At 36.8% G+C, this 72,089-nt stretch overlaps 3 protein-coding genes and 2 long non-coding RNA genes across 11 annotated transcripts; 1 reads left to right on the top strand and 4 right to left on the bottom strand.

The window, feature by feature from the left end:
- Positions 1-1,996: 1,996 nt before the first annotated feature.
- Positions 1,997-4,063, bottom strand: LOC147286313 (uncharacterized). Its single transcript, XR_015122081.1, has 3 exons — positions 3,804-4,063; positions 3,046-3,104; positions 1,997-2,233 (listed from the first exon to the last, which is right to left on the bottom strand). It is a non-coding gene; the product is annotated as an uncharacterized LOC147286313 (long non-coding RNA).
- A 1,300-nt stretch (positions 4,064-5,363) lies between these two features.
- LOC147286314 (uncharacterized) lies at positions 5,364-16,201 on the bottom strand. The gene is made up of 3 exons (XR_015122023.1): positions 16,066-16,201; positions 10,084-10,202; positions 5,364-5,695 (listed from the first exon to the last, which is right to left on the bottom strand). It is a non-coding gene; the product is annotated as an uncharacterized LOC147286314 (long non-coding RNA).
- A 4,340-nt stretch (positions 16,202-20,541) lies between these two features.
- On the bottom strand, positions 20,542-37,282 carry LOC147286315 (crossover junction endonuclease MUS81-like). Of its 4 annotated transcripts, none has more exons than XM_086241691.1 (13): positions 37,223-37,282; positions 36,973-37,070; positions 36,787-36,865; positions 36,626-36,712; positions 36,392-36,517; positions 35,491-35,725; positions 34,308-34,456; positions 33,057-33,114; positions 30,799-30,957; positions 26,153-26,232; positions 24,821-25,058; positions 22,753-22,839; positions 20,542-20,855 (listed from the first exon to the last, which is right to left on the bottom strand). In XM_086241691.1, the coding sequence occupies exons 2-13, from the start codon at positions 37,040-37,042 to the stop codon at positions 20,754-20,756; spliced, it is 1,470 nt and encodes a 489-aa protein (XP_086097817.1). In that variant the 5' UTR covers positions 37,043-37,070; positions 37,223-37,282; the 3' UTR covers positions 20,542-20,753. The 4 variants fall into 4 exon arrangements, with proteins under 4 accessions (XP_086097817.1, XP_086097815.1, XP_086097816.1 ...); XM_086241689.1 differs by having other exon boundaries at positions 20,542-20,858; XM_086241690.1 differs by having other exon boundaries at positions 20,542-20,858; positions 36,973-37,107; positions 37,223-37,263.
- A 3,100-nt stretch (positions 37,283-40,382) lies between these two features.
- LOC147286316 (uncharacterized) lies at positions 40,383-45,776 on the bottom strand. The gene is made up of 2 exons (XM_086240739.1): positions 45,562-45,776; positions 40,383-40,884 (listed from the first exon to the last, which is right to left on the bottom strand). The coding sequence occupies exons 1-2, from the start codon at positions 45,774-45,776 to the stop codon at positions 40,383-40,385; spliced, it is 717 nt and encodes a 238-aa protein (XP_086096865.1).
- A 2,212-nt stretch (positions 45,777-47,988) lies between these two features.
- On the top strand, positions 47,989-53,128 carry LOC147286317 (RNA-binding CRS1 / YhbY (CRM) domain protein). 4 transcript variants are annotated; one of them, XM_086241519.1, is made up of 5 exons: positions 47,989-48,256; positions 48,640-49,102; positions 49,716-50,117; positions 51,987-52,147; positions 52,677-53,128. In XM_086241519.1, the coding sequence occupies exons 1-4, from the start codon at positions 48,237-48,239 to the stop codon at positions 52,137-52,139; spliced, it is 1,038 nt and encodes a 345-aa protein (XP_086097645.1). In that variant the 5' UTR covers positions 47,989-48,236; the 3' UTR covers positions 52,140-52,147; positions 52,677-53,128. The 4 variants fall into 4 exon arrangements, with proteins under 4 accessions (XP_086097645.1, XP_086097646.1, XP_086097647.1 ...); XM_086241520.1 differs by having other exon boundaries at positions 52,753-53,128; XM_086241521.1 differs by having other exon boundaries at positions 52,814-53,128.
- Positions 53,129-72,089: the final 18,961 nt, after the last annotated feature.

Below are 72,089 nucleotides of genomic sequence, written 5' to 3' on the forward strand. Positions count from 1 at the left end.
CTCCCTCGATCTCCCCCTGCCGTCGCCTCTCTCTCCCTCGATCTCCCCCTGCCGCCACCCCTCTTTCTCCCTCGATCTCCCCCCTGCCACCTCTCCATTTTTCTGCAAAAACCCAGCTCCAAAACCAGATCTCAAATTCTCACCGCCGAAAATTTCGTCGAAATTTCGACGATTTCGGCGAAATTTCGATAATTTCGATAATTTCTACGAAATCATCTCGAAAATTTAGCAAATATGGGTTTTGATTTCGACACCCCCAAAAATCGAAATTTTCAGCGAAATTTCGCCGAAAACTTCGAAATTTAACACCCTGTATGTACCTCACTTTGTATATATATATTAGTACAAAAGGCCACGCCACTTACTGCCATCTTTCTTTTGTATTGTACATACACACACACATATATATATATGTGCACTCCACACACACGGGTAGCCAAAATCCAATTGGCTTTGGTACTTACGAAGTCAACCATTCCTCCCTCTCTCCTCAATTTCATGAAGTACCACTGCAGCCATTCTTTTCAAATTTCCTTTACTTCACGCAGGTATCACTGCAGCCCCCTTCTCTTCAATGATCTCTCTATATCAAATCAACAACAAAGCCCATCTATCCACTAAAGCCACTTGATTAACCAAATATATATATATATATATACATATTATTTGCTGGCCTTGGATATATTGAGACAAACTCAGCTATAAAAACTCATCATATTATCCCACTTATGCCAAGCAAACCAACCACCTACATGTTCTTTATGCAGCAGCCCATGCTTTAGTCATTTTTGCTCACATCCCCCTAGCAGCACAACCATGCTAGAAACATATTTTCTCTATTGCAATTTGTGATTTTGGGACCCCATAGCAGCCCCTTTGAGCTCTCTTAGTTCAAAGACAACAACGCACGCCAAGTGTTTGATTTTATTCCTCACCTAGGCCTCCTTGCCGAAAACTCAATTAAAAGATGTAGGCCGGCTTCTCTAATTTACCCATTCTCTTTTCCGATCATCTTGTCATAGTAAATGCAAATTTATGGCCCAAACATTTGCTTTTTTAGGCTTAAAATCACTTATTTTGACAATCTTTTTTCCAAAACCTGTTTGGTAAAACAATAAAGTCCAGCTTTTTATCACAGCCCAAGGCCATTGGTAGCGATTTTAACAAGCAGCCTTTTAGATGCTTTTGAAATTCACTTTGCGGAGAAGCTGCACAGAACCAGTTGTTTTGTTTAATGAAATATTTGGAATGCCCAGAATGTCCTCATTAGTTTTAACAATTTACATCATTATTTCACCCAACACCTTCTTTTCTCTTATGTTCTTCTCCTTCGTCTCTCTTTTGTTCTTCTTCCTCTTCCTCTCTCTTCTGCTATTCTTTTTCCATCTTCTTCTTCTTTATTCTATTGAAGTTCTTCCACTCTTTAAGAGCACAAAAATCCATATAAATTTCTTATCTTTTTTAATTATCAATTCTTCCCGTTCTCTTAAATTTTAGGGTTTATATAATCTTTTGTTTACTTTTCTTCTGAAAACCACTTGCTATATGTTTTCCATTCTCTCTCCCACAACCCCAATACATTAATATCTCTTGATTTCAGAATTTGGAACTCCAATTGTCAAATTTTAATTTTGTTTAGATTTAAGTTTTTCATTTTTGAGTGATTTTTTATTTTTAATTCCGTTTTAATTTCTTTGTTTCTAACTTTCTATTATTCAGTTTTCCTTACGACTCATAATTATTGAGCTCTCCATAGGAGAATTCAATTTGACTGTGGTATTCCTATGAATTATCTAATATACTTCATATATAGTGATTGTGTATAGATTATAGAACTGGATTAGGAGCAATTAATGACAGAACCGCCCCTGGATTCCACCCTGAAATCCGGAGAGGTCCTGTGGGATCCAAAATCAAGGAAAATCCTACCGAAAATTCGGCAAAATCTCCCCTGAAAATGGACTAACCCAAAATCTTCAAAACCTGTTAAAAACACTTTTAAAAATATCAGCCACCTCTACCACAACCAAACAGGGGTCTAAGACCCTACAAATACAAAATAGTTGTTATAATTTAATTATGGTTATCAAAGCCCCTACTTCTATTTCAACAAATTTACAATTAAAGTAAACCGGAACTTCCAAAGTGGAAGCGCTGCCTACTAGATCTGAGCAAGGAAAATATGAATGTTATGCCTCGACGTGATTGGCTCGACCTCCACCAAAGCTACTACCTGGGGGGAAAGAAATTTAGACAAAAATAGAGAAAATGTGAGATAACTTAGTGAGTGGGCAAGTCAGAAAACGAAACATAAAATTATAATATCTTTTAGAAGTCATAAAATAAAAATCTCTAAGATCACACAATCGCTCCTTGCAATCCCCCAGTTTAAAACCCATTTCGCAATCCATTATTGAAAATCATCTCAAATAAACCTCGATATACTGAAAAACCAATAAAACTTTCCAAGCTGAGAAATAACAAATCTGAACTGAAATTATCTTTATAACTGATGTCTCAAAACACTTGTACTTAAAACTCACACCATACTTATACCCATAGTATTGACATTGTCCTGGCCACAATCCCACACACGGGCAGGCTCAAATCCTGGCCACAATCTCGTACGGAGGGTCACTCCGCACGAGCAGGCTCGTGTCCTGGTCACAATCTCGTACGGAGGGTCACTCCGAACGAGCAGGCTCGTATCTTGGCCACAATCTCGTACGGAGGGTCACTTCGAACGAGCAGGCTCAACTCCTGGCCACAATCCCGTGCATTTTACATAGGCAGGCTCGACCGATCAATACGTGCATTTATATATCAGTTTTTAAATACTCTTTTCACAATTCCCTTTAACAACCCAACTCATCAATCATGTGTCTTTCCTCAAACCACAACATCTCAATTTTTAAAGTCATTAGTCTCAACCAGAATATCATTTGAACAAGATTTAAATAAGAATTCTCAACTCAAATCCACCATTAAATCAATAAAATCAAAATCTTTTAGAAACATAAACATTTATAAACAAAGTCCACTCACAAATTGGGAAATCTAGTTTCGATCCTCCGCCGGATCGTCACCAGCCACGGTCGCCTCGCCTAATAAAAAGCAATAGCATTCAATTAGACCCATGTCAAACAACCACTAAAGTGTGTGTGCATACAAGAAAACCCGACGTCCTAGCTACTCCGCGTTCCTCCCTGTGGTTAGAAGTCGCCGCTTTAAAACGATGACACTCTAAAACTTATTCCCAAAACATCTTCGTTTCGACCTACGACACCCAAGATGGCCAACCAACTTAGTCAAAGTATTCAAATTGATGCTAGGAACTCAAAATGACAGTGGGGAAATCAAACTCCGTCATCGCCGCTCCAAGTGACGGTTCTAAGATCAAATTCTACAATTTCCTCATAATTCACAACCTTTTTAAATTCTAGATTTTAATTGGGTTTCAAATGAATAAATATTATCCGACGATGGTCCAAAATAAACTCCAAAACAAAATTTATTAGACCAACCCGAAATGGCCCATAATTCCTCAAAATCAAGTTCCTAAATACCCAAAAACTATCAATTCTCCAAGATTGCTTCAAACCATCAGTTCTAAACATAAATTAAAGGTTCTTTGGGATGAGAATTGTACAAAAATACATACAACATCATCAAATTTCGAAAATTTGATAGGAACCCGAAATGAGCCCTAAACCCCAATTTTCCAAAATCACAATTGTTCAAAATTGACAAGTAACACCATATGGGTTTGGAAGCCCATGAAGAGAGGAAGAAAACCCACTAACCAATTTCTTGATCGGAGCTTGAAGATGGCCGAAATCGGCAAGAGAAGCCGGCGGCTGGGGAAGTTTTCTCCGGCGATTTCCTGCGCACAGGGGTGGCAGGCCGGCGGGGGGAGGCACAGAGGAGGACGGCCGGCTCACGGGGGTTACAACGGTGATCTCGTGCCGCCGGGAAGGGGGTCGGAGGCTGTCCTCTGATGGTGGTGTCGCGCGCACAAAGGGGAAGAGAGAGATGAGAGTCTGCGGGGGGGAGAGAGAGAGGTCGGGGGAAGAGAGAGAGAAGGGGAAGGCTGAGGTGGCACCGTCGCCGCCTCCTGGCCGGACGGCGAGGGAGGGAGGCCGGAGAGGAGGGAGTCCCCCGGGGGAAAAGGGGGCGTTGGGGAGAGATAACAGGGAGAGAGTGTGAGGCGTGAGAGGGGAGAGAATGTCCAGAATTTTCTGGACCTTTGGAGTTTTAAAACCCATTCATGAAATTTACCAACTTGCCCCTCACTTTGAATGTCTGTAAAACCCAAACCGAAATTCCGATTTATGCGTGCTTCATGTCTACGAAATCGTAAACTCGAAACCTACCCAATGGACACAAAGTCAAAATCGAAAGCCCATTTATTTTAAAAGTCTACTTTGGGGTCAAGCCCCAAATTAAAACAAAAATAAATAAAAATTTAAATTTCTAGTAAAAATTTGGATCGGGTCGTTACAATTAAGCAGGCATCTTTCATATGTTTTAAGTTCAGAACTTTAGTTTATCACCTTTTAGGAGAGCTTGTCTGGTTTACAGTACTACATTGAAACATATGGGCTACTTGTTAGGAGAGCTTGTCTGGTTTGCAGGCCCATTCTCTTTGGTAACATCTTTGGGTCTGGGAGCAGTGGCTCTTGATCTACCAATTAATAACAGAAAGTAAAGCAATTCGTGGACTTGTTCCTCCTGCCACCACCGCTACTTGTTTTGTTGTTGAGGTTTAGAGTTGGGTGTCATCCCCTCTATCCTTTCATTTCTCAGTAAAGTTGTTTATTCTCTTTAATGAAGCTCTTTTTCCAAAAAAATAAAATAAAATCATGAGGCATTTGAAGTTTATCTTCTTATTTTGAAGTTCATTTTTACTCAATATAATCCTTCAACTGCTTTATTAATAGATTGATTCCATGAATACTAGATTAATAGATTGATAAACTATTATTTGTGGTCACGTTACATGCCCCATGAAAATTATAAGAATTCCTTATGAACATGTATAATTTAAGTTTGTGTACTAATTACAAAGCAAATTTTCATGTAAAGTATGTAACTGGAAAACACTGCAGTGCAAGTATCTGTTATTTTTACCAAACAAATGAGTAAAACATACTTTTACATATTATGTCCATTTTAGTCATTCTACTTAGCTACAGCACTTTAACATTAAAATTTATCAAACAAAAAAAAAAAATTTATACCCAAAATACTTTTAAGAATACAATTTACCAAACAATTAACTGTTTAATTTCACAGCAGATTATTGTCACAGCATATTTGAAAGTGATTATGTTCACAGCACAGCAATACCAAACTGGCCTGATTCTACTAATGAACAAAATAACCAAAGTATTCTTGACAACACATGGACCAATTTGCTACATAAGATACGGAATATATAGGACAATTGTGGCCAACAGTTTGGATTTTTTTTTTTTTTTTGGATCAAGAGGTCAATTGTATTTCATAAGATAATAGAGAATCGTCATATTAGAATTTGTCAAAAGCTATCACGAGGCAATAAGGATAAAAGAGAAATAGATTGAAGAGTTATCATATTGGAGTCGAGTTAGGGTTGTGCTGCTTTGTTTGGTAGAACAACTGAATGATGCCTCTTGAGGAGGAATTCGGAAATACCTAGAAGTTTCAGCAATCCCTGTGGTGAAACATAAAAACAAAAGGTGGTGAGAGAAATTATAGTGTAGACAACAATAAATTAAGAAGAAAAAAATAAAACCTTCTTAAAACCCTTTTCTTTAAAATCATTTCATTTAGAAAACAATTTGTTTAAAAAATTTCTTTTCTTTTAAAACAAGTGTTCAGCCTTAACCTTCCATGAGCAATAATCCAAGCTAACACAGGTACCTTAGACAGTACTTTAGCCTTCCAAATTACATGAGAAGGAACATCCATTAACTCCGTCACAAACATAATAACACCCCCGAAGACTCCAACCTCAAGATTCTGCTATCCTCCCTCTGCGAGACCAACAAAACTTCTGGCAAGCAGTACAATAAAGAGTACCTCCACCTCTAAATCCTTTAGATTTCTCCTAAACTCAAAGTTCTAATGGAAAAGATAAATTTTTTGACTCTTGGATACTCAATTAAATCATCTTTTTTGAGGATTAAATGCAACCCTACAGTTCGTGAAGAGGAGTCAACACACAAGCCTGCTATAGAAAACTTACGGAATTGAATGGCCTATACAAACCAGGGAAAAGAAAGCACAAAGCTGTCTCCTCGACCCAGCACTCTTCCCAGAACCTCACCCTTTCTCCATTCCCCACACTAAGGCGACAATAAGAAGAAAATTAATGAAGGCGTTGAGAAATATCTTTCTAAGGGCATCGACTAAAACCCCAAACAACAATGTTGGAATACCAACCGTTCTCGTGCAGCCCATATTTACTTTTGATGACAGCATGCCAAAGGAACTCCCCACTGGTAGAAACCTCCATAAGCATGTCCCAAGGGCTCGTTTTTCTTTACCAAATTCCAACCCCTAGTCCACCTTCTCACTAATTGATCCTTCTTCCCCTCCGCTACCCCTTCCCACAAAAAGTTCCTCTATCAACTTCTCCATTCACTTAGCCACACTGTTAGGAGTCTTGAATAATGAGAAATAATAAATTTGTTGACTACACAAGACTGATTGTATTAAAGTTAGCCTGCGTCGTCCTGAAAAAAATGTTTTTCTCCACCCTTCGAACCTTCTCTCTTCCTTCTCCATCACATGACCAAAAGCTAATTGCCTTTGAGTTGCCCCTAGTGGCAAACCCAAGGAATTCATAGGTCATCTCCCAACCTCACAACCTAGAACTGCTGCTACTCTCCACTTCTTAAGTATTAATCCCTGATATCAAACATTTTGCTCTATTAAACTTCAATCCTAACATAACTCCAAACACTTCTAACACCATTAATACGTTCCACTAAGTTTTGTCCTTTCCATTAAAGAAAGAAGATTGTATCATATGCAAACAGCAAATGAGAAACATCTATCCTTTTCTCTGCCAACAACCAAGTCCTCCATTAACTAAACTTCTCTTGCTCTCTCCACCAACCTACTCAATCCATCCACAAGCAGGGTAAAAAAGAAATGTGAAAAAGGGTCACCTTGCCTCAAACCCCTTAAAGCTCCAAATTTATCCCTGGGCCTCCCATTCAGTAAAATTGTCAGACCGTACACAGCCCTTAGTCCATTTCCTCCAAACAGCCCCAAAACCCTTTTCTCTAACACAAAATCCAAAATTCCCAATCCACATGGTCGTAAGCTTTCTCAAAATCAATCTTGAAACACAAAACCCCCTTCTTTTTTTGCACTTCCTCCACAACCTCATTTGCAATTAAAATTGCATCTAAAATTTTCCTCCCTTTAACCACCTTTTCATGGCATTTCTCCACTTATGGACCCCTCCTCAGGTGACCATTCAAAATTGGTGTACTTATCCTCACTTTTTTGGCAATTTTTGCTAGATACTGCCTCATAGATTTGTGATTCATCTCAAATACAAATGCCATTCCCCTAATCTGCAGATTGTCATTTACAGTAAATCAGTTGGGCAGTCAAGCTAAGAACACAAACACGAACACAAGCAATGTAATCCAATTAATAGAAGGGAGAGCTTGTGAAAATGTATCCCTCAACTACTGTTTTATTCTTTGTGACAATACCTTTACAACAACCAATATAGACTTGTCACAAGACTAATTGGCCTAACATCTCGCCTCGAACTGAATCCACTCTCTTGGGAATAAGGCAAATATAGTTCTCATTTATTATAGAATTTATCACCCCACTATTATGAAATTCCTCCAACACCTTAATAATGTCCCAACACTGTTGATATACCGCCAAAGAGTATCCATCTGGACGGGTGACTTATCCCTACCGCAATCGAAAATTGTTTTCCTCACCTACTCTTTAAAAGGCCTTATCAACCAAATCGTTCGATCTTCTCCAATTGGCCACAAATCCAACCCCTCAATTCTTGCTAGAGATTTAAGTTACTCTATTGTGCTGTCATCAAAATTGGGCTTTTTTTTATTGATAGGGCCTTGATGGGAACCCATGAATTAAGACTCTGACCGTCCTCTTTGTCCCAAGGTCTGATTCCCCACGAAGGCCTTCTCCAATCTGTAGGACATCGAAGTTGGTCCTGCACTTCCCCCTCCCTCATTTTTTCCCCCCTATAATTTCATTGTGATTAATTTCCTTCTCTTTCTCACAATTGGGACCCTCACCTGCAAAACTAGAAGACTGGTAATTAGCCAAAATATTCACAATTATTTACTTCCTCTGGTTCTTTGGATGGTCCCTTTTTACTAAAAAAGCCCTCTAGATCGAGTGCTTCCATATCCACATTCCTCTTAATCATCTCCTCTTGTTCGTCAATCCCCTCTTCCTCTTATCGTCTTCACTTTCCAAAATTTCCAGGACCTCTCCATTAGTGATTTTTCATCTTCACTGCCTTTAGGAGCCAACCCTTCTAGTTGATTTGAAATCAGCTCCAAAATTTCATATTCTCCATTCAATAGCAGACCTTCATCTGTATTCAAATCAATATCTGCATGCCCACTTCCTTTTGAACACTCTCGTGGTCCCACATGGAAGTCAAGGCTTCCATCCCTCTTTCCATGTACACCTCTACTTCTCTTTGCAATTGCATCCTCCTCTATCTTCTCTTGCATATCCAAATCAGTGTTATGCCTTACGTTGCTCTGCCTACAGCCACCACTAGATTCCAGTCCACACAATCAGCCCCTTGGCATTGTTACCCATGGCCCCTAATACTACCCCTCTTCTTCACCCTCTCTCACCCGAAGTAAAGATGCTGATTTTGGTGTTCCATCGTTCGTAGTCTTAACTGAAGTAACTTCCTTCTATTACTTCAGCTGAAAACTTTAATTGGGCACCAAATTATTTTGGGCCCAAGGGTCTAAACCTTTCTCTTTAACTGAGACACCATGGTATTCCAAGGAATTTTGAGTCTGAGCGTGTTTGGGTTTTAAATCTTTTAAAGTGTAATCCACCGTCACTAAGATAGCCCTACTTTCTGCCCCCTTCCTTAATTTCTGATCTCGTAAGATGCCCCAGCCCAGGTCAAGGTCCCCCTTCCTTATCTCTTGAGTCTTCCATTTATTTTTGGGTGTCTTTTATAGCAGCCAGCATCCACTGATTTTAATTCAGCCTCACTCCACTCTTTTGTAAGAACATAATCAGCAAAGCCCAAGTTAAATGGATCATAGTGGTCCTCTTCTAATTTCAGCCCATTGCCCACCCAATCAGATTCATAAAAGGATCATTTAATCCCACCATTAACTTTTCATTGAAGTTTAAAAACCTTTTATTCTAGAACCTATCTCTTCCTCCAAAGCCGACTTTTCTATTCTCAAGGTGCCTTCATTAATTACATGTTTCTGCAATTCCTTCTCCACGCCACTCTGCTCCTACCACTTCAACTTCCTGTGACATCTCACCTTTCTTCTCCCTATGTCTTGTCGGAATCTGTTCATTGAGAATTTTGTGTCCACCACTAGAGGTACTTCTAGTTATCGACAGGGGTTGAATCTTCCAAAAAATAAATAAATAAAAATCAGCCTTTGTCGTTATCGTTTACCCTAATCCTGACTTCAAACCGATTCTCCACATTTTTTATTCCCCAATCAATCGCAACAAAACCTCCACAAGCCTTCCCAATATCAGTGAGAATTTCTTAATTCCAAAGATTGAATGGCAGCCCCTCGGGTGTGTATAGTTCACTCTTGGGCTCTCTCTCTCTCTCTCTCTCTCTCCCATTTTCCCTCGGTTATCCATAATATAACCCATTAATTAGGCGTACAATCACAGCCCAATTGAATTCCATCCAAAAGCTTAAGTTGCTAGGATGCAGACCAACACTTGTTTCACATTCTAACAAAAACTAATATAGAATTGTTTTTCACTAGATTTAAGCATACATCAAAGAGTCAAGATACATGACACAACACAATGATATATATAAATAATCATAACTCCAGGATGAAGTAAAAGAATGCTCACCTAAACTGATCAAGAAAATCCAGTTCAAGATGATGATCATAGGAAAAGTAAGAGAAGAGATCCATCAACAAGTGTGGAAACAACTGAGAAATATATCTCTCTGTTTCTTCAAGTGTTTCCTGCATTATTTTTAATATAACATTTGTGAAGACCCTGAAAAATGCTAAGTGAATCTTTTGTATGTCTAGTTGAACAAGTTGTGCAGTAACTTGATTTTGTACTTTTTGACTTGCGACTAGATGTAATTTGACCTATGTATTTAAACTCTAAGTTGATAATGTGAATATGCAGCCTATATTTATGCCAATATATGTGTATTTGATTTTTATTTTTAATTAAAAATTTCATATATGACATGTTGATAGTTGAGTGTATGATATGCTGAGAAAATGATTTTCTTTGATTTATGAGGAAATTGAACTTGTGATGGTATTTCTGGAAGTAAACATTTTGTGAGAAATAAAAGACCAAGGTTTAGAATTTGTCCCCAACTTTTGTTTTATTTTTGGTAGAGGAAAGCTTAATAATGACTATTTTCTCAAAATGGGTTGCAAAGTTTTCATTAGAATCCAATTAGCTAAACTGGACTTTCTTAGAGACCCTAAAATCCTTTCTAGTGTCAAATTAGATTAATTTTCTTAAACACCAATGAGAGGTCTCTTGTTCTCCAAACCACCCATGCTTGGGGAGAAAGTAAGTCAAATTCTCAGTCAAGTTTTGACTCCCTTATGTGTCATTTAAAGAGAAAGGAATAGGAAGCAAACTGGCCAGGACCAAGACACGTGGACTCACACCCCTGAAATCCCAGTCCAGCTCACAGGTATGCTTCACCTACCCACGTTCTTCCCTCCCTTACTTAAACCCCGACCACTTGCACTTGTCCAATCCCAAGTCGAACTCCTTCTTCCAGACTAGCAAACCTCCATGCTTTCTGAATGTGAGGAGGAAAAGACAGCATCTCTGAGTGGTGGTGACGCCACTACTCTACTAACAAGCCTTCCCAGAATACCAAGTCATACAGAAACACAATCCTCTGTTTTGTTCTTCAACTCCAGACGACACTTAAATCCTACATGCAAGTCGAATTCCTTGGTTTCACAATCCCTGATTCCTCTCTTAGTACTTGTGTGTAGAAACTCTGCTCTAATTCAAATACCAGGTGGCAGTTTCTAATTCGGCTCTCTATTGCTTATGATTAACCCGAATTTTAAATGCTTAGCTGATTAAAACCTTTCCTTGGGATACATGGTCGATGTGTGGGTAACAGGGTAAGATTGAGAGACCTAAAATTCTGAGTCAAGTCCAGTAGACCCCTGGGAATCAAGCTCAGAGGAGAATAGATTTTCACTTCCAAAACTCAGGTAGGGGGAGTCAACCCACCAAATTAATAATTCCCTGAATAAGACACAATTAATACTTCTTGTTTGGTAAATTCACAATTCTAAGAGTAGGAAGGTATCAATTCATTGTCTGCTGTGCTACACATGTATGTTGTGTTTGGTTGTGTTACTTGTGTATTAATTGAGTAGAAACTATATATGTGCTGTTAGTGTCGTAATTGTGTATCTTAATTTAGCCTAGGTGCTGTACTCATTTTTTTTAAAAAATATAAATCTGTTTGGGTATGTTTTTCTGTGAATTCTAAAGTCAGCAGATTAAGATTTCAAGAGAAATTTTGGTCAGTAATAAACAAATAACATAAGGGGATTTGGATAATATTGGTGTATCTCTCTATTTATTTGTGATAAGTCTATTGAGGCCTAAGAGATGAGAAGTGAAGGGCAGATGGAAAGAACTCTTAGACTAGTAGATAATTAGACTAAAGATCCGCTATTACAGAGTACTAGTTGATAATTAAACACTAGTTTTGTTTCTGAATTGGTAATTATGAATTTAAGCAATAATATTGGTAAATTATAGTATGGTAGACTTGACTACTGTATAAAAGTTTTAATGAGAACATGAGTAAAGTGGGAAGGTACAAATTCATCAGGTTCTTTCAATTATTAAAATTATTAAGTATATTTCAAGATGTTAATACACTGACCCTTATTATGCTTGTAGTGGTCTTGTCAATTTGGTTAAATTGATAAACGGCATTGAGACTTTTCTTTTCTTTATAACATCTGGTGTGCCGCAACTACAATTAAAATCTTGATTTAGTATTTGCACGCCACTACTCATCACCATCTATTTTTCTCTCTAGGAAAGATGATAGAAAAGAAGAAGAAACTACATTCTTACAAACATTAATCATCTAAGTAGCTTAAGCAATAAATTATATACTGCCAAATAAAGGAATGTTTGTTTTATTCTTCCACGCAAATTATGGAGTCAATTACTGATAGCTTAATTTCTTATGCCAACTTGCTTCTCGAAACTAGGTCTTAAGTATTGTACGTATATTGGTTGTCATCTCTACTTATTCATTTGTCTGTCTCTAAATGATTGAATTATATATTTATTCATGTTATACACCAATATTAATTAAATTGATGATAATGAAGATGTATTATTTATAAATTCACGATTTTTGTCATTTTTCTATGAAATTTATTGTGTGAACTGTCTTGTCCAAATTCATGGATTAATTATTTCTTAGATATAAGTTTAAATGTGAAATTAGTATACTGTTTTGATATGCATATTACTTGTATATCTCTCAATGATTGATTTATTTATTGATATTCTACATAATTATCTTAATTGGATTGATAATCCAATGAGTTTGAAGTGTTTGGACCTTCCTAGTTTGAGACGAGGGGTTATGTTTTGTTGACCTTGGGTTCGATCCCCTAAACCACTGTGGATTACCTAGAATATACACTTTTTCTAGTATGTTGGGGGTTTGATTACATGCTGATGGCCTCTGAGAATCAAATCAGTAGGACGTCTCGCTACCTAGTTCCTATCAATTGTTTAGGGTAGGAAAACTGGGGTTAAGTGGGGTAGTGGATAGGGCAACCTATCGATTAGGAGGTCCACTGTATGTGATTTCTTTTTCAGGTACATCACTCTTGCGATATGAGGTACGGCTGTGTGTTTATATAATTATTTTTGTATGTGATTGCCCTGAACGTGTGCAAAGGCAGGAGAAATGTGAAATGCCATTTGAAAACCTTATTATGATATGTGTATATCTGATATATGCTGGACGTATTGAAAATCCTATTTGATTGTCGTGTACTCCTTGTATTGCTTGGTTGTCCAAATATTAGTTGTATGGCTAAAGCATGGAAGGTACCCTTAGACTGCTTACTAGTAGCTAACCTTACGTGGACTTAATTTAACTTACTTGATTGTATGATTAAAAGATTTGGTTGACTGAGCAAGTAATCAGCTGGTTTTGGTGATGTTCACCCCTACATAGGTTTAGTTTTGCAGGAACCCTAAGGCTAAATGGTAATCCCTATTATCCTTTCCGACTTGTAGTCAGATTCAGAGGTGGGAGAAGGGCCTGTAGCTCCACCTAATTCCCCAGCTTCTGAAATGTCTAGTGAGGAAGAAGACTCCTCTATAGTAGAGTTAGATCTAACTTCTATTCTTTCTCTGTCCCATGATCTACGTTAGTTTTCTTTTGCCTTGTTTTAGAACTACATTCTTTCAAAGAGGTTCTTTGTAAATTGAATGGATTCTGTTTTAATAAAATGAGATTGAGGGAGTCTTATTCAATTTCTTAGCTCTTGCAATTGGAGATCTATAGACCGACCAACAAAGAATTAATAAAAATAATGTTTTAATTAAACCTAAATGAATATTTGGGCTCACTAATGGCTACAACTTCGTCTGCGAATTAGAATTATTTTAATGTTTTAATTAAACCTAAATGAATATTTGGGCCTAGCTCTTTTCTTAAAATGAATTAGATAACCCTAAACTCTTAGGGCTCACTAATGGCTACAACTTCGCCTGCGAATTAGAACTATTTTAATGTTCACATAGATCAAAAAAAAAAAAATAGCCTTGTATTGTCCATCTAACTTAAGAGCGAATTACCTCTCGCTTTGTAATTTATTCTTGAGTTATGTGAACAATACGGCGACTGCCACGAGCCTAAATTATCTAAGCCCTAATTTGGGACGTGACAACATTAAATTCTCATGTGTATATGAAAAAAGTTCATAAAAGAAGTTTAGTTAAGTTACCGTAGGTTGCCCCAAAGACCTCAAGTGACTGTTGATGTGCGTGTATACGTTGCGCACAAACTCTAACTCTGAAGTTGTTGTGTTAGAATATCGTGAACCTTGCCAATTATAAACACTATTAAGTGCATTCAACCCCAAAATAGTCCTAGGAATGTCAACATCCCTATTGAGTCTCACTTGGTTTTTATGTTCGAAGTCATATACCCAGAAAATCTGATCAAACGAGCCCTTTTCCCTCAGCTTCAAAAGTGCAATTTGCGGAAAGTTGGCTCGCTCGTTTGGTGATTGAAGAAACGGGTGAAAGTATAAGTTCTTAAATGAAGACCTAAACCAATGAAAATTTTTATGTAATTAGATTCCGAAAAAAATGATTTTTTTTTTTTAATAACAGAAAAGGAAAAAACAAAAACAAAACAAAACAACAATTTGCTCTCTTACTCAGTAGGCTGGAGGCGATCGACCGAACGAAAAAAGTTGTCCAAGTCATTGCTGGGAACTGGAATAACTAACACTGCTCGCATGAGATTTCTGAATTCAGCTACATAGTATGGACCTAAATTAATTGAATCTTCCAGTTTTGAAGTGAGTTTAGAGAATTATTTGAAGCAAAACCAAATATGGCAAGTCCTCAACATTCCTGGATTCCAACAGCAGGTGTACCGTTTGATCAAGTGTTGCCAAAATTTAATACGGTTAGAATAGTTTACTAAAATTTTTATTTCTATATACTACAAGTACAAAAGTATATCATATACTACAATAGAAATAAAAATTTTAGTAAACTATTCTAACCGTATTAAATTTTGGCAACACTTGATCAAACGGTACACCTGTTGTTGGAATCCAGGAATGTTGAGGACTTGCCATATTTGGTTTTGCTTCAAATAATTCTCTAAACTCACTTCAAAACTGGAAGATTCAATTAATTTAGGTCCATACTATGTAGCTGAATTCAGAAACCTTATGCGAGCAGTGTTGTTATTCCAGTTCCCAGCGATGACTTGGACAACTTTCTTCGTTCGGTCAATCGCCTCCAGCCTACTGAGTAAGAGAGCAAATTTTTGTTTTGTTTTGTTTTTGTTTTTTCCTTTTCTGTTATAAAAAAAAAAATCATTTTTTTTCCAAATCTAATTACATAAAATTTTTCATTGGTTTAGGTCTTCATTTAAGAACTTATACTTTCACCCGTTTCTTCAATCACCAAACGAGCGAGCCAACTTTCTGCAAATTGCACTTTTGAAGCTGAAGGAAAAGGTCTCGTTTGATCAGATTTTCTGGGTATATGACTTCGAACATAAAAACCAAGTGAGACTCAATAGGGCTGTTGACATTCCTAGGACTATTTTGGGGTTGAATGCACTTAATAGTGTTTACAATTGGCAAGGTTCACGATATTCTAACACAACAACTTCAGAGTTAGAGTTTGTGTGCAAAACAATCATACCCATGACGGCTGAGAGCAAAACAATCATTTCAAGTCATTGATGTTTCATAAGATGTATAGGAAAAATGAAAATAGATTTGTATACACCCTGATGATAAATATAGAGTTCATAAAACATGATTCAAAAAAATTCACAGACTGCAGCTAAATCCAAAATCCATTATTTATCTATTTTCAAATATTTGGAAATCCCAAGGACCCAATCTTTACTCCTCAAAGCAACGCAATATAACTGAAAACTCAGCTATGCATATGCAGATGACTTAACAGAAATTACCCACAATGGAAAACCACATAAAATCAGAGAATTTCAAACGTATAGTGCATTCTCTGAAACATAGATAGAGAACCTTATGCAATCACAACCAAACAAAGAGAAGTAAAAATCCTAACCTCGAGCTCGAATGGAGTCTTTGGCGGAGCAGCTCAACCTGGAGTCGCAGTCGTGAACACCATTGCCCTAATCGACGGGGAAGGAGTATTTTCCAGTGAGAGATGGGGAAGGAGGGTATAATCTGACGGGGATTTGGGTAAAACTGTAAAAGATTTTGAGCTAATTACAATTTATCCCCCAAATTATTGGGATTTCGCACTATACCCCAAAACTAAATGTTTGACAATTAACCCTCATAAAGAGTGTTTTTGCAATTTAAGTAGCTACTGTCGCACAGTAAAAATAATTGTCAATGTCTTGGCAATTTACGGTACATAGTGGCATTTTTGCCCTGTTTTAAGAAACAAATTTTTTTCCTGCCGATTGGTCGGCTCATTAAAATTGACTGGCCAATCACTGGATTTTTTCGTTTTGGACTTTTAAAAAAAAAACCCTTTTTTATTTTAAAATTATTATTAAAAAATAAAAATTCAATTAACAAATAAAATTGAAAAAAAGAAACCAACATAGAAAATATTCATACCTCACTTGTGCAGCACTCATCCCTCTGCCCTATATATACTACTACCAAAACCTTAATGGGCATCACTTTTTTAATATCAGTTTATTACGAATTCAATATTATAGAAATTTAGATATCGATTCATTTTTCAACTGTTAATGACAAGCCTGTTATCTAAACTAAATTATATATTACCAAGGTTTATAATGGATATATAAACATATGCCCTTTGACCAACAAATTTATAAAAATTAATAACTAAAGCATGAAGGACAAAAAGGTTGACTTAGTACAAAAAGGCGCTCTTGAAATAAAAAAGGACAAAAAGGTGCTAAATTTTCCTCCCTAAATATAAACCCCTTATTTTAGTTTATATATGTTTTAATTAGTTTTTATTAAATTTTTAATACCTAAAATTCATAAAACTCTAAAAGGCTAAAAAACACAAATGTAAAGACGAAATCTAGACCCTCACCTCACCCTCACACTCGCACATAGGGCTAGGCACTAAAATCGAAAATCGAAAACTAAACCGATTTCATCCCGTTCTATGAATTTCGTGCCACAAAATGATACCTGCCATTATCCTATACTGGACCTGAACCGTACTGAAGCTCAATGCGATGAGAGTGGTTTCCACATCTCAATCCCAATTGACCTCATACCGTACCGGTCATATTTAATTTTATTTATTTTTTTATTAAGTGTGAAAAATAATTATATATATTTCTTTGGACTTGATATAATAATTAATAAAATTAAATATATTTTATCTATCATTCATTTGGACTTTAAGATGTAGATAAAAAATTTGTTGACGAAGTTGAACCGTGATGTCCTAGTCTAGTTGACCCATTAGTTATTGCCTCCTTTGTGTGTGTGTGTGTTTTTTTTTTTTTCTTTTGGTTCATCTTTATTTCCTTTGCTTACTTTGTCTTAGATAAAAGGGAAGGAAATTTTTTTTTTCACACAATAATAGAGGATTTTGACTAGATACATTAGGTATAAAAAGATCCATTGATTTTAAATACTAAATTTTAGTAATTTTTTAGTTTAGATACAAAAATTTAATAACATTTTAAATTAAGTACTAGTTGAAAAGTTAAACAAAATAATAAATTAAAAAGTATTAGAATTCACAAATATTACATCACATGCCACTACAATAAAATAAAAAACTAAAATTACATAACAAATATTACATTAATTTATACTATATTGTATTAAAAAAATTTTGGCATAAATTCAATTTAGACACATAACTATATAAGCTATTTCAACGGGGTACATGAACTTTAAAATATTTCAAATATACACCTGATCTATTATCTAAATTGAAAAATGAATTTCTGTCAATTGATTCGTTGAGAGATCAGTTAAATGATAGCTTGGCTTTTGCTGACCGGGATTACTTGGCGATGTGACACTATCTCAGCAAACATATCCTGCCAAATGAGCGACACAGCCCACAATTTAATAATAATAGAGAGAGAGAGAGAGTTTGTGGGCCCGTGTAAGGGGTTAGGTTGACCCATGTCACTCATTTCCCGCCAAATGAGCGACACGGGTCCACCTAACCCCTGACACGGGTCCACAAACTCATCATCTCTTTCTCGCTCGTTGAACACAAGTGAGAGATTTATATTCGAATTTGGGAGAAAACGTGATGTTTTTAGGAGACTAAATGGTCAGGAGAGCGTTCGACGAGCGGGAAAGAAGTGATGTGTGTGTGGGCACATGTCAAGTGGACATGTGTTGCTCATTTGGCGAGAAATGTATGCTGAGTTGGTGCGACGTCGCCAATTAATCCCCGTTAATAAAAGCCAAGTTGACATTTAACTGATCTCTCAATAAATTGATAGACGAAATTTCATTTTTCAATTTACATAATAAATCAGGTGTATATTTGAAATATTTGAAAATTCGTGGACCTCGTTGAAATAGCATATATAGTTATGTGTCTAAATTGAATTTATGCCAAATTTTTTTAAAAAAAATCAATCTTGTCACAACTTAATTGTGACTGTCTCATAATTTAATTGTGATTATTTATAAGTAGAAAGAGACAATTCCCACCACTATACAATAGGTATTATTTTGAGTAAAAGTATTGTTTTGACATCTATTTATACTCTATTGTAGTACAATTTCTCTTAAAAAAAAAAAATTCAATTCAGTCACAACTTAACTGTGACTGTCTCATAATTTAGCTGTGCATGTCGTTCAATCACAACTAATTAAATTTGAAGTTGTGAGTGTCGTACAATCACAACTAAATCTGAAGTTGAGACACATTAGCTTACTTCGAAGACAATATAAAAGACTCAAGGATAATTTTGTTAAAACCTTATACATTTTAACTAACACTCGTCACATGTGGGTCAAAGAACAAAAATGTCAAATGAAAAGGCTTAAAACAAAAGAGCCAACATATTTGTGAACTAATCTAAAAAACTACATTTAAATTTGATAGTCCAATTGAAATATTATATGATTTTCATGCTATTTTAAAAAGTTATTAGGATTTGGTATTTAATCCTAATTTTCTAGGTATAAAATTGGGTCTTTCTATAAGGACTTGTAACTCTACTGATTAAAATATTTACTCCTATACTTAGCTTCTCAAATTCGAGTCCTCACGTCTCCAATATCGTTTGATACCCCAAAAAAAAGGATCTTTCTAGTTTCTTTTTAACATATATGATCATAGTGTAACTGTAATTCCAGTGCCCTGTGCAGGAAATTATTGGTATGGCTAGCTTTACCTTGGACAAATTTCCAACTGGTGCAAGTCTCCCTCCAAATATATGTATACATGCATACGAGTACAAGTATGTTCTTTATTGATCTTTACATGGAATTGGACTTTGATCAACTAGGGTAATAATAGTTGAGAGTTTATTAAGGATTTCTGACATCAAAAATCTAAAGAGGGCTTGCACCATCGATGAAATTAGAGGTCAATATACAACTTTAAGATTGAAACAAATACTACAGAAGTACAGATTGTCTGAAACACTCAACTTACATTGTTTACATGTGTGATTCAAACTATGAATCTTAGTTCGTCCCAAAAAAAAAAAAAAAATTGTCTAACAATATTACTTGTTAAATATCAACTACAAAAACATTACTTACCCCTCAATCTCTAAGCTCCCACAAGGTAGACGAACAAAAAAACTAGCATTTAGAGTATCTATCAAATGATTCTGATATGCAAATTTCACTATGAGATTTACACGTTCTCTAAATTTCTTTCATTTTCCCTGTTTGTGAAGGCAGATACAAGAAAAGTTCAAGACAGCTTCTGCATAATGAAAGTCTGGTCCAGCTAATAGAAATATGAAGTTAAAACTATAGATGAGTTGAACACACAAAACAGAGGTGAAGAGATTTCCATGTGAAGGAAAGGGGTGTTCATATGAAGGATGGTTTGAAAATGTCGCTCAATATTTTCTTTACAAAATATAAGGTTCATGTCTTTTTCACACAAATATTGTAATTCGAGGGAATGTTGGTTTTACCATAGATAATATTACTTGAACACTCGTATAAAACAAAATTAAAGAAAAATTACGTGATCATTTTATTGAATAATTGTCCCTCATTTGATGCAATTCTAGTGTTAACTCTTGTTTCTAAATAATCCTGCCCACTTCTGTTTCAGTTTGCTTTTCATTGAGATTACATATAATTATCTGTTTTTATGTTTATATCACAAACCATTTCTCAATCATTTCCCTTCTGTGCTTCCAATTGATATACAACATTTAGCCATGGATATACATATTTTTTGCCTGGAAAAATTCAAAACTACGACCTAACCCATCCACACCAGAATAGTCAATAAAATAGTCAAAACTCCTTTCAATAAAATAGTCAAAATGCAACCGGCCATTCATAGTTAAATATACTACTATGACATGGATTACTAAACAGATAGTGCAAACAACAAGCAGAAGAAAGTGCCTTTCCTACCTGTGCAAATGAAGTGAAATGGCATTCACTTCAGAAATATTGTACAACGTGTTACTTTTGTAAATTTTAACAATAAAATGTCGAGAGAGAGAGAGAGAGAGAGAGAGAGAGAGAGAGAGAGCTGTCCATCTTACTTACATTGCAAATTATGTAGATTACATGAGTAATTATCGAACCATATTTTTCAAAATGCGAGAAACGCAACAATCAATTGCCCCAAACCAAGTGAAAGATATTCTTACTAGCAACTGCATTGACGACATTCTTACTCTGTGTTCTAAGCATGTCCTCTTGTTCACCGACATGACCCTCCTAGCAAAGAATATATAATTAAATTTACGTGGGTACAACAAAGGGGCTAAAAAAGGCTTTCTGTTCATTTGACCATTCATCCTTTAAGATCAATACAACAACAAAAATTAATCAGATAGAACTTCATGCCAACCAATACAAGTAGAAAATAAATTAGTCTGGTGCATAGGGTGTATGCAATGAACCACAACCACTGGAACAATGAACAAACAAGAAACAATTTCGCAAAGGATATAGAGTGGTAATTCCTCATCAATGCACTCTTCAGTACTAATGTTAAATTGTAGAAAACAATCAAGAGATGCAGACTCAAATTGAAGTCAGCCTAAAATCAACTACATGAAAAATGATTTAAAATGAGCTCATTAGAACAATTTAGACTTAATTTGTCCTCCAGGCAAATCTGAATGGAAATAATATACCTTTTTCACATGTGAAAGGATTTAACATGCATTTTCTATTCGACATTATTTTTTAAACGACAGTAGATTCCAACATCTACACACATTCTTACCATTGTGAGTCATGCAATCTATCCCAAGATCTTGTGCACAATAGCTTCTTACATTCAAGCCTTAGAATTTAATTTTCACTATAACCATTTATAGCAGTGCTATATATGAACGAACCCATAGCCAAAAGGGTCATCATGGAGCAATTCAGCTCCAACAAACTTTCAAATATATTTTATATTCAAAAATGAAGATTCAAGAAAATCAACAATACTTTCCAACATCTATGAAATCGTACCTCATGAATCATGCATCTATAGTTAATCCCAAGACCAAGTGCACCACCAAAGTGCAGATTAACAACTGAAACTAGGGTCCACAATTTTAACAACCTATTTTATTTTTACTAGTTTTAACAACCCATTTTTAACACAGAAAAAGGGCATAACAGCACTCTTAAAAAAAGTACTAGTGAACCATCATTCCAGCTCATGATGTGTATCTAATGGCTTCTTCCAATTATAAGAGACTGAATAGCATTTTATTCCAGCACCCACAGAAAATCAGGCATTTTATGCGTCCTTATGACAATTCTGATCTTCACCAAATTAGTCTACCAAACTATAATTCCAAACACTAGACAACATAAGGGACTGAATAGAACCAACAATCTTTTAATACGGTGTGGGCACTCAGCTAGATTAAGCAATCGAAACAGGTAATTCTATTTGCACCCATATTTTTCCATCACTCCCCAAGTTTTATATTCCCATTTTGTCCTTTATCATTTATTTAAAAAATGAAAAGAAAAATAAATATCTCTTTACCTCTATGCCATCCGGCCCATCCTCCATCCCCCAGTTTCATAATTCCTTTCTTATTTATATTTAAAATAAAACATTTTTTCCTCTCTCCCCTCCTCCCCTTCCCCACCACCTACCCTTTCCTCCCTCCCCCATGACCACGTCACAGCCATGGTTGATTTTTTTTTTTTTAACTTCAAAAGAAAAAAAAAATTGAAATTAATGAGGGTAGAATGGAAAAGTTTTGAAAATTTTATAGGGAGGGAGAAGTGATGAGTAGTAAAAGGATTGTAAATAGAAGCACCCTAAAAACCAGAAAACCATAGCCCATATTGGCCTCTCTCTCTCTCTTCCCCCTCCCTCCCTCTATCTCTTGACTCTGTCACACAAACTCGTTTAAATATTTATGTATTCCTCTATTGTAATTCCAAAGTTTGAAAAATATAAACTTACTTATGCTGTTTATAACAGTTAGATATTTCATATTTTTTTCACGTTTCTCAAATTCTTCTTTTCTAAAGATCAGAGACCATGCTGGATATCTAGACATTAGGCTTGATTCTAAATTCCAAGAGTGGAACATTTGGTTAAACAGATATTAACTAACTCATTTCAAATATCAAGGAAATGAGGACTTACAAGTAGAAAATAGGCATGGGCAAGAGATAAAAGTGTTGGGTACAAATCCAGAACAGCTATGGCACTTTCCTCAGTTACCCAGGGGACCTGCATTCATAAGTAAAGATGTAAGTACTTGTTCACAATATTGTCACTAGAAATATCCTAGTTCTCCAAACTAAGAAATAACCAAACCATATCACAAATTAATAAAATCTAGAGTAATTTAGCCAATTCAACCCCATATACACTGTATTTCTAACGGATTTTTGATGCTAAAAACAGGCAAGAAGAAGGGTCCAGTAGACCAAAGACAAGAACACATCTAGAAGAATCCAACAGAAACATTGTCCACATATGTTTGCAGAAATGCACCTTTTACCTGCATTCTTTTTATCCCATTTATAGAGAAAATTTAGCAATGCCCCTGTACTATAGGCTGTGTTCTATGTTGCCCCCTAAACAAATAATTTGGCTTTCAAACCCCCTAAACTTTCAAAAAATTCCCATCAAATTTGTCAAATTTTCTGTTAATTTAGCCATGCTGGCCCACACAGGGTGGACTTTTTAAGAGTAATTTTTCCTTCTCCCATCCTCTCTCTACTGGCTCTATCTTCTCTCTCTCTCTCTCTCTCTCTCTCTCTCTCTCTCTCTCTCTCTCTCTCTCTCTCTCTCTCTCTCTCTCTCCTTCTTCCTTCTCTTTTCCTTCTTCTCTAAATTCTCATAATACCAACACCCCAAACATGACCCAGATGAGAGGTACAAAGATCCCAAATGAATGGTCCACGACAATGGTCGCTTCCTACATATGATGGAGAGGTACTCCAGGAGAGACCTCAATTGCTTACTATGTTGTTTATGTTTTCCCAAGAAAATAGTGCCCACGTTCACGATAAATTATTATGTGTATCCGATACACCGCCACGTGGTGTAACCAATCAAACGTGTCATAATATGAGTGGATGTTATTAATATTATACCCTACTAATATAAATATACCGTCCAATAATACCCTCACACGGATTGGTTACACCACGTGGCGGTGTATCGGATACACTCAATAATTTTTCCACGTTCACAATGAAATTTTGAACTTTGAAACCCAATTAGCTTAGGTGATTACTAATTGGTGGCTTATCTCATTTAGGTTCCCTTTTGATTTATTTCTCGTTTTTCTTTATTACTTATAATTAAGTTAAATATGGTTGTTGTGTAAACAATGTAAGTGAGTAATTTTTTGTTTCTCTCTTTTTTTCAACAATGGAAGAGAAACCCATTTTTGATGATCATCCTAATATCTTAGTTGTCAACACTGATGAGTAATTTTCGGTGTAACTTGAAATTTCGAAATTGGTTTGCTGTTGAACTTGTTCAAATGGGGATAACAAGTCAAAAATGAAAAGATGCAGGAGAAATTGAAAGAAATGCCCAAGAAGGCTTGTTGATGAACTTGTCCCAAGAAGCCTTGATGAAGAAATGCAAGAGAGATTGAAATAAAAAGAATTCTAACATCCACTCCCAGAGGACCAAATTGAAAAATGGCGATACACATGGAGATCAGTGATGTGAATGTTGCAGAGTTGGGTTTGCTATATTGGAGTGTTTGGACCATAGCCATTGGAGATGCTTACCCAGAATCTCAGAAGAAAGAGAGGTGCAGAAAGAAAATAGAGAAGGAAGAGAAGGAGAGAGAAGAGAGTGATAGAAGAGAGGAGAAGGGACCTCAAGAAGAGAGTCATGTGCATGACACATGATTAAAATAAACATAACATTTGACCGATTTAATGGTAGAGGGCATGTTAGAATTTTCTGAAAGTTTAGGGGGTGTGAAAGCCAAATTATTTGGTCAGGGAGAAGTACAAAACACCCTATTGTTTAGGGGGCATTGCTAAGTTTTCCCTACATATAAATCTAAAAGGAAAAAAAAATGTAAACCACTAGAATTTAATTTTCTCTAAATCGTTTATACTTTATAGCAATGTTATGTATGAATGACCCATAGTTTTTTACATCCAGAGATTAGAGCCAATATGTCACTGACTGTCAAATAAGGAATTATATATTCCTCTATCTCAAAAACAGTTCATACCTGCATGAGCTGAATGGCAAATACGTCACTGACGGTCATTTTATCCAGGCACTGGCACCTTTCGATAAATTCATCAAAAGGAGGACAAACCCCAGCACATTTACATTGATCCTTTGAAAACTCTGATTTGTAATATTGAGTTATTGCTTGAGTTAGATAACCATACTTCTTCAATGTATCAGACAAGCCACTGGTTCTCTGAACATCAAATCCCTCCAAAACCTCAGTTGTGAAACAGCTGCACAAGATGAGAATTATAACTGTTGAAGATGGATTCGGATCATAATAAAAACCAACAGCAACAACTAATAGATAATAATAATAATAATTACTCTTCCCAGTCATTAGACATCATTAGGATTATTATAATAAATTATTTCAGTCACTAGCACAAAGGGATTTGAGATGTGCAAAATCGCGGATGCCAAATTACGGATGTTCAAAAACTTGAAAGCCAAATTGAAAGGATCCAAAAAGAAAGCATCCTAGGACATGGGGTTGAAGTTTAAAACTAATCAAGAAAATAAGATGCAAAGATATATTTCACATGTCAAACTTATTGGATTCCTAAAATCTATGAAGAACCTAATACAAGCTTGCAGACTGCCTATGGGAAAAGGAGATCTTACTTGCAACTATAATAAAAAAGGAAAGGCAAAAAAGGCAATCATATGTTGTGTAAACCTTTGAGCTTTTCATAACAAGCTCATTATACTAACCACTTTTTACTTAGCCTTCAATAATAACCCACTTCAAAAACCATAATGGATACATAAAACAACTCAAACTGCAGGTCCGATGAGATTAAATTTCCAGCTTAATAATACACTGATATAGGACAGCAAAGGTTTGATCTTGGGCATTATTTTTTAAGCCTATTTGACGGTTAAAGGTTGAAAATTTGGGTTTGAAAAGTGTAGCATGTGGGAGGTTTGGTTTAGGGACTTGTTTGGGATGGAAAGAGTCCATTTTGGGACTGCTAACGGGCTGAGAACAGTGCCCAGAAGAGAAAAATTTGGCTGGGTAGTGGTCTTGGAAGCTATTTTGATGGTGTACTGAGTTAGGGTTTTAAGGGCAGTAATTTAGGGTTTTTACTGCGAGTAGTCAGTAGAGTGAATGTTGGTGGTGGCTTGGTCAGTTGGCTTACTTCGAAGAAAATTTGTATAGAAAATTAAGAAAGTCAGAAAAAATTAATCATCACCGTTATTTATGACAGTGATATAGATTGGCAAGGTTTACTTTCCTAGTTTAAACATGGTGATTTGCTTTAAATCTACTTATAATCAAGTAGGAAGATATTTAGCCCCTAATAATATTCAAAGAAATGCTTACGCTGTTTTAATGTTTTCTGCTGCTTCAGAAGAATTTGGATCACCTTCCACAAGATATATCAGTTTCTTAAGTCCGCACCTCTAATATGCAATTTAAGGACCAAGTCACCAAACACATCAGAACAATGCAAAATAATATTCGCACAATTATATCCAAAGTTCAAGAAAGATAAACCATCAAATGCATATAAAAGCTCACAATCTAAGTCGACAAATTTATCCAGTAGATAGTGAGAAACAAAAAAAACTAAAATGAACAGACAAGAAACCAATAACAGGCAAATGCTGTTGTTAATTTGGCTCGCATTTGAAGACTTCCTGGTTCATGGGGGATTTCCATGGTATTCTAGGATGAAGTTAGGAGTCCAAATAGGTGTTGGAAGGTTATTAATTCCTGGTGCGTTTTGGACTTCGTTTTGGGCAAGTTTTGAGGTTTTCCTTGTGTATAAAGGAAACTTATTTCCTACTCAAAGTTAACTTTCTTCCTACTTTATCTAGGATTGTAATCTAAGGCCTATGGTTATAAATAGGACCTTAGGGGCTTAGAAAAACGTGAGAGAATCAGATTAGAGTGAGCAAGTCCTTAGGATTCTTGGGAGGCACACAATCTAGAATTGGTGAGATCAAGATTAGGTAATTAATCTTGGGTGAGAGATCTAGGGTTTTGGGAAACACTTTGTGAAATGGTGTACAAGGGATTTGGGGATTGGGTTATGTGATTTAGTCCAATTGTAATCTTAATACTTATTATTCTCATAGTGAAGAACGGAGATCTCTCCCGGGGACGTAGGCAGGAATTTTGCCGAACCTCGTAACAAATCTCGGTGTGATTGTGTGTGCTTGTTGGTTTATTATTTTCTGTTTTCTTGGCTGTGTTTGTTATTTATCTTTCATCGAATTATTGCTTGTACGCCGTGAAGGTGGGAATTAGGATTTAATTCTCAAACTACATCAACAAGTGGTATCAGAGCCAGGTTTCGTGTTCATCGATCGTGGTTCCGTGTTTATCGATCGAGGGTAGTTTGTCATGGCAGCGGGAAGTAGTGGTGTTTCATCCTTTAAGGTGGAGCAATTTGATGGAAGAGGTAACTTTACTCTATGGCAAAAGAGAGTGAAAGATGTCCTAGTTTCGCAAGGCTTGGCACGCGCCTTGAAGGGAAAGGAAGTAGGAAAGCCGGCAAAGATGACAGATGATGACTGGGAAGACTTGGAGTGCAGGTGTGTGAGCACGATTCGGCTTTATATTGCTGATAATATTATCAACAATATAGATGAAGATTCTGCCCCGGAATTGTGGAAGAAACTAGAAAAGCTTTATTTAGCTCAGAAGTCTATGGCCACAAAGTTGAATCTGAAGCGGGACATATATAAGCTGAAGATGGAAGCGGGTGCAAATCTCATGGATCATATGAACGTGTTCAAAGGACTGCTAAATCAACTCGAAAGAGTTGGGGTAAAGATTGAGGAAGAAGATCGAGCCCTCTTACTTCTAACCTCACTTCCTGATACATATGACAACATAGTGGATATCTTCTTGTATGGTAAGGATACACTGAAGATGGAGGAGGTCGAGTCAACTCTCTTGTCTAGTGAAAGGAGAAAGAAAGTTGAGGATAAAGATTCCTTGTTTGTTGCTCATGGTCAAAGAGGAAGGCAAACTACCAAGGGTTCTAGTGATAGCAAGGCTAGATCAAAGGGTAGTGGTAAGGGCTGGCAGTGCTACAAGTGCAAAGAGTGGGGACACATAAAGAAGGACTGTCCGACTTGGAATAAGAAGGATGGTCATGGCTCTACAGCGGTAGCAGACTATAATGAATCTGGAGAACTTCTCACAGTCTCTATAGGTAACACTTCTTCTCATGGTGATTGGATATTGGATTCGGGTTCTACTCACCATATATGCTCTAGGAAAGAATATTTTGAAAAGTTTCAAGAATCAAAGGGAGGATCTTTCTCTTTGCCTGACGGGTCCAAAGTTGACGTCATGGGGGTTGGAACGGTGAAGATCAAGATGTTCAATGGGGTGGAGCATACTTTGGGTGGAGTCGCTTATGTCCCAAAGCTACAAAGGAATTTGATATCCTTGAGTAGGTTGGATTCCAAGGGCTACCTGGTTTTGATAGCAGGTGGAGTCATGAAAATTACTCATGGAAGCATGGTCCTAATGAAGGGAGAGAAGTGTGGTGGTTTATATCGTTTGATAGGAACTCAAACCTCGATGGTTGGTTGGAAACGAAATGCACAAGAAATCAAGCGCTTGAGGAAGGTCTCGTTTGCGGGTACAGCAGAGACGGTTGTGACATGTTTCCAAGGTTCAAACGATGGTGAGAAAGGAGATCCTACTGGAGGAGGGGGTGAATCGAGGCCCCTCTTCGGTGCTAACCGGTAATTGGTTACACGATGCAGCTGCACATAGGTATTGGCCGTGTGAATCAAGGGTGGACCATAGTTTCTTGATTCGGGTTATGTGTAGTTGGTACAAGGTCAAGGCCAATGGTATTTGGTGCAAGGTAATTTGCATGATATGCTCGCCAAGGTGGAGATTGTTGTTAATTTGGCTCGCATTTGAAGACTTCCTGGTTCATGGGGGATTTCCATGGTATTCTAGGATGAAGTTAGGAGTCCAAATAGGTGTTGGAAGGTTATTAATTCCTGGTGCGTTTTGGACTTCGTTTTGGGCAAGTTTTGAGGTTTTCCTTGTGTATAAAGGAAACTTATTTCCTACTCAAAGTTAACTTTCTTCCTACTTTATCTAGGATTGTAATCTAAGGCCTATGGTTATAAATAGGACCTTAGGGGCTTAGAAAAACGTGAGAGAATCAGATTAGAGTGAGCAAGTCCTTAGGATTCTTGGGAGGCACACAATCTAGAATTGGTGAGATCAAGATTAGGTAATTAATCTTGGGTGAGAGATCTAGGGTTTTGGGAAACACTTTGTGAAATGGTGTACAAGGGATTTGGGGATTGGGTTATGTGATTTAGTCCAATTGTAATCTTAATACTTATTATTCTCATAGTGAAGAACGGAGATCTCTCCCGGGGACGTAGGCAGGAATTTTGCCGAACCTCGTAACAAATCTCGGTGTGATTGTGTGTGCTTGTTGGTTTATTATTTTCTGTTTTCTTGGCTGTGTTTGTTATTTATCTTTCATCGAATTATTGCTTGTACGCCGTGAAGGTGGGAATTAGGATTTAATTCTCAAACTACATCAACAAATGCACAATAATTTTTTTGTCATTATATTGCATATTTGAAGAATCTAACAAAGGCATCACTAATCAGTTTTATATTTTTAATAATTCACAACTATGCAATGGAGTGCATCAAACTATCCTTGCACAAACGTAAAATCAGGATGACATTTTATCCTCATTTAAGTACTTAAAAACCCAATGCAGTCCAGAATATTTGAATATTAAATAAAATGCTTTTCCTTTAGGTTAGGAAATATAATGCGAAAAAATGCAACAATATCACTGCAACAAAGTTAGGAAAACCAAAATTCTGCAAACATGATAAACTCAATGTCAACCAATTTACTCTGCCAGTGCTATCCTAAATAGTGATCCTAGTTGGCAGCAATAAATCCATGTCAGAAAAGAAACTAACGCTCCACTGAGCAAAAAGCACAGCATGTGAGGTCCATAAAAATATCACCCACGAAAATGCTACATTTTCATTGGTTCTTGCTCAAAATTCTACCTCAAGTGTTTTCTCTAAACTCAGAATTCTTAAAATTCTACGCCAATCTAAATTATCAACATGCATACAGGTTTTGTATGAATTCAAACTTTTGAATCATTTCCTTTCAATAAGCAAGTATGCTTATCCTCAACAGCTAACAAACAAACATCATCTACATAGACCGGGAAAAAAATTATCTTAGATGGGCCTAAAACACCGAATTGCTTGCCTAAGTACACGTACAGAAGATATATGGTTACCTTTATCAAATTGTTCATCCTTGGGTTGCATATACTTAAAGGATTTATAACTCCAGATAGAAATATTAGTTCTAACAAAATAAGTTATGATGATAAAAGATTTGAATCACAAAAAAATATTTTGCAGATATTAAAAAGAAGAAATGTTCGAATAATCCGTAAATCACATTATTTTTTAAAAAATTTCATTGAAAAGATATACATAGATATCTTTCTATGTATCATTAATATTCCTAGGATCAAAAACAACTTTTTCCTGAATATAAAAAAAAATTATTAATAAATACATTAACGGTAGTGAAGCAAATCAAGAAAGAGTTGATAAAACAAATCAAAGGTTAATTCACTTTATTTCAACTATAGGGGACATGAGAATGGCAAAATGTTATAAATTCTCAATAGGGGACAATTATGTAAATTTCAGTTTATAGCATCCACGCATAAAGTGATGAAAAATAATAAGAGCAATAACCAATACTAATATGTTTTCGGCCTATAAATTCTAAAGCTGGAAATTTATCTTTTGGAAACTAAGATGCAGCAAAAGCGACATTAATAGTTAAACTGGAAGAAACCGAAGTTTCCACTATAAAATGGTAAATACTAACAACAGCTTAGTTTCTGTTGCAACAGTTTCACAACAAAATGGTATAATACTAAGCATGCAAACAACAGCGTAGTCTTTTGATTAAGAATCAATACCAAAAGTCTCAATTTCTGATCCTTGTAACGATTGTCTCTGATTGAACAGCATAAATCATCAACATCCTTCCTCTCAACAATAAAATCAAGTACATATTCACTCTCAAGATGTTTATGGTGAGCTATCCAGATTCCGTCTCCAACTGGTAACCGCCTAACCTGTAGAAGTGTCAGTTTGTTAATTACAGTTTGCAGAAGTAGAAAAGAAGATGTTGCAACAGTAAAGACAAGACAGTAAGTTTCAAGTTAGTAAGTCACAAATCTCAAAAACTGTCTAATGATACCATTTAGGTCAATAATCACAACAATTTGAGATTTGAACTAGCAAACACACATGAAGAACACTATGAGAAACCCAAAACGTTTTTAACTAGAACGGCATGGTTGCTGGAGGCAAAGACTTTTAAACGAATTCTAAAATCATAACTAAATTACATGAATATCAGCATATACCAAAACATAGCCAATTTGAATTTAGGGCAAAAAGTAAAAACAATAAGGGCATGTTTACTAAACTGGAATCGTAATGAGCATAAATTGGAATGAGAAGGAATCATAATGAGCAGAATCGGAATGAAAGGGAATCGGTATGAGCAGGACGGAATGAGTAGGAATCGGAATCATAATCAGACATTCTCATTGACGTGTTTACTAACGATGATGAATTGGAATGAAAAAAGATGATTCCCATAAAAGTGCTTACAAACTAGCAAGAATCAAAATCAAAACCAGTTTGATTACTAAATGCCCTTGTACAAAACAAAGTTAATTTTTCTATCAACTACTTGACTAATCACAACTAAATACTTACTAACCCTACAATTAACTTTTGTTTCCCAACTAAAATTGGTTATTTAGATGTTAAGATTTATTTAGTTTTTTTCAGTTTATATAGATTAATTTAGTTTTTTTCAATTTTAAAGTTTATCCCTTCAATTAAAATTAATTTTGTTTATATGTAGAGGACATTTTTGGATTTTCGGAAAAATTGGAAGGGTATTTTTGACATGAGAATTTTCATTATGATTCCCATCTTCCAATGTGGACCCCCCTAAGGAATCTCATTCCTCATTTCATGCGGACGCCACATCAATGTTGATTCCCAATATGTTAGTAAACACAAGAATAAGGAATGGGAATGATTCCCATATGTTAGTAAACACAGGAATGGGAATAGGAATGAAATAAACATGCCTCTTATTCCCATTCCTGGTTAGTAAACATGCCCTAAGTAGAATGGACTAGAAGATGGGAAGGAAATGCTCTCAAGTCTATCACTATCTCATCATACATCTATTGCTGAGCTTACTAGCCAATTTGACTCTCACCTATCCTACAGCTGCAATAAAAGGGTTTCAATTCACATCTATTGCTAGGGTTACTATCCTATTTAAATCTGTGTACATCAGTAAGCCCCAAGTTCAAGAATGTCACAATTTTCCAAAACTGCATACTCTAAATTCAAGATAACTTTTTTATAATACAACATCGATTCGCGGAATGTGTTCTTTGGCAATGTCATACCTATTCTCATTCCAGGGGGATGCAAATGAGTAAATAATTCTCATTCCAGAGTTTGGAGATGCTGAGAATGGTAACCAGAAAATTATTACCATTTTAATGTTTCATGGAATCAAAACTTGTTTTCCAATAATACCCTTATTTATTATGTTTAAAGTTATTCATACTTGAATACAAACAAAATGATATTTCAAATTTATAGTGGAAGTAATAGGTAATAACAACTCATAGTAAATGCTTTCCCAAGTGATGGGAATAGAAAACCCAAGGGGAGCTCAAGGGTTTCAAATTCCCCCACTCATGGGTATCTCATACCCATGTAAAAGGTAACACATTCCCAAGAGTGTGCTCGCCAAACATGATAATGAAATCTCGTACCCACTCCCAAGAACTAAAACCAAACGGACCTAATATTCTTGACAATTCTACAGGTATGTACTTTTTCGGAGAAAGACCAATAGGTAACTTGCACATAATCCATTGCACCATTACATCAAAAAGCTTCCTCATTTTAATTCAAAATTCCAGCTAACTCAATCATGATGCAAAAAGTATGTCAAACACAATACAAAAAAAAAAAAAAAAAAAAACCAAGTAAAAAAAACAATACCAAAAGTTGCTATGTTTTGTGAAACCAATACAAAAAAAAAAAAAAAAATTATACACATCACTACAAATTCCAGTTACTGTTGAATGAAACTATTAGAACTAAGTGATAAAAGACTAAAAGAACTCACCTCTATTTTGATTTTGAATTGCGTACGAAGGTTCTCAATAATTCTCCTAGACCGCAATCTAAAACCCAATATATATAAAATTAGTCACAGTTGGTATGAACACCAGCAAAAACAATATACAGAAAATAGGAGTGAACATTACCATTGAACATAGTAAATTAACAAGAATCCAACCAGAAGTCTACTTACAAGGGGCTTACAACAAGACACGAACATTGTGTCACAAAAAATCTCAAGAATTTAGGACACAGATACAACTTGGGCATGATAATATAAAATCATATAATATATTATATATGAATTATTTTTAACATAATGATTTAGATTCAGATCATTGTAATTTAGTGAACTTGAGCCCCTTTCCTTAATTAATTAAAGAGTCCTAAAATCATATTTGGAAATATAAGTTTTACTCTAGGGAAAACTTCCTGGCTACAAGTATGCTTGGGGTACAAATAATATATCAATTAGGTGGCCATCGTCCATTATATATATGGGGATCCCCTCGCATTTAATTTGTAATATAAAAAATTATATTTATATATAATTAAATTTGGGGAAGGACTACGGGTTTTCACTGTTCAACCCCCCCCCCCCCCCCCTCCAACCTCTCTTTCTTTTCTCTTCACTCTTCAGCTCCCACCCCCTAATCTCCATTTTCCCATCCTCCGGATTCAATCACCACCGACTCAGCTCACATTCTCCCTCTTTATTTCAGGCCACCACTCCTCCCAAACTCTCTTGACGTGGAATCGCTCAGTCTATCATTTGCTTAACGTTGAGTTGTATTAATTTTATGATATTCTTTTATATCTGAACAATTACTTGGATGTTGCATTCTCAGGGCTATGTGAGAAAAAAAAAAGTTTTTGTTCTGTATATTTGTTATTTGGAAATGGGGGATAGGGATACAGGGAGAGAATGGGGAAACCAATTATTGGGTAGGCGGGGACGGGGGAATCACAACACCCTTTGGGAAAGGATGGGGGCGAGGATGGGGATAAGAAATGCTGAAATGGTAGTGGAGTCCAGCCCATCATATCCCATTGTCTTCCCTAATTAAAGAAAATGGATAATTGCAAGCAATGGATTCTATTAGGGAGCATGTATGCAAGGACCAGTCAAATTGCTCAAATGAAACAATTATTGACTTAATAATAAAACTCTTTGGATGTCAAGTATCTTTAACTAGCTTCATCATTTAAACAAAACGAAAAAGGAAGGCAGAAGAAAAATTCAGAATTTACTGACCCATGAGTGGCAAACTGCTCTCGATCATCCAATACTAAGATTACTTCATATGCATCCTCAAATCTCTCCCCAAAGCTTAAAGGTGGCATGGATAAAACATTCGGACTTGCTTCAATACCATAGTAACTAGACTTTGGCACAGGATAGCTCTAAGAAATCAACAAGTCAATGAGCAACACATGAAAATATACTCAGCTGTGTTCCACAATACTGGAAAATGTGACTTTCGAACCAATGAAAAAAGTGCTATATGGATAAATTGTAAGTAAAAAACTTAAGAGCTAGGTGGTTGTTGGGTCATTTCTACACAGTTTAAACTTTTAGAATAAATGATCACTTAAGAAATGCAATAAATAGGGGTGGGCATGAGTCGGGTTAATGCGGGTTAGACCGTTACACCAAACTGACCCAAGTTAATTGTGATAAACAAAATAAGAAACCAAAGCCAACTGAATATGGGTTTCACCCAAGCCAAGGAGGCAAAAATAAAAAATAAAAAATCCAAGCAACTCACAACCACAAAAGCATCATGCATATATAAGTCTATAAGCAAATATTAAAGCAGCAATTTTAAGCAAAAGCAAAATTAACCATGGCTGCAAATAAGGAAAAGGGGAAGAAACAGACATATCAAACAACTAAATCTAACAAGTAAATCCAAACCAACAGAACAGGATTGAGCCTGAGAAAGGAGAAAATACGAGACTCTTATGCTGAGAGAGGCTGCAAAAGTCTAAGAGAGGTTGAGGGTGAGGAGAGGACGAGAGAAGAGGGTGATGGTGGCAACTACAAAAGATAGAAGAGAAAAATGAAATGAGAGAAACTGAGGGTGGCAACAGTCAACAGCAGATGAGAGCAAGAGACGAAAAAATGAAAATGCAAAGCTAGGGTTAAGGGGGATGAGATGATTTGATGCAAAGAGACATCAAGTCTAGAGGTATCAAATAAGACGGCAACACATGACAAGATATAGTGGACAAGAAACCCATATCAGAGGGAAGATGTCAACTGATCTGAGCAACTAAGACCAGAAGCTTTAAATCAAAGTTTCATCTTGGAAAGAAGGGTATTCAGAAAAAATAAAAATAAAATAAAAAAATTGAAAAAATGCACATTTGAAAACTGATTATTGTTCCCAGTCAACAATTCAAGATAAATCTTAAAAAGAAAGTTAGACATATACCTTCCCAAGGTAATCCTGTGGGATATCAATTGATTTCTCCTCCCTACTCAAATTAGTGGATAACATTGTCACCTCAGTGTCTGAGTCAAGATGAACAAGCTCCTGATGTGAAATATTGCCCTCATCCAGAACAGAAAGCTCTTTAGCATTATTAGCTTTTTCTATGGGGTCCGTCAAACCAGATCTCATGAGACATTCACGTGCAGCTTTCTGACCTTCTTGAGTAAGTGTGTACCTGCAGTTTCTACATGCATTACACGTCTGCTAATAGTACAAATGTGATCTAAGTGCAACTGACAACTTCAAGGTCTAAGCTTATAAGAACTACTTGCCATGGTACATGATTTCTCAGCATCTGGTTCAGGCAAGTACTAACTTATGTTGAAACTAACCATATCACAGACAAGGTTCCATCCGGTAATATTTATTTTCTATAAGCCTTTAATGAACTAAAATTTCATTTACCTAAAAACCAAATATTCTCCCATGTGCCCATTGATAGAGATGCTTCTATTCCCATCCAAAATAAATAAATAAATAAGATATGCTTCTATTAAACGGCAAAGAATTATTACAATGCATCAAGCATTCTAATAAATTCTACATCATAGTCTACCCGTAAATCATCATTCACGTCTAAGTAGATCTTTCCTACTTTATTATTTCTAATGATGGATTATTTTGTAAGTAATATATTCAGCTTCCATTAAGACAATGTGAATTATTATTCCCTGTTAACAAACAAGTAAATGCTTCCTCATATAATTGTGCAGGGCATAATTCCGTAGTACTTGTCATTAAAGTTTACAAGTTCTGAGGGAGAAAAACAATATAAGATAAAAATATAATTCCTTGTTAGCATAATCAACGAGAAAAAGGAATGTAAAAACAAAAGCCATACTTTGCTGGACAACTTGATTTCATAACCAATCCCTTGTTTATCAATGTCTTCATGCAAGACCATCCACTATACCAGTCCCTTGCAGAACTTACAACACGTCCGGGTTTCCCCTTTCCCTTCTCTGGCCTAAGAACACACAAACCAGGCCTCAGAACACCACACACATCAATATGAAACACAAATGAGTCATGACAACAACACACAATTACAGAATTAATAAATGAATCAACATACATAATCGGCACACGAGAAAGCCCACTTGCTTCAGCTGCATCAATAAGCTCCTGTTTAAGCATAAATTCATTCCCATTTTCAATTCCCCTGATGAAAACCCATCAGTAACTGCTACTTCCAAAACCGAAAACCCAATTACAGCAATGGAATTCTAGTTTTACCTGTAAAGTGTGATCAACAATGCATATGTCACCGAATTCTTTTGCGGAACATAGCGTCTGCTTCCTTTTGTTCTCTTACCTAAACAAAATAAAACCAAAATGTATATTTGACAGCAGCACCTGTGAATTTAAAATGTACAAATCATATGAACAGAGAAAGTGAAGTCAATGAATTACGAAAAGTACCCTTTCCCTTTCTGGTTAAGTCTTCCGGTTCAGAACTGCCTGAACCGGTCTCAGAATAATACCCTTCCATATGCCGCAAAATCCACTTTCCCAAACCCCTGCAGCAAAATTATGAAAATGAAAACCCTTCGAGAGCTTTTCAAATCATCAAGACGCTTTTTTAGTTTTTGAGTAATTCATTTTTAACACAAGTCCAAATACATGAAACGAGTTCGAAATGCAAAAAACACAAGTCACTGGTTAAACTTACCTGCTCCTTTCGGCTGCAGTCCAGACTCTAGAAGACTAGAACTAGAAGAATTGAAGAAAGAATGAATGAAGAAATTTTGAAGAAAGAAAAAGAGATGAAGCGCGCGGAGCTGCGCGGCTGGGTCTCTAGTGGTGCCGTTGGGCTGGGCACCGGTTGGGCAGGGTCGGGTTGAGGCCCAACCCTCTAGCCGGGCCGCATATGTTGGGTTGGGAAAAGCCCAACCCATACTAGCTGCACAAAATTCGGGTTCATCGGGTTTGGGATGGTCTGGTCCGTTTCGGCCCAACCAGGAATAAATTGATTTTTCCTGGGCTTGTTTATTTTTGGGCTCAGTTTAGCAAAAAATCTGTATTCATATTGAGTACTAAATTGTTTTTGGACCCGTTAAGCACTAAACTGAATAAATTTATATTTCTTAATCAAATTTAACAAAAAATTAAAAACTAACAAATAATGTTAAACATAATCCATCACAATCCAGTCATCCACCTAGTTCAAATCAATACTAACTCTAACAAATTCAAAACAAGTCTAACAAACAATAATTAACATAATCCAATAATCAATCACAATCCATTACATATACCCAACACCAAACAATAATAACAAAAGAACAAATTAACAATCAAGCAAAATCATGCAACAGCAGTAGGAAAGAACCAGGCAACACTCAGCAATAGTAGAAAGGAAAAACCAGGCACTCAGGCAGCATCATGAGCACTTAAGTTGTTGATGTTAATCCAAAGACACAAAATTCTACAAAACAAAAAATTAAAGGAAATTAATATAATTACAAATAACATAATATGAGTGATTTGAAGTGAAAATGCAATAGAAATCAGTTTAGAAGTTATCTTACCTTGCTCCACAGCTTCACTAACTCTCATTCCTCACAAAGGTTAATAGCACCTTTTGTCTTTTCTGCTCTAGTCTAAAAAAGTATTTTTTGCACTTATTCTTTATGTGGTCCTTAAGAAATGAAGTCTCTACAGTCTTAAAGTGGCATGCATAAGCTGCCTTATAATAATTACAATTGGCAGTGGGTTTGTTAGGGCATTAACAGAAGATTCACAAACCAAATGCATTCAGAACAAATTCACAAACCAAATGCATTAAGAATAGATCACAAACCACAAAATTAATTTGGAGTTTAATGAATTTTAAAGGAATCATAGATTTTGATGAATTTGACAGAATTTCATAGATTCCACAAAATTCTATATGGAATTTAATGAAGATTCGTTTGGCACTGCTTCTTAGAAAGTGGTTTTGGTTGTAGCGCTTTTAGCAGTAGCACTTCTTATTTGTAGCGCTTCCTATTTGTAACACTTTTACACAGAAGTAGTTTGCGTTTGGTTATATACATAAAAGTGTTTTCATACTGTACAAAAGTACTTTTAATGATGTTTGGTTGCTTAAGAAAAAAGTGCTTGCATAATATTTGAGATGTAAAATTAACACAAATTGAATTCAATTGTCATCTTCAAAAAATGCAACACGCCATAGAAAACCATGCAAGCTACAAGGAGAGAAAATTGTTTATCCTTTCATCAGATTGTACCTACCAACAAAAACATAATTGTAAATAATAAGCATTTACATATTGGGAAAATTGAAAACCCAACAAAATAAATAATCACAAAAACAATAAGAATTGAAAAAATATGGAAAATAGTATTTGAGAATATTTTATGAAGAAAACAAAGGACTAAATAGTCAAAGTTCCATATGAATCTGCAATCGGTGTATCAATTCTTGTACCAAAGTCCTAAATTTTTCGTATATATTTTATTTTATTTTCTCAAAGAATTTCTCCTATGAAAGTGCTAAAAACAATTTAAAGAATACAATGGGTGAGAACTGAGAACACTTGAGCATTGCTCCAATGGAGATAAGCATGGAGGATCCTTTTTGTAGATCTTTTTATCTTGAGAGAATCCAAAATACTGCTCCTAATTAATCTCCAAAAGCAGCCTACTTGGAAAAATATGGAAATTTTGATAGTCAGAGTATGTTGTGGGCGTCGGTGTTCGAGTCTTTGGCCTTGATGACCAGTGCCACAATTGACGGACCACATAGACTTTGGTCTGGCGGTTCAGACCACAGTGATCGTGCTCTAGTCTGTTTGCCATATCCTTCACTATGTCTTCTCTAATATTCAAACCCAGAGGACCGATATTGGGGCAAGTGTACTGAACTGAACTTTCTTATTTCCTCTTCTTTCTCCCTCTCAATAGAAGGATCATGATTGTGCAGGATTGTTTGGAGCAAGCTTAATGTGGATTGGTATGGTGAAAACATTTGGGAGAGGTATAGAAAAAAGAAAAGGGTAGTTTAGAATTTCAGTAAACACAATAGGGATATATTGGCCATTTTGAAAATTTCATTAAAAGGACCAAGTGCTTCCTGTGTTTCCTTGCTGCAGCACTTCCATGAAGAAGCACCTCATATGTGCTTCTTCAAAAACCACTTCAAGTGCTTCTTAGTTCTAGCCAAAGCACCTTTAAAATTTTAGCCAAACATCAATTTAAAAAAATAAAAGTGATTTACCTTATTTAGAAGCGCTTTCAACCCTTCCAGAAGCAGTGCTAAACGGGCCTTTAATAAATTATGTTGGAAAAATTTATATGGATTTCTAAGGATTTTGACGAATTTCTAAACATTTTCATTGCCTAGTTTAATAGGAAATTCATCATAATGACACTCCTTGCGAAAAAGTTATGCAATCCCACACAAGCTAACACTAACTATATTTGTGTCCTAGTTTTGGCGAATTCGATGCAATCCTTCAAGATAGCCGCCCAGTAATAGTCGTGCATGTGGATCAGTCATCTCATCTTGTGGTCTGCCTGGTGTGCGTCGCAGAGTCCGGCGTGAACCTCGACCATAACAGTCTTGGATTCTTATTCTCCCAAGCACTTCATTAGTAACTCTTCCTTACTTTTTCTATATAAATCATCATCAACCATCCCATAATTTCTTGCTTGATACCTAACTTTCATTGGGTGAGGTCGATGTGGATTTTTTAGGTATTGGATAAGAGCCCACCTCCAATCATTGGCACTGACCTGAACAGAGTATATGGCGTCGGGTCTAACTCGTTGCCATGCGTGAAGTAACTCTTGTCTTTCTATCTTTACTGTTTGCAACTCGGCGCCCTCTAGAAAGGGCCCCAAGCTATCTTGGCCATTTCGTCAGCTTCATAATTGTCTTCCCTTCTAACATGATTAAAGGTGATTTCTATGAATTCCACTGCCAACTGTGTTATCACGGCCCAGTATAGGCTAAGGACCGGATCGAGACACTGATATTGGCCGGTCACTTGTTTGATCACCAATAAAGAATCACCATGCACGGAGACGTACTGTGCGCCAAGCTCTCCCAAAATCTCCAGTTCGATGGCCTCGTATTCTGCCTGGTTATTAGTGCAAGGAAAACCTAGCTGGAAAGCGAATTGATACATCATGCCCTGCGGCGACTTTATGATTATCTCAGCTCCCGCCGAGCCATCTGGACTTGACCCATCAAACCACAGACTCCACGGCACAATCCCCACGCAATGACTAGAAACAGCATCAATCTCGACTTCACTAACATCTTCTATCTCTTTGGAGGGATGGTGTGCCAAAAAGTCAGCCAAAACTTGACCTATTGAGTGCTTTCTGAGGGATGTACCCGAAATCAAATTTTGAAAGATCCATGGTTCACTTTCCTATCCGGTCGTGAATGATTGGCCGCGTGAGCATGTACTTGACCACGTCTGTCTTTGAAATAATTAAAATCGTGGTTGGCAACATGTAGTGTCGCAACTTCATTGTCGAGAAGTATAAAGCTAAGCATAGCTTCTCAATGGGCGAATATCTAGTTTCAACCTTAGTTAGGATCAGACTAATGTAGTGCATTGCTTGCTCCTTTCCATTCTCATTTTCTTGAGCAAGTAAAGCACCAATAGAATTCTCTGCTGCGGCAATGTATAACTTTAAGGGCCTATTTCGGCATAGCAAAATGAGGACAGGAGGTTGAGTTAGATATTCCTTAATTGCGTCTAAAGCTTCTTGATGCTCCTCTTCCCAAACAAACTCGTCGATTGCCTTGAGTTGTAAGCTAGAGGGCTAAGAATGGCCGTATTTTGTCGGCCAAGTTGGAGATAAAACGTCATAGGAAGTTAACCTTGCCTAAGAGTGACTAAAGCTCTTTCTTGTTCTTCGGCAAGGATGTCTCTATGATAGCCTTCGTTTTGTTCTTATCTATTTCAATGGCCCTTTAATGAACTAAGAAACCAAGGAAATTCCCTGCGGAGACCCTAAAAGCACACTTCTGAGGGTTCACCTTTAACTTGTTTTGTCTTTGTAATGTCCTAAAAAAAAAATAATAATAATAATAATACTTATGGGCTTTAAAATTGGGTTAAATTTCTAAGTTTTGGCTTTAGCCCAATTGTTTTACAAGAGATGAAAAGCCCAACTAAAAAAAAAAAAAATCTAAATGGATTTGAAGATAATACCAACGTTCATTCCCTTAATTACATATACATAAGTTTTTACACATAAGCCTTGATCAATGGTTTTGATTCTTCTTAGAGGGATGAGTCACCTCTAGGCAATGATGAGAGCCAATGAACTTAACCAGATTTGAGCCAACAAGTTGGATTATAAATAAAGGGCTTTGGTGTGAAGAGCTCACACTTAAGGAAGCGACGAAGAAAAACTGAACAGAGAAAAGAACAGAGGGAGAGAGAGAGAGGAAGAGAAAGAGAAAGAGAGAGAGAGAGAGAGAGAGAGAGAGAGAGAGAGAGAGAGAGAACTAGAAAGAGTTAGAGAAGGAGAGGTTGGAAACTCTAGTAAGGTTTGAAATTGAAATTTTATCTTAGAAGTTTTTCTTTAAACTTTCCATAAACTAACCCCTTTTTGTCATCTATGGTTTTTCTTTACTGTAGGAACTCACAGCTTTTAGCCTCTATAGAACTCAAGGGGGGGTATAAAGAAAGGTGAGTTTAAGGAACCCATGGAAACATGGGTGTCCACAAATTTTTTCTAAAACTTGTTGTTTTATAATTTTATTTACACACCTTTCTTTTATGTTGTAAAACTAAAAATTAGGTTGTAGATAGCCTTATTATAGCCTTAGAAACATGTTTTGCGGTTTGGAATTGAAGGAAAATGAAAAACAAAGAAATATGAAAAATCTGGAAATTTTTCCAGAAAATTCGCATGTTCGTAAGGCCTCCTTTCGAGCCTTATAACTTGAGTTTTAACCGTCTGTTTTCATGTGCTTTATATGGTTGTAAAGAGGGGATGTAGAGCTTTAAAACAAGTATAAGTTTGCTCAATTTGGTGAAGGTTTGATAGGTCAAAAGTCGAGTAAAAAATGAGATAAAAAAAACTGGAAAATCTGGAAAAACAGGGGCTGTTTTAAAGAGACGATGAACAGTGACCGGCCAGCCACCCCACTCGCACCGCCGGTGCGTGGTTGCGCATGCGTCTGTTTTTGGCGACCGTTTTCGCCCAATTTTCACCTTCTTAGCTCTATTTTTCGATACAAGTCCATTGATACAAGTTTCGCGTTAATTCGACACCTCTAAGTTAGAGTGTGAGTTACACTCTCCTTAAAAAGAGAGTGAAATAAATTTAAATTTAATTAAGTTATATCTAAACTATATTATTCTTAAACTTTTTAGACCCGAACACATAGGAACGGACCAAGAAGGAACTCGTGCTCAAGAAATTAAGGTAGAGTCTCTATTTTCCCCAATGATTGGACTATATTACAATTAATCCTTGTGTCATGTTGTGTGATTTATTTTCTTGTGATAATTTATCTTTATTACTTGTGATGTTATTTCTTCATTAAATGTATCAAGTGCATTATATTTGTGAATAAGCTTTTATTATTAATCTTGTGTGTGCACTGTGAAATTCCTAAGTCTGTGATACACTCAAATTGCGTAAGGTTAAATTATTATGCATGTACTATTTAATTTCTCTATACATGCATAATCATAAGTGCATAAGAAAAGTGTGATTGTGAATAAGGTTAAGAAAATGATTAATTGAGACACCAAGAAGAGAGGGAGATGAACTTGGTGGTCTTGTGATTTATTAGAGATACCATGGATAAAGGGAGATATACTTGGTGATCTCATGATTTGTGGAAGAATTATTGAAGAAAAAGTGGAATTAATTATATTCAAAATATTTGGGCTTAAGGGACGGACGGGTGTTGGCTCATACTTGGGACATTCGGGGTCACAGTGGAAGGATGCACGGTATGGGACGTGTAGGCTTGTTTGTCTTGGGTATGTGTCAACGGGAATGGTTAAGGAGTGAGTACACACATTCTCAATGCATATAATAGAAATCATTATCTGTATTTTTTTTTCTTTTACTGAGACATTGATTAAATGTGATAACTGGCCATGAGGGATCACTATACCCTACTGAGCCTTAAAAGCTCACACCCTAATAGATCGTGCAGGTGATGGAAATATGACCGATGATGTAGAATACCCAAGGGAAATTTAGAGAATTTGCTGGAGTACTATGTTTTGTTTGGTTACCAATACATTGTAATATATAAGAAGATGAACATCTAGTATGGTACTCTTGGAACAGTAGTTTGTTAAATAAAGTCTATTTTTTAATTTTCACTTTACTTAGTTTCTTCAATTATTTTATTTTCTTTTATTTTTTCTTTTCTTTTCACGTCTTAATTGTAGAAATAATTTTATTAATCTGCGATTAGGACGTAAGTCACGCTTCACTCTTAGATATTAGATTTTATTCAGGATTGGAGCGTGACAGTCTTATTCTTTCAAAAGCATGTTTGAGGTCTACCAGATGGTCATCCTTGGACTGAGACTTCACAACCACATCATCTATGTAAACTTTGATTGTGTTGCCAATCATTCCTTGGAAGATAGTATTCATGGCTTTTTGGTATGTTGCGCCGGCATTCTTTAAACCAAATGACATTATAATCCACTTATAAATCCCTATCGGCGGTGAGCACTTGAATGCGGTCTTGTGGACGTCTTCATTGGCGATAAAGATTTGGTTATATATGGCATGCATGACTATCCATGAAAGATATAATTTCATGTTTAGCTGAGCCGTCTACTAACAAGTCTGCTATGGGCATTGGAAACTCATCCTTCGGTGTGGTTAAATTAAGATTTCTAAAATCCACACATACCGTCAGCTTGCCGTTTTTCTTGAGCATAAGGACCACATTTGATACCCAACTAATATACATTTCCGTCCTGATGAATTGAGCCTCATAGAGTCGGCAGATCTCATTCTCTATTCGCCATTGTACTTTTACGGTGAAATGTCTTGGTGGTTGAGCGTATGGCTTGAATGTTTCTTTCAAGGATAGTCTGTGCTCGACCAAATCTTGAACCAAACCTGGCATCTCCCTATAATGTCAAGCAAAACAATCTTTGTACTCCTTGATCAAAACAATCAACTTTGCTCTTAGGTCTTCTGAATTTAATTGATTGATGAAAATTGGTCATAGGTCTTCGTTAATACCCAAGTTGAATCTTCGAGCTCGGTGGGGGCCGGGTCTAGGTCATTCATACCCCAGTCCTTTCTGACTTGTTCTTGTTTTGTGATGAAATTCAACATTCAAGTCAACTGTGGGCTTAGAACGCTCATACGTGTGAAGTCTTAGGACGAGGTCTTTCGTCAGATCCTCTTCTATATCTTTTTGGTCGCTCAACATCAATCATGTCTTTTGAACAATTGAGTCATTGTCGTGAGGACCCCTGTCTCTTCGGCGGTCTCACTTATCTTCATTTTGGTCGTAACACTTATTGGGCAATCGTTAGCATCTTATCCTTCGAACACTAAGTAGCCCATGTCTTCCTCGTAATATTGGGCTTCCACCACGCCTGTCATTGCCTCGAAAGGCTTATGCTCGACTTGGACCACCTCTACTTGATCCTCATACTAGAAAATCAGAGCTTGGTGAAGGGATGAAAGTATGCACCAATTGGCGTGGATCCAATCCCGGCCGAGTAGTAAGTTATAGTTGGCCGTGGAGTCTACGACGTAAAATGTCCTGAGTCTGGACTTGCTTCCGACTGTGAGTTCCATAGGTAGAACTCATTTCGCTCTCAATTTTTCGCCGACAAAACCAATAAGCATGAGATCTGTAGTTAATAGGTTAGCTTTCGTTTTGTGAAACTTCCTCATTAAAGTGGATGGAATAACATTGACTGTTGCCCTGCTATCAATCATGACTTTAGTAATTGGAACTCCCTTGAGATGGGCCGTGATATACAATGGCTTTAAATGACAAGCCATCTAGTGGGTTTTCTAAAATACGCCCGGCCAAACTGGGTTACAACCACATTTCCAATCTCCTGGATCATTTCTTCTTCGGCAGGAACTTCAACATTATTGATTTCAATACTTGGAATGTCCTCGTCGAGGTAATCTTCTTGCAAAGAGTTGGCTTGGCCTGATGAGGGTTGGAATTCAGCCGGAAGAGTATAAACCATGTTACACTTAACTTCCTTGAGCTCAACCTTATCTTCAACTTCGAACTTCATTGATAAAAAATTCTAAGTCCTTGTTCTCTTTGGTTGTTCCGGCAATTTTTTGACTCCAGGCTGATTAGGTATAACAATTTCCTCAGACTAATTCTAAACCCTGAAAAACACAAAACTAACAAAAATCTTACAAAAACCTCGAGTTCTTACAAGCTAGATTAGGGCATTAGTATCTAAAAATGTGCTATGAAATATGTCCAACATGTTGGCTCGGAAAACGGGGTCTAGGCGTGTGTTTTATGTGAGATAAAATGGGGAGATCCAACGACCCAAATCCAAGGTGCCAGCTTGCGTCAAAACTTATGTAGCACTTCGTCAGTGTGCTCAGCGAACCACAATGTGCCACGCGTGCTCTGTTAGCGACCATGTCAGCTTTTCATATTTTCTAATTTCTCTCAACTTAAAAAAAAACACCAAAAATAGTTCGGGAGTTAGAAAAATTTCTTGAAAAATCCTACAGATTCGTCTCATTGAATATTATTTTTTTTTAATAACCTTAAAACAATTATTTGACTTCCATAATTTTTCCAAAAAATTTTAACTCCTTAAAGTTAATTCCAGAAAAATCAAAATAATTTCGAAAGCTTATTAAATTGTTAAAATCATAACATATTCTCCTGAACTCCAATCCACACATACTAATTTTGTGGGATTCGTATCAACAACTATTTTCCAACTATAGTTCCACATTGGCCATTGAACCTTGATAAATTGTGATAATTGCCTGAAATTCATGGAAATAAATTCTCATTTTCAACAAAATAAATTAGAGAAAAATTATCATAACTTCAAATTAAACATAAAAAATTAAGTACTTTAAAAATTAAATAGAACGAAAATTTCAGGTTGTTAGTAAGGTGATCACCATCCTAATGTAGGATTCCTACACATGTTACACAACCAAGACCATACATCAGTTCTCGGAAAACTGAAGAAATGCATAAATGACAATGTGGGAAATAACAGTCACTACCATAGGAAATTCTTAAAGGGTTTAGGCCTTGAATTATCTACCATAGCTAACCAAATAAGCCCCAAAAAGATGGTTCCATCATGAAGGTTGTGGGTTGTTCTGGGTTTTAGTGCTGCTAGGGATTCTAAATTTGTATCTTAAATTTGAATTCCAAATACATGTGGCAGTGTATCATAAATCCATATTAGGGTCTACCGTAGAATTTCTTTTTTAGGGTTGCTATTTGCACACTTTTTTTTTTTCTTTTTGCACACCTCTTCTTAAAAAAAAAACCCAAAAGAAAAGACCACATTGTCCCTCCCATCTTTCCCTCTCTTTCTTCTTCCCTCACCTACACACCTCATCCTCATCTCTTCTTTTTCATCTTCTTCTTCTTCCCCCCACCCTGATCACTTCCCCCCCTCCCCTCCCCTCCTCTCCTCTCCTCTCCTCTCCTCTCCTCTTTGGCTCCTTTCTCCCTGCCGCCTCCCACCCCCTCTTCTTTCTCTCTCCCCGAAACCCAACCCAGTCCTTCCTTTCTCTCTCTTTCCCTTTTTCCTCTCGCCCCGCAGACAACCAAAACCTTCAACAACAAAATTGCAGGGGGTTCGGCATTGGTCCGCCAAACCCGTCCAAGCCACAGCCACCGTCCAAGAAGCCAGAAGAAAGGGAGAGGAAAGAGGGAAGGAGAGAGAGAGAGAGAGAGAGAGAGAGAGAGAGAGAGAGAGAGAGAGAGAGAGAGAGAGAGAGAGAGAGGAGAAGATGTTTGCAGTTTCCACCGTCCACAGCTGTTTGATGTTTGTAGTTTTAGAAGACATGGGGAATGAGATAAAGAGAGAGAAAATGAGAGGGGAGATAGGGGCAAGGATGAGGTGGGGTGGTCGCTGGCGGTGGTGGGTTTCGACGATGGTGGGCTGCTCGGTGTGGTTGGGGATGGGGTGTGTGCCGGAGAAAGGAGAAGTGGGGAGGGGAGGTGGTCGGGGTAAGGGGTGTGTAACTTTGTAAGTGTTAAATAATTTTTTTTTTAGGAGGGGTTTGCAAAAAAAAAGTATGCAAATAACACCCTTTTTTTTTTTTTTTTACAACAAGTAAAACACTGACCCTCACATAATTTGGCATATGAATTTGGAATATAAATTTGGAATTCATAGCATTATTAATTTTTTGCCAATATTTATTTATTTTATTATAATTAATTAATTATTAGTAAAACTAATAATTGTCTTCGCAACAAATTGAAGAAGAGAGTGTAAGATGAGAAGAAAATGGGGCGTGTAGATATCAGCCATGAAGAAAAATTGCAGAGATCAATGCCCATCTCTTTCGACCAACAAAAAAAAGCCATCTCTCTTTTGATAAATCGGTGTGGTGGTAAATAGAAAGGTCAGAACGCAACTCCTTAGAACCAATTGGGTTGTCGCCGGAAGCGAAGGCTGGGCGTCGGACGTGGCTTTCCGGCGGCGACAAGTTGGCTGGCGGCAGAAACAGGGAAGACTGGATTTCAAAGCATGGGCAGAGGAGGAACGAGGTTAGGCAAACAGTTTTGACTTCATTTCTTGCAAATTTGCAATGCTACTGTACATGAATTGCTGCATATGCATATCACTATTCACCTTGCTCCTGATGTTGTTACCATATTACTATTAGCTCAAGGTGGTCACTAGTTTGAAGCTTTATGCTGTTGTTTGACAATGATTTTTGGTGTTCTACTGTTTTTTGTTAGCATTTTGTGCTCATTGATACAACTTTATAAAACTGGAAATGGGAAATTTTAGGAAATTATGAACTAAAGAATGTCTGATGAAATTACAATATCCTTTGAATTTTATGTGAAGCCTTTAACCTTATTGTACTTTTTATATTTTCATTTTGAGGGCCACTGGTGATAGATAATGTGATTTTTTTATGCAGGGACTCTTTTGCCCGGTTCCTTTGTCTAGCGAAAAATGTTTTGGACCCATCTTTGCCAACCATAACGTGTTTAACAAAGTCTCTTTCTTGCCATATGTGTATGCAAAGGCGAAGCTTCAGGGTTGTGACGTCTTTTCTAGAAGTTCCATGTGTAACCTCCTCATTGGATTCTTTATTGGTGCGGAGATCATTTGAGCGGCAAAGTGTTCTCAGAAACAGTCTACCTGCTAGATGCATGAGTAGTACATCATTTGAGCTGAAGACAGATAATGATGTTGTGAGGTTTTCGATTGGTAAGCCACTTGATAAAATTGGTTCCTCAACAAACGGGAAGAAGATGGCCAAACGAGTTAAAATGTCCAAGAAGGCCAAACTGAACGAACTACGATTTTATCGTCTAAAGGCCAAAAAGAAGATGAATTCTCCAAATCCTGAAGTTAGGATTAGATACAAACTTGAAAAGGTTGGATGCTTTGTTATTTATAAACTTTTTGATGCCACTGGTTCAGGATTTTTGCTTTTTGGTGCTGTTTCTGTTCAATTTACATTTATTCCCAAATTTATTTAACTAAACATTTTCTCGGTTATCTTGATATGTTAACAACAGTTTATGGTTACTGCTTATTACCTCTTTTAGGTTTTCTATTTTTCTCTGTTCATAAGTTTCTGCATTTCTTGGGGTTTGACTATATCAAATCCTGTGGAATCAACTATTCTTATTTCAAAATATACTTTTCATTTATTTTTCCGGTATTATCTTCTTACTTTTTAATTTCTAGGTATCTCGATATACTTGTCATGAGTCATGACTCAACTTCTTCTGGTGTGTTCCATGTAATGTTGTATTTAGTGATGCAAACAGCATTTGCTTTGGCACTATTATGGATTTAGTCATCTGCGGTGACACAGGGACAATATATTTTTGTTATTTTGTATGGTCTGCCTTATCTATATCATCTTGTTTGGTTTTACACATTTAGTAGCTTGATTTATATTTTCATTTAACCATTTTCTTTCTAACTACATTCTTTTATTTTTATTCTTTTTATAATCTTTGTCAACTTGTGTATTTTTAGGCAAAAAGAAAGGAAGCATGGTTGATTGAGAAGTTGAGGAAATTTGAGCTTCCCAAAGCCCCAGCTGAAACACATGATCCTGAAATTTTAACCGAAGAAGAAAAACATTACTTAAAGCGAACTGGTGAGAAAAAGAAGCACTATGTCCCAGTTGGAAGGCGAGGAGTATTTGGAGGGGTTGTCCTAAATATGCATCTTCATTGGAAGAAGCATGAGACAGTAAAGGTTAGTTGCAAGCCTTGTAAGCCAGGACAGGTTCATGAATATGCTCAAGAGCTTGCTCGACTGAGCAAAGGCATTGTGATTGACATAAAACCTGATAATACTATAATTTTCTACCGCGGAAAGAACTATGTGCAGCCGGAAGTAATGTCACCTACAGATACACTGTCTAAAAATAAGGTAATTTCAGCTATCATTAGATTGCCCATTTTTCTGACTCTGGAAGTTAATGTGAGAAAGTTAAGGGGTGTAGACTGGAACTTTCATCTCTTGTCCTGAAAATAAAGTGTTAGTGACATTTTTACATATTTTAATTTATCTATGGGTTTGGGTTAAATTATTTCGCTGTTAATATGTGGTTGTTCATCTATTTGCATTGCAATGAGTGCATAATGGAGGGATGGCTACTAGCAGTTGTCATATTATAAACTGCCACTCCCACATGCACTTTGTGCGTATGATATTGCTTCCCTTAAATTATGTTTTAGTTGTATTAGTAGATTTATATAATAAATTGTATAGATATTAACACTAATGTAAATATAACTCTAAATTTGAAGAGGAAAAGTAAATGTTATTGTTTCCTGAATGAATAAAAAAAGTGGAAACACTGCATCTTCAGAAATGTATAAAAAGGGACAAATCTCCACTATATAGCTCAACTTTTTATTTTTTTTTATTTTTTATGATACATATCTCATCTTTTGGGACATTTCCAGACATTTTTAAGGATTGTATGTTGTAACCAGCTTCTTTAGAAGATGGCACCTGAAAAGCGTTGCATTGACTTCTTTCTATTATTTGGTAAATCACCAAAGGTGGGTGTACCATTCTTTTATTTTTTTCTTTTTGGTTGTATGTCCTTTCACATGGTGCATGGGTAGGGGGAAAAACTTTTGTTTTCTGTGACACCCCATTACACTGATTGTTTCAAGACTCATATATTCTCTTTTCTTATTTACTGAGTACTGGCACATGTATGCACCTTCAATGGAAGAGACAGAAGTTCCCTCCTAGCTATTGTTGAGATTATTACTTATACAGAAGTTCCCACATGTATTTACAACTTATACTTCAATTATAATTGAAGAAAACAAAACACCAAGGATTTTAAATCAAAAACTCCAAAACTGAAGTTTCGAAGTGGACCTTTATTGAACAAGTGGTGGAACAATTAGTGGACCAAAACAGAACTTAAAAAAGATCGTGGACCAAAATTGAACTAGGTATAAAATAAGTTGACCAAATCTGTAATTTTCTATTTCTCTTTAAGTAGATGTGCTCCTAGCTATTGTTCTTCTTCAAATGGGCTTGATTGCCTTAGTCTTAAGGCTCAAACCCTTGTCCCTTGGATGTGAAATGTTGGTGGTGAGTACTGGATCTATAAGTTTTATATAAATATATTAAAAATCATAAATGGTATGTTAACAGATTTATAAAAGACAAGTGGGACTGTGAAATTAAGTGTAGTTAGAAACTGAATATCAATTTGTCACTGCATCCGACTCTCATGCTTTAATAATCACTTACATAGATACATATGTACATATGTATATTGTTTTCCAACTCCAAACTGTATTGATTTGACGTTATGTAGAGCTACTCTGTCTTTGTCTTCTAGTCTTGTATTTATGAGAAATCTTATTATATAATCCCAACTATTTGTAATTTTATTTATTGGATCTTTATTGTTAATTTACAGTTGTTTTATTTGAATTCTTTTTTTTGGTTTGTGACACTGCCCCAAGTTTATGATACAATTCGGGTTAGGCCATTTTTCAATAGAATAGCTTCAAAATTGTAACCTTTCAAGGGGAGGAGAAGCTTTGGCGCTTTAACAGAATTAAAGTATGTTGACAGTTCTACATTGCATATCATATTTGTGTGCATGCAATTTTGATTTTCTCAGTCAAACCACCACATCTAGAAGGTCATGAGAGGATGGCTTATTTATAAAGCTCAATTGATCATTTGTTTGGAAAGGCATTGATTCTCTTACAGATGGAAAACTTAAACATTACAATTGCTTGTCCATTTAAAAAAATGCAGGCTCTGGAAAAATATAGGTATGAGCAGTCCCTTGAACATACAAGTCAGTTCATTGAAAAATTGGAGAAAGAACTTGAAGAGTATCACAAGCACCTTGCTCGGTTTAAGAAAGTAAAAGAGGATGCAATGCAAGATTCTTTGATCAGTACATGAACGACAAGGTATTTTTCTTTTGCCTGTCAAACATTTAATGTCAACCTTTAGTTCCTGTATGCATGAATTCATATGAAATTTTGGACACATGTAAGGATTACTTATTACTACTTGTTTTATTTTTGATCTTTTATTTATATGGTGTTCATGAGAAAAGCCACTTGGGCATGTGCTTTACATTCTGTTTAGCTGCCCTTGTTGGACCAATGTTTACCCTCATTGACCATGTTGATCCCATCATTGGTCGACATGGGATTTAATCATAGGAGTTCTTGGTTTTTATTTATTTATTTATTTTTATTTAAATACAATGCAAAACAGCCTTGAAAACTAACAGTCTCCTGGGAAACAAAAGTGTCTCTGTCCATTATACTTTGTACTGCTTCTGAAGCTTGGGAATGAATGGATTCCCTTCAGTGAGATTAGAATTTAAAGTAAATCATGCTGAAATTTCGCGAGGATTAAAAAATTCACAGGAGCCACCCTTCTTTGGGAATATAACACACCCCTTACTTATTAGAGTTACTTGTCACTCAGGATTTCAATAATCATTTTTAGCCATGTTAAATGGGACATTGATCAATTTCATTTGTCAACCATTGGATTGAAAAAGTTCATTTGAAGTGGCAAATGTGCCACCTTCTTTCAATTTTCATCAATATGCATTAACCAAGGGAAGAGAGAAAGGAAGACAAAGAAGCTTCTACGATGTGGAACAAAGCAAAAATGAGCAGCTTCTATGATACCATAGTGAGAAGCTTGCGGTGGCTTTTGGGTTGATTGTCACTCCACCAGGAGCTTCCATTAGGGTGAAGGAGAACCTACGAATATGTGTGGACTGCCATGCTGCATTCAAGTTCATCTGTAAAATTGTCTGAGAGAGAGATTATAGCAAGGGACATCAATAGATTCCATCATTTCAAAGATGATTCATGCACATGTGGGAATTATTGGTAGACACCATCGTTATGTACTTTCTCCCTACTAACTCAAAGGAAATTTTGTACTCCATTTGATATACTATTGAAGTGTAATTGTTAATAAATGCATATTTATTTATTTTTTTCGTTTGAAAAATATGATTTTGTTTCTCAACAGCTATAAAACTAAGAAGCTTCACTGATAAAAAAATATCCAAATCTTATAAGTTAGACATATGGGATTGTTTAAGAGTGCGGCTATTTGCACACTTTTTTTTTTTTTTTTTTTTTGCACATCCTCACCAACTTATTTTGTAAAATTACTTAATTAACATAAACAACCCACATCATTTGAAAAAAAAAAAACTCTCCTTACACACCTCAAACCCAGCACTCCTAAACCACAACTACACACCTCACCTCCAACCACAACCAAAACACACCCCACCCGTGACCCCACCTCCATCCCAAAATTGCCGACACCCACCTCCCGCCATCAACCCGCCTTCATCGCCGCCCATGCATCCTCTCTCCACCATAGCCATTGAAAGTTGGAGGCATGCCCTAACCTAAATTTTTTGGATTTGAATGTAAATTTAATGCTTTTTTTATCTAATTTCAATTTGTTAATCAATCATAATACCTTTTTCGTCTGTTTGCGATCATTTGGAGTGAGGTATTTTAGAGTGCAAGAGTAAATTTTTTGGTGTTTCATTTTTGGATTCGCAGGTCGTTCGACACTAGTATGCTGAACATTTCGGTTTCGTTCGGTAGTAAGCTGTCGAACCTTTTAGTTTTGTTCAGTAGTAAGCTGCCGAACAAAACTGAAAAGTTCGACAGCTTACTACCGAACGATATCGAAATGTTGAGTGAGGTATTTTGGTAATGAGAGGGGTGTGTTAATGAGAAATTTTACATTTTAAAAAATGATAGGAGGTGTGTAGGAGAAAAGTGTGTGCAAAAAGAAAAAAAAAAAAGGTGTGCAAATAGCAGCTTTCTTGTTTAATTCCTCGAAAACAATCAACATTTCCAATTATTATCATGAAAATCAACCCGAAAGCAAGGAGTGAAATTTTGTCGAAATTTTCGTTTTTTTAGAGTTCTGAAATTTTATAACATATTCATTAATTTTCGTTAATATTTCAGCGTAATTTCGCTAAAATTTCGGCCGAAATTTCGAATCCCCCCACAGTGTGTTTTTGTAAAATTTCGTTGAAATTTGACGAAATTTAGTGAAATTTAGACGAAATTTCGCTGTGACTAACTCAGATCTCAAAAGTCCCAGCCTCATTTCCATTTCATCTCTCAGATCTCTCTCTGTGTCTTCTCCCCCTGCGCGCACCCAGCTACCTCCGGCGTGACTGCGTGACCCCCTGCGCGCACAGCGCACTCAACAGGTATCTTCAACCTTGTACCCAAATATCCAAATCTATCAAATACTTACGGCCTTGTGTTGTGGAGTTGTGGGTTAAACTTCTTCCGAATTTACACAGCAAACAATAAATGATTTTTCTTTGGATAGAGTCACAGAGATGAGTGGGCTGTAGCCTGTAGGCATTAGTAGGCAATAAATGATTCGATATATTTCCATTCCACTATCTAAGTATCTAATGTTTATTTATAACTAGCCGCTTCGCACTCGCTTTCTATTGCACATACTTTAATTTTTGGGCACATTCTATTTATTAATGTGCACCTTTGAAGTTTTTTTGTTTCTAGTGTAAGAATGTTTCATTTTTTTTTAGATTGGCATCAAATTTTTTACGCATACACCGTTGATTTGTTACAATAGTTGTTGTTATGAGTCTAAGTATCGGGTTCATCTCAAGTAATACATGCGAGAGGCCGACTTTTTCCTTCTGACCAAACTGTCGTCGCACTTTGTAGTAAATGTTGTCACTTTTGGAGGCATGGATTAACTGAGAATGCAATTACTAAATTTATTGAAATAGTTCTCAAAATATATGTGCAAATGAGCAATAAAGTTGTAGGGAAAACCACCCTAATCCATATGATTAGGTTGCTTATGCGAGACACGTCATTATCGGGTTGGAGCAAAACTTCTTTGTACACCACATTTTTGATAAAAATGCCACTTTCACCGGCTATTGAGCCTTTTTTTACTTGAACCTTAGTTGTTGACCTTGAAACCCCTCTCGATAAAGCCACACATAACTGCCCATGACTGAAAACATGATCTGGAAGATAAATACCTACGTGTGGTATTGTCTGACCTTGAGATTTTTTTATAGTCAAGGAGAAACTCAATTTAACTGGAAACTGCTTCCTTGTCAATTTGAATGGGAGTTCAGCAGTCTCTGCATTCTTTAGAGGAATTCTTGGTAGAAAAACTCTAGTTCCCGCAAATTGCCCAGTTAGAATTTCAGCGTCAATGAGGTTTTGGTAAGAACCATGACACAATAATCTGGTACCATTACACAATCCCAATTTCGGATCAATATTCCTTAGCAACATGATTGGAGCACCTCTCTTTAACGTCAATTTGTGTGGCGGCAAACCACCAACCGTTATTGCATTTAAAAATTCTGGTTGATACAAATTCCTTGTGTCATCCTCGACCTTGTCAAATGAATACAAAGTCTCTTCCATACCTGAAAAGATACCAATTATCTTTTCATTCAACATGTCAACAACTTCGTTTGTAGGAGTTATTAAGGCTCTTTCCACCATGTACCTCGCATCATATACATGATCTTCCAAATTAGGGAAAACCTCAGCAATAAGTTGATTAATAGATTGCTCGCTTTCCCACGATACAACCATATTTTCTGGTATTTTAATCACGTCATCCTTGATCACATGTTCTTCCCCAATGCCAACATGAAGTAAAAATTCAGAAAAGTGTTCATCATTTCTAGATCTCATATTTTCTTTGAGTTTCAGAATCTTTATTTGCGACCAAAATGATGCTTTCACCACACTGGCTTGAATTAGTTCAGCTTTGGTCCCTTTCGGAACTACGGGAAGAACTTGTCGAAAATCTCCTCCAAAGATCATTATCTTCCCCCCAAACGGTAAATCGACATCTAATATATCTCTGAAAGTTCGATCCAATGCTTCAAAGGCATGACGATGCGCCATTGTGGCTTCATCCCAAATGATTGCTGTTGTCCTTTGTATCAATTTTGCAAGATCAGATTGTTTACTAATAAAGCACGTTGATGATGCATCAGGGTTTAGTGAAATTTTGAATCTAGAATGGGTTGTCCTCCCACCCGGCAATATCGTAGCCACTATTCTAGATGTTGTTGTTGCCAATGCTATAAGACCTAATCTCCTTAAGTTTGCCAACAATGCACGATATAAGTAAGTTTTTCCAGTTCCACCTGGACCATCCACAAAGAATATTGATGTTCATGACGGTCAACTACGCCCATTATTGTGTTGAATGTAAACTTTTGGTCGTCATTTAGACGCTCAATTGCATCGAGGTTCCCTTGTGGAATGCTTATCAACATTTCATCTTGAATACATCTCGGCTCCATTGAGCTTGTTTCGACATCACTTGTCATTTGGAGAAGATCGTATTGTGAAATGTTTTTGTTAAACTGCTCCAGTAGTCCGTTTAAATCACGCAAGAGTCTGTTGACGACGAACACATCATTTACGTCTCTTGAAGAAGGATAATCTTCAATCAAGAATGGATAAAATTTGTCCCATAATCTCCGTACGCCAGTTGGTTCACAATACACAAAAATTGTGACGAATAATCTTCGTAAAGCTGATGGCATCCTCATAGTAGAGGCCTCATGCAAACATTGTTGAATACTGTCATCTTCTTCTAATAAACCTACACACAAAAACCACAACAACATTAAGAAAGTTAAAAAAAAATAAAAAATTCTGATTCAAATTATTTGAAAATCAAGAAATAAGATTTTATTGGCTAACCCCGTCTTTCGGCTGCTTGCTTAAACGTGGGACACATTACATCATCAACAGTTCGTAAATCCTCGAATGATCTTAGTCCTTTCACATGATTAAGGAGGATGCGAAGATAAAACTTTTCACCTTCAGAAGGTGAGACTGTGTCTATCCCCCCAATAACCCTTTGAAGGCCTACTCGTTTAGTCCATATTTTCTCCTTACTGATCCATTTATAGTGTTCGGGCATCTCGCGATACAAATATCTTCTCGCTTCCACATCCGTACGATTCAGAGTGAAATATTCACTAAGCATTGTTATTGATAATCCATGGTTTGACAAAATATTTGTTATAGTGTCATTAGTCTGATATTGGACTTGTTGCATGTTCGGAAGATGTATTTGTAATCGTCACACCGATAGGCATATCTTATTCATGGTTAATTTGAAAATATGCCATAGTGCTTCCGGTGCACAAACCCATCTTGCATTGACAAATTGCTTTATTTCGTCTCTAATAGGATCTGGCTGTACTTCAAGGGCGACTCTGTCTGGTCCTTTGTAAACATATTTATATAAGTACTTGACACTTTTTATACTGCAACATATTTCTACATTGATCTGACAATCATACTTTAAAAGCAACCACGGACTAGCGAATTCAAATTGACTATTTCTATTGCACATACTTTAATTTTTGGACATACATTTCATTTATTATTGTGCACATTTGATGTTTTTTTGTTTCTAGTGTGAGACTCTTTAATTCTTTTTAAGATTAACCTTAAACTTTTTCCCGTACACCGTTGATTTGTTACAACAATTGTTGTTATGAGTCTAGTATCGGGTTCATCTCAGGTAATACACGCAAGAGGCTTTTCCCTTTGGACCAAATTATCTTTATACTTTGTATTAAATTATTGTATTTTCATTCAAATATATAGATTCAAAACCAATATATCCTTGTTACCTTAGACCTACAACATCAAAATCAGGTATAGTTATTAGTTAACATTCCAAAATTGACAAAATCTGTAAACTGAAATTCAAACATACTGCATCCAAATCAAAGTAAAAGTGAATTCATGTCTACAAACTGATGTTCTCTCCTAATACAAATGCCAAAGCCAAATATAAACTTGATTAAGAAAAATAGAGTAAAACATCAAATATAGATTTGCAGTGGAAACACACCTGCCTTTGGTCACATGAACACGATTTTTCTATGCAACAAACACAATTCAATAGACACACAATTTGATAATCGGAAACAAAGAAGTTCATATAATGGAAAGAAAACAAAAAGTGAAGAAATATGGGTTAAAACATTTGCAAGGAAGAGGAAGAATCATGACGTTGTTAAACTGCTTTGAACGTGGTGTTAAGAATGGATTAAGATGAACAAAAATAGACCAAAGCTATAACCAAGAAAAAAAACATACCTTAGCTAAAAGAAAAATGGATCTTCAAATTCAAGAAAGTGTAGGAACCTGAAATTAAAACAAAAATCCAATTAAACCAAAAAAAAAAAAAAATTCACAATGAAAAAATTTGCAGGAAAAAAAAAATCCCCGAAATTGCCCAAATAAAACAAAGTGAACATCCAATTCACAAAAACTCAAAAGAAAAAAAGTAAGAACTCGTAACACCAATGCTCAAGCCTCAAATGGAGGTGTTCTCTTAGTCTTCTACAAAGTCCTGTAGCAGAATAGAAAAAAGAAATTTAATTACCATATATTTATAGGAGTGGTAGTCAGAGATGTAGAAAGCAAATAAACTGAAAAATAAGATGGTTACAAAAGTGAAATGCAGAGATAGAGAAAAGAAGCAAACTGATGCTCGACACAACTGAACTTCGCACTTTAATGCTTTTGGTGGTTCTGCAAAGTAACTGCTGCTGATACTGCATTCTTTTACCTTTTTGCACTGGGAGTCTTCTTCTTGGAAATAATGTGTATTTTCTATTTGTGTAATCTCAAACAATGGAGATTTATGGGTAACTACAATTCTGTGTAGTGGTAGCTTAGGAGGAGTAAAAGACGGTTGAAAAGACGCTTTTTCTAAGTTGGACTCCTTTCATTGATTTATCCCACGTTCTTTTTCTTTTTCCTCTTTATTTGTTATTTATTTTGGTTTTCTTATACTTTTATACCCTTAATATACTAAATTGTTGTTTTTAACTATTTTAGTTGATAAAGGGTATCTTTGGAATTCCGAAAAATTTCACCTAGCGGAGGCTCCCTTTAGGTGAAATTTTTGAATAACCCACAAATACCCATGGTTGGAGTAATTTGTTATAACTTATAACATATATACCATTTTTATTTAAAAGGAATAAATAAGTAAATTAACCAAACAACCACTATTATAATTAAATGAATTAAGGAACAGAAAAACCATCATGTCCACGTCTCTCTGTTCTGGGAAGCAGATAAAAAAACCATCACAACCAAGTCTCTCTCTTATGAGAAGCAGATAAAACGGTTGTTCCTCCTTCTCCGCTCCCTCTTTTTCTACATATGCGGTGGCGGGTTACCAATGAGAAGAGGGGACAACTTCTTTCTCCCTTGCCTTGCTCAATTGTAAACTTTTGCTTTGCACAACACCTTTTCGACAAAATTGCTCAGACAGAGTGAGAGAGAGGCTGAATAAAGATGGGTGGCAGGAGGCTGAAAATGTGTTATGGCCTCAACATCGACCACTGCGACCCTGTGCTGGTGGCCCAGAAGGTCTGCGCTGGCGTCTACAATGGTGTAACCACCAGCTAGCTAGACCAATTGGCCGCCGAAACCCCTGCTGCTATGATGGCCAATCACCTTGACTGCACCTGCATTAGTCACCGAGAAAATCCTTGGGAGGCTACTGCATTGGAAAGGGGAAGGGATACAAACAGGGCAAAACAATAACTATAAGCCTCTAAGTTTGTTATTTGGCTTCTACCCTTTTCCTGTTGTATAAAATCATAATAAATTACAAAATTATTGAAATGAAGAAAATTGAACCTAAAAAGAGAGAGAAAGAGGTGACTAATGCAGGTGCAGTCAAGGTGATTGGCCGTCATAGCAGCAGGGGTTTCGGCGGCCAATTGGTCTAGCTAGCTGGTGGTTACACCATTGTAGATGTCAGCGCAGACCTTCTGGGCCACCAGCACAGGGTCGCAGTGGTCGATGCTGAGGCCATATATAGCACATTTTCAGCCTCCTGCCACCCATCTCTATTCAGCCTCTCTCTCACTTTGTCTAAGCAATTTTGTCGAAAAAGTGTTGTGCAAAGCAAAAGTTTACAATTGAGCAAGGCAAGGGAGAAAGAAGTTGTCCCCTCTTCTCATTGGTAACCCGCCACCGCATATGTAGAAAAAGAGGGAGCAGAGAAGGAGGAACAACCGTTTTATCTGCTTCTCATAAGAGAGAGACGTGGTTGTGATGGTTTTTTTATCTGCTTCCCAGAACAGAGAGACGTTGACATGATGGTTTTTCTGTTCCTTAATTCATTTAATTATAATAGTGGTTGTTTTGTTAATTTACTTATTTATCCCTCTTAAATAAAAATGGTATATATGTTATAAGTTATAACAAATTACTCCAACCATGGGTATTTGTGAGTTATTCGAAAATTTCACCTAAAGGGAGCCTTTGCTTTATATATATAGAAGATATATAGATATAAGATATATATATATATATAGATAACAAATTACTCCAACCAAGGGTATTTGTGGGTTATTTGAAATTACATACGGTGAAATTACTCCTTCTGGTTGATTACTTGATTCAAGTATTTAATTGTTTAAATTTGGGTTTAATTGTTTAATTGTTTGGGTTTAATTGTTTAAAGACTTAAACTTAACCCAAATATATTTGGGTTTAATTGTTTAAATTTGGAAGAAGTTTTTTTTTTTTTTTGGGTCTGAAATTTTTTTAATACTTATTTGGAATTTGGATATAGTTATTGACTGTGATTGTAATTTGTGTATATTTTGAGATAGATAGACACCCAAATATTTATTGTGATTGTGTATATTTGGGGAAGATTTAAATGTTTAATATGATTTTGGGTTTAAATTTGGGTTGCCTCACCCTTTTACTTAGGTGAGTCTGAGAGTAGCTCTTCAAATGAGTATGGCTATGGGCAAATCCCACCACAAATACCACCTCTTGATCCATATGGTTGACATGTTGGGAATTATATGCAAAGTTATGCTGGAGATATATATTGGGGTGATTATTCTTCGCAGTTCACCTACTCTGGACATGATGATATTGAAGACAGCAGAAATTTTGAACCTGTTAGAAACTCTATGTGCTATTTAATACTTATTTAATTTATGATTTAATATTGTAATATAAATATATTAGAGGTGTTATTTATATAATTATTAATGAGTGCTACTATTTGCACGCCCTTTTTTTTCTTTTTGCACGCCCCTATTAAAAAAAATTAAACAAAAAAAGAAAGACTATACAGCCCTTCCCCTCCCTGTTTCCCTCTTTTTTTTTTTTTTCTCTCGTTCAGACCCCTTCCCCTGTTTTTTTTTTCCTTCCAAGACACTCGCCCGATCACCACCTTCCTTGCAGCACCACCGCGCGCAGCACCACCTTCCTCGCAGCACCACCACTGCGCGCAGCACCACCCAAGCCACCACTAACCACCATCTTCCTCTCTCTCCGCATGCACCACCACCATAGCACCCCCAAAACAACCACCACAACCAGCCCGGCAGCCCCTCCTCGGCTCCTCCTTTTCTCCTCTCTCTCTCTCTCTCTCTCTCTCTCTCTCCTTCCCTCTCTTTTCTCTCCCTTCTCTCTTCCCTCCCTTTCTCTGTCGCTGCAGTTGGTTCGGTAGACAGCCACAAAACGAAACTAACGGCTTCGGTAGATGACTGCCGAACGAACCCACCGATTTCGACGGATAGCTACCAAACAAACCCGCCAATTTCGGCGGATGACTGCCGAACAGCCTGCGAACCTCATCCTCTTGGCTGGCACTGCGGCGTGGTCATGCGAGCTGGGTAGAGTTGTTGGGCGCAAGCTCATTTGCGTCGGCGGCGTGGTCGGGCATTGGGGCATCTTGGCTGTGCGAGCTTGGCATGGTGGTGGGAGCGGGGAGGGTGGTGCAGCAGGGAGGGTGGTGAGACCCCGTATTTTTCAAAGATTTATTTTAAATATTTTGAAAATTTATTTTGATTATTTTGGGAATTTATTTGAGAAATAAATGGTTTTGGATTTAATTTTTAATTATCGTTTTAAATTGTGTTTGACCCAAAGTTGACTTTTAAAACTAGTATGCTTTTGTCTTTGACTTTGGGCACGTTGGATAGGTCTCGAGTCCACGAGTTCGTAGACACGAAGAACGCATAAAACGGAATTATAGTTTGGGTTTTACAGACGTTCAAAGTGAGGAGCATATTTGTAATTTCACATGGAAGGTATTTTAAAACCCAAAAATTCAGTTTTTATATCACACACACTCTCTCTCTCTCTCTCTCTCTCCCCGCGCCTCTGTCTCTCTCTCGCCCTTCACCCTCGCCGCCCATGCCACCGGCGCGTCCAGCGGCGGCTGGGCTGGGTGTTTGGCCCACAATGCTCGTCTCCCTCCCCTCTCTCTCCCAGTGGTCTCTGTTTCTCCGGCCAATCACCCACGACGAAGAACCGACGCAGAACAGCCGAGCCTCTCCTCGCCGGCGATCTCGATTTTCCGACGACGTCACGACCTCTCCACCTGGGATGTCTTCCTCTCGTCACAACGAGTCCACCCTTGGCCTTCCCTGGCTTCGACGACCTCCCACGGCGGCGAATTGAAGCTCTAAGGCCGACGGCTTCTCCGACGATTTTCGGGTTATTCCGGCGATATTTGGTCGTCCACCCAGGTATAAAAGTTGATCCTCTCGACGTCTCCTTCGTGCCTGTGTAATTTGTTTACGTTGATTTTTGAGTTCGGAATTCTGTGCAGGTTGACCGCCACGGACTACCGCGAGTCCCGCCGCGTTTGGCCGTGCCGATGACTTGAATTCTTGGTTTTGGCCTCTAGCCAGTCACCCGAAGCCCGTGGGTGAGTTTATGTGTGTTTTGTATGTTGTTCTAAGTCGGACAGTCGCCGTGTGTGGTGGCGGTCGCCCGTTTCGGTCGCTTAGCGGCCGTTTGTGTTTCTGAATTGTGTTTTCAGTTGGTTATCTGGTCTTAACAGGTACACGGGCTCGGGAAATCTCATTCCCGATGCCGTTATGCTGCCGAATTGGAGATTCGAGCAATGGCGCCGTGAAGGGCATTTCGGTCATTTCACGTGGTTGCACTGTGAGTAAAGCTTATCTGGTTATATTGTTGAGTACCATTAGTGAATTGTCTGTTTTGTGTGTTTGTTGTTATATGTCAGAGAAGGTTACGGATCATGAGAATGAATTGATGAGAATTTGAGGCAATAGAATTAATTGGGAATTATAGAGTTGATCTGAGGATAATTGCTGAATTAGAGAAGGAATGTTTATTGTCGAGGTAAATAAATGATGATTAGGCAATTATTATACAAAACGATCAAATTAATTATTGAGGATGTGTTGGTATGATTTGAGTGACAAACAAGTGAGGGGTCGTGAGTAGAAATCAACTTCGGAAAGGATTCGGCATGGTTCGGAGTAAACAGTGAGTGGACCTTGTTTTATAAATGTTTTAAGAATAAATTTTCTCACAACAAGTGTTGATGATGATGCATATGTAGAGGTGAATCTGAGAAGAAATACAAGGGGCATTAATATATTATTAAACAATGAAAGTTATGAGTTAGTTCGAGAATGCTGTGATTGAGGTTGTGCGAGAATACATGCATGCCCGTGCATCGATTCACTCTGCACGGGAAGTAGCCAGCCTAGTTACCTGCCTGCTCGTGTATAGATTTGCTCTGCACGAGAAGTGGCGAGCATTCCTGCCTACTCGTGTATAGATTCGCTCTACATGAGAAGTGGCAAGCATCCCAGCCTGCTCGTGCATCGATTCGCTCTGCATGAGAAGTGGCGAGCATCTCAGCCTGCCAGTGCATTGATTCGCTCTGCACAGGAAGTGGCGAGCATACCTGCCTGCCCGTGCATCGATTCGCTCTGCACGGGAAGTGACGAGCTTATCTGCATGCTCGTGCCTATGCACGGGATGTGGCGAGCTTAATTACCTCAGTGTATGACCAACAGTTCCCTGGGTACTAGTGTGGCGTGAGGTTTTAGTTGTGGAGTATTTTGAGATGATTTAAAAATGGATTTGAGAAATGGTTTTAAATAGGGGGATTTCAAAGAGCGATATGAGTGAAGTTAGATAGATGATTATTTGCACTGTGTGCTTGTATGCATTTGTTTGCTAGGACTTGGTAAAGTCTAGGCTTGAATCCTTGAGAATGGAAATAATGGTGACTATGCTTTGAGGTTATTAAATTAAGACGAGAATGATTTGAGGTTGAGGTTAATAGTTGACGATTAAGCAATTGATTTGCAGAATGATTATTATTATTGGTGAGATTTGATGTGAATTGAGGAATTATGACTATCTTGATGCTTGGATGATTGGTGATAAAATTATTATTGTGAATTATATTTGAGTATGGAAATTGAAAATTTATTGAGGATATTTGTTTAAGTCATTTCACTCATACGAGATTTCGAGCTTACCGGGTTTGTTGTATAACCCGGTACACCAAGGATGTGGTGTATGGTTTGTGTTTTGCAGGTTAAGCAGGCCGATGAAGTAGTGGGGAGAAGACGAGGCAGTGGGACCCACTTTGTTTTGTTTAATTGTTTTTATAAAGAGGTTTTACATAAATGTTTTATTTGAAAGAAATTTATTTATTTATATTTATGTGCATGACTCAAAGGAAAGAGAAAATACATTTAAAAGGTTGATGTTTCAATGTTTTTATGGGCCCGAGGTTCGAGGTGTTACATCAAGCCCCAATTATTGGTTCTTGACATTTTCTCCATTCCTTGGATACCCATCTATTGAAATTTGGATTCTTTGAATACCCATTTTGTTCTGATCAATGGGTAAGACTGAAAGTCAGCTAATGGATGCTAAGAGTGATGGGGTTTTATTTGTTTGTCATTTGGAGTTTCACTCGAGTCCATAGAGGGGAGTGATAATCACTCTAGTATGAGTCGTGTAGCTTCTGGATCATTGCAATTTGCAATGGCCGACTCGGTTTCTCTATGCCACCAAGCCTGATTCAATCCACTCTTCATGCTGCTAATTTGAGTTGATACAAAGCAGCAAAAATGAGTTGTTGATCATGGGTACCAGAAATGCAGTTGTTGATGAGTTTTTTACAATGACTGACAAAAAAATATGCTCAGCCCACAGGAATGACAATCCGTTTATTGGCAATTTGTGTTATATCTATACTGGTCATAATTTGGAGCATGAGAAGTCTTTGGGTGTCACAAAAGGTTTTGAAGAATTATCATGCAGGGTATTGATCAACAAACAGCGAAGGACAATGAGACTAGGCAACAACAATATTGGTGGCTCAGTAGTCTGATCTGGGGGCTGCTATTGTGCACTTGTTGGAGCTTGTTTCCAACACCTTTTGTAGCCACTAAGGAAATACAGGCAAGCTCTTGCTAGGTTCCCTATCATGAGCTTGAGGGGGGCTATTAGTGTATGAGTCAGTAGTTAATAAGTTTTATTGTTAAGTTAGTTACTAAGAGTATATAAAGTCATGTCCTCTCTCTCTGTAATACTTACATGAAGCGATGTAGTCTCTTTAGATTTTTCCTACTCTCTCTTCTTCTCTCTCTTTCTCTCATTTTCTCAGCAATTCTAACAGTATCCACAGAGACAATGACAAGTCAATCCCCAACCATCAAGCAGTACCTATTTGGGGTGAATATTATCTTAATGCCTTAGAACAAAAAATAACATGATTTGCGAAGATTCTTCTAAACCATTTTTATTGCATTAACTATTGAATCTAATGTTCATTTAGTATTTAATATTTAGAAAGTTGCAATAACTAAATAATTATTTCACTTATCTTCTAATATATATATATATCAGTTCTCCTCTAGAGAGAACGCCTGCAATTGTTTTTTATGAAATTCAGCGCCAAGCGTTTGGTAGCGTCTCCAAGCGCTCAACAATGCCATTTTCTTCTTCTTTCGAGCGCTTGGCACTAGTTTGTCGGCTTTATGTTTCACAAGCCCCATTCTACATTCTAGGATGGTATAAGGTGAACGTTAGGGAAGTACTGTAAAAAATTGACGAAGGAAGCGATATCGAGCACTATTATAAAAAAGGGACTACTGAACACTCAGTATAATTACCAAGCGCTCAGCAACGAGAATCCGCAAAAAAAAAAATAATACAGACACGTCCGCCTTAGAGAAAAACTGTATATATATAAATTCCGGAGTTAAAACCTAACATATAGTCTATACAAGTCTCATTCTATACCTAAGGAGGGTATGCGGTGAACCCGTCATGGATGTACCCTTAAGTTAGGCGGAAGAAGTGCTCAGTTGTTATAAAAAAGGCATTGCTGTTGGTACCATTACCGAACTCTCGGCTAAGAAAATTCACAAAAAAAAAAATGTGGATGTGTTTTACTTGAGAAAGTCCCTCTATATATATATATATAGTATCATACGTACATTAAAATTATAACATAAACATATGCACACTTGCTTGGTTTCTGATGGTTCAGAAAAGTACACTTCAAAAATATTACAATAAAACATAAGAGACCACTTAAGAATTTGGCTAATTGTTGCTTAAGTTAGGTTCTATATAGATTATATACTAGACTTAACCATTCAATATTTAATTTGGGTCTCCTTTTTTTTGTGAGGGAAAAAAAGTCCTCACCATTAGGGGTGGATTCGGTTTGGTTATCGAGCTGAAAAGCCCAAACGAAAGACTGGACCAAGTCACTCCGATCAGCCTCCATGGCGACCGTGACCGAGACTGGAAGCCCGGTAAACCGGTGACTGGTTAACCGAAGAAGCGGCTCAACTCGGCTCGGTCATGGGCCTTGACCGAGAGAGAGAGAGAGAGAGAGAGGAGAAAATCTATGAGAATTATATTTCTTTCAGAATTGTTTAGGTCTCAACAATATAATTTCTAAGCTTCTCAAAAACAAAAATAGCAGAACCCAAGTAGCTCTCAAAGAAACCAAGACTATGCCTTTTCGACTATGGCAAGCAGCTTTCTGAAAAAAGCAATTCGTCCACCTCTTCGACTATGCCTGGCATAAGCACTGTCGAACTTGTCGACTAGCTCATTCATTGTACTGGTAGAACTTTGATAGGAGAAAGTTGTAGAACTTTGAAATTTGTTGGCTTGAGTTGAGAGAGAGACAGAGAGAGATAAGAGAAAGGGAAACAGAACAGGGACACAGGCAACGCAAAATGAATGAAGAACAAAGTGGTTAAACAAATATTAATTTATTATCTAGAGTATGTATAAATAAATTTACTGGAAGAACATATTCATATAGACTTGGCAGTCTAGTGGTTAAGGCGCAGCCTGTGTGCCTTCCATTGTGAACTGTATTCGATCCCCAGTTTAGCATATTTGCATTTTTTTTATTTTTGGGTATTAAAATTTAATTAAACAAACTAAAACATATATAAATTAGTTTAATTAAACCCTTTAGTCTTCGTTTGTTGTGTTAGACTGAACTATTCTTAAGACTATATTGGACTGTGTTGGATTGGAGTAAGCTGTACTAAATGTTATCCTATGTTTGGTGCTGTGTCAGATTATGAAGCTAAATAAGCCAAATAGCATTATCTTTTGTTTGGTGCATGGCAGAACTAAGCTATAATTATTTTAATTTTTAAATTAATAAAAAAGTATTAGTTATATACCAACTATGAATTATCGAATTATTATCAATACTAAACATTTCTATAAACTATAGTTATTAGTTATAGACTAAACATTTATATAGACTATATCTAGTTATTAGTTATAGACTATATCATATTATATCATACTAAACATTTCTATAGATTATAGTTATTAGTTATATACCAACTATGAATTATTGAATTATTATCAACTATAGTCTTAGGGTATATGGTATATCGGTATATGATATATGATATAAGGTATAAAATTTAAAATTTTAATGCACAATAGGGTTTAGGGTATGAGATTAGGAATAGGATATAGGGTTTAAAATTTAGCTTATAGTTATATGGTATAAATTGTTTAGGATATAATATAACATTAGGGTTTAGGGTATTTTCAATTAGTTTTTTTTTTTTTTATAGAAATGTATTATATAAATTAAAAAACATATAAATTATTAATTATAGGCTTTCCGGTATAGAAAGGGTTTAGGGTTTATAAATTTATATATTTATATATTTTTTATATAAATTATATAAATGTATATAAATGTATTATAGAAAGGTATTTTAAGGTATATAAATGCATAAAAATGTAATATTTAAATTAAATGTTATATATATTCGGTTCGGTTTAGTAAATCGACGGTTCTGGGGTCTAAGAACTGAAATCGGAACTAGACATACCGGTTCGGTTGGCAAACCGATATCTCAGTTTGGTTCCTCTCCGATACAGTGATTCTCGTCATCGGTTGGGCCGGTTTCGAGTCTAGTCTTGGATTTTCGGTCAAACCGACCCAGCCCTACTCACTATTGCTGAATGGCAGCCTCTAGTCAGCAATTCATTTAACTTTAATGAGGTTATAGAGTGCACCAATAGCAGCAAATTGTGCTTCGAATGCTTGTAGGATCATAATCAACTAATTGTATGCGTAACTTCATAATGTCATATAACCGAGATGTGGACTTGAATTTAGACTTTCGAGACAATAAACTCTGCATTGCAAAATAAGGTCATAAGTTGTTGAAGGACATGGACTTCGAGACTTCCATTCAGAAGAATGTCTTGCTGAGAATTCTATTCACGTTACTCCATCTGTATGGTGCATATATGCATGCCTCTCTTTAAGTTACATGTGTGTATTCTAGTGCATAAGTGGTTGTTTCTTGACAGGAGGACTAATAAAAGCACCCATTAGAACAATACCACAGCAACTTGGATAAGTTTTGGACTTTTGTAAAAGCACCTATCTGGAAGCAATAACAACTTTTAAATCTACAATTTATTAATTAGTTGCCTTCTGTAATCCATATTCAAAAAGTTGCATAGATGCATGTTGTATATACATTTTGGATTAGTTCTCCAGGTTATGGTTTACAAGACGATTTCAGTAAACATTATTCTTCAGTAACTATAGATCTCATTCTAGATTCATTGCTTATATTGTAGGTCTGATATTGCTATTGCTCTCTAATCTCTATACATGCAAACCAGCTATTAGTGGTTTCATATTTCCAGAGATATGTCTTACGTTGTAGATGGTGGAGAGGATGGAAGAGATAATATTTGAGGAAGAAGTAATAAAAATTGTAGGGATTCTCATATCCATACTTCGGTCATCCACACCTAGTCTGGACGGAATCTTGTACAGGAATTCTTTATGTCAATCTTACAAAAAGCTTGTCCAGAACGAGATCCTATACCATAATTCTTTACGCATGAAAAACTTCTTGTATAGGCTTAACATAAAGGATTCTTGTGTATAATCTCATTTAGACTAGGTGTAGATGACCCAAATATGGATGAGAGAAGCACTTATGAACATTGTATATAGATGACAATAAGTCAAAGAAAAACCCTAGACAAGCCTTCTCTAAGAATAAGAAAGGAGACTCGACAAACCAGAACTAAATAATAATTCATGAAGGATCCCTAGATAACCCCTTGATCAAGAGAGGATTAGACAAACTAAGATAATTATATCACTAACCTGCGGTGGCCTGGAATACCAAGCCACCTTAGACAAAATTTGGGGGGGTTTTTTTTTTCTCACTAGCGGCTAGGGTTTGTGGTTTAAGAGTTTAAGAGTTTAGTAAAGTGACCCCCTCTTCCCCATGTGTTGCACTTCGCTTGCTTCAAAAAAATATTGGTTTTCTTATGTTGGCCATTGTAAAGGTGTACCAACTATAAAGGTTTTTTTTTTTTTTTTTGTGTCAATAGGCCTAATAAAATTAAGGAGAATTTAATTAATTGATCTAGGTTGATCCAATTTAAGCTTTTTTTGACCCTAGTCAGAAAAAATGGCTCATTCATGCCTCTTAGGCAGCCATGTAGGTCTTTTTGATGGAGCAAGTAACGGAGTTGACGGAATATGGTATGTTGTAAAGTTCGGGGGGTAAAGTGGGAGGAATAAAGTTTCAAGGAGCAAAGTGAAAATCAAAGTTACTTTCAGGGAGCATTGACGCGAATAAGCCTATTTTAAAAATAAAACCTTTAAAATTCAATTAAATTTAAAAAAAAAAAAAAAAAAAACCAAACCAAACACCTCCCTCCCCACCCACTGCGCATGCCAGCCTCCTCTCTTCCCACCATTCCGGCCACTCCCTCCCCATCCCCACCCAGCCTTCCCCGTCTACCTATCCCCACCTTCGCTCTGCCCTGATCCTCCTCACCCCACCCTTCACTGCACCCAACCCCAGACACCCAACCACAGCCCCGCCCACCCAAACCCATCGCACCCCCTACCCCCAGCCTCGTCGTACCCCCACCCAGCAGCAACCTCCATGCCCCTTTATCTTCTTCCCTACCCAGCATCAGCCCCCTCCCCGGCTCTCTCCCCCCAACCCACCCCTTCCCCCGCCCCACCCACCCTTCCCACCCCCTCCCCCGCCCCAAGCCCCACCTCAAACCCACCCCACACAATCCAGAGAAATATTTTTTTTCAATTACAATTTTTTATTTAATTAAAATTTTCAGTTTTTATATTTTTAATTAAGAAAATGTGGGAGGGTTGCCAACATGGCATATTGGGTCCCACAAATTACCACATGGTACAAACATGGCAAAGATTGGTCCTCTGTGGCTGAAACGACGAAATTACCCCGCCACGTAGATCGGTAGATGCCACGTCAGCATTTTTAACGGTGGTGTAGACGGAGTTGATGGAATCGGGCAATGTGGGGCACGGCATAAAAGTTCAGGGGGTTATGTGAGACAAAAAAATGTAAGGGGGTAAATTGAGATAAAACCTTAAAGCCAGGTGCCAAATGTGCAAATAAGCCAGAAAAAAGGGTTTAGTTGAACTAATACAAATATGGTTTTCAATGGAGAAGGAGAAGAAGATGTAAAAATAATCATGTTATTTGGGATGTTTTTGCTATTTTGATGGATATGGATCTGGATTCAATGGAGAAGAAGAAGAAGATGCAAAAATTGCAGATGTGGACTTTTCGATGGACTTTTCGGTGGACTTTCTGGTCGACAAATGCTATAGCACTATTTCAAGTGGACTTTCTTGTCGACAGGTGCTATAGCACTGTCTGGCGACCACAAATTCCACAACAATCAAATCCAAGTTTCTCCTTAAATTCCAAAACAATCAAATCTGAGTTTCTTCAACAATTTGATGTGGCTGGCGATGTTCATGTTGCAGATTTAGGTTTAGAGATGGCTCTCTCCCTCTCTCTCTTCTTCCCCCCTTAAAACCAAATCTGGATTCAATGGAGATTCATTCCCAGATCTGGATTCATTGTATAGATGGAGTAATAGGGTAATGGATTCAATGCATTAGCTCAAGCTTCTGCTTGTTTGAGTTGTCGCTCTCCATGGCTACTGCAGGAAGATGGTAGAAGAGAGTTTGGCAGTTGTAGGAAGAAGGTGGAGAAGCTGGTGGAATTTTTTGTGGACTTTGTGGTAGACTGTGGCGACCAGAAATTCCACACAAGGGGTATTTTCGTCTGAAAACAAAGAAAAAGGTTAGAAAAGTAAGTTTTTGAGAAATGGGTCAAAATAGCTTAAGTTTGATGAAAATAGGTTATTTAATTAAATTACCCTAAAATTAAGGTGTAACACGGTCAGATACGAGCACCTTTATAGGCCAAAAAGGCCCAAGGCTAGATAGGGCTTAGGCCTCATTAAACTATAGTCAGGTCGGCCCATTTTCAATGAGCTTTTCAATTTGTTTTCTCATTGTATTGTTTTGTTGATATTATGATAGTTTTTTATTAAGTAATTTGATATTTGATTAGTTTCTGAAAGTTTGTATTAGGTGATTTATCTACTTAATAAACTTGATTAAATCCACTGTCAGTAATCGGACCCC

Source organism: Dryas octopetala, chromosome 4 (assembly GCF_963921425.1).
Source record: "Dryas octopetala chromosome 4, drDryOcto1.1, whole genome shotgun sequence".
In the NCBI taxonomy this organism is placed as follows: Eukaryota; Viridiplantae; Streptophyta; class Magnoliopsida; order Rosales; family Rosaceae; genus Dryas; species Dryas octopetala.

What these genes read in the sequence shown, in the direction of transcription:
- LOC147286315 (XM_086241689.1), bottom strand. Translation starts at nt 37,042, where the DNA reads ATGGAAGGGTATTATTCTGAGACCGGTTCAGGCAGTTCTGAACCGGAA. An exon ending in CTTAACCAGAAAGGGAAAGG is followed by an intron (nt 36,866 to 36,972) that starts GTACTTTTCGTA and finishes TATTTTGTTTAG; the next exon opens with GTAAGAGAACAAAAGGAAGC. An exon ending in AATTCAAAATCAAAATAGAG is followed by an intron (nt 30,958 to 33,056) that starts GTGAGTTCTTTT and finishes ACACTTCTACAG; the next exon opens with GTTAGGCGGTTACCAGTTGG.
- LOC147286316 (XM_086240739.1), bottom strand. Translation starts at nt 45,776, where the DNA reads ATGAAGTTCGAAGTTGAAGATAAGGTTGAGCTCAAGGAAGTTAAGTGT. An exon ending in GGAAATGTGGTTGTAACCCA is followed by an intron (nt 40,885 to 45,561) that starts GTTTGGCCGGGC and finishes TACATCCCTCAG; the next exon opens with AAAGCACTCAATAGGTCAAG.
- LOC147286317 (XM_086241518.1), top strand. Translation starts at nt 48,237, where the DNA reads ATGGGCAGAGGAGGAACGAG. An exon ending in TTAGATACAAACTTGAAAAG is followed by an intron (nt 49,103 to 49,715) that starts GTTGGATGCTTT and finishes GTGTATTTTTAG; the next exon opens with GCAAAAAGAAAGGAAGCATG. An exon ending in ATACACTGTCTAAAAATAAG is followed by an intron (nt 50,118 to 51,986) that starts GTAATTTCAGCT and finishes AAAAAAATGCAG; the next exon opens with GCTCTGGAAAAATATAGGTA.